The 70823-nt window shown below is 51.2% G+C and overlaps 1 protein-coding gene across 5 annotated transcripts; it reads right to left on the reverse strand.

Moving 5' to 3' along the window:
- Positions 1-43329: 43329 nt before the first annotated feature.
- On the reverse strand, positions 43330-50273 carry SMUG1 (single-strand-selective monofunctional uracil-DNA glycosylase 1). Of its 5 annotated transcripts, none has more exons than XM_081310249.1 (4): positions 50225-50273; positions 48601-48795; positions 46148-46449; positions 43330-45160 (listed from the first exon to the last, which is right to left on the reverse strand). In XM_081310249.1, exons 3-4 carry the CDS (start codon positions 46436-46438, stop codon positions 44633-44635), a joined length of 819 nt encoding a protein of 272 aa, XP_081166375.1. In that variant the 5' UTR covers positions 46439-46449; positions 48601-48795; positions 50225-50273; the 3' UTR covers positions 43330-44632. The 5 variants fall into 5 exon arrangements, 4 of the variants coding, with proteins under 4 accessions (XP_081166375.1, XP_081166374.1, XP_081166376.1 ...); XM_081310248.1 differs by lacking the exon at positions 50225-50273 and adding an exon at positions 49953-50218; XR_014024098.1 differs by lacking the exons at positions 48601-48795; positions 50225-50273 and having other exon boundaries at positions 43330-44367; positions 44452-45160; positions 46148-48413.
- Between the last annotated feature and the right edge of the window lie 20550 nt (positions 50274-70823).

A 70823-nucleotide genomic window follows, 5' to 3' on the forward strand; every position in this document is an offset into this window, starting at 1 on the left:
ATGGTTACTGACCCCGCCCCCCCCCCCCACACACACACACGTGGCTTTTCTGATGGAGTTTGGCCTGCTCTCCTGGCCCCTTTGTTTTCACTGTCCCTGAGGTCCCCACTCAGAGTCCTCATACTCCGCACTGCACCATGGCCCACCCTGCGCTGCAGTCCCAAACGTCAGCCTGCTCTTCTCTTTCCTGGGTGGCCACGTGGAAGCCCAAAGTCAGGGCATGATGTTGAGCTTGCTCCCCATCGTTCCCTTTCTTCTGTGGATTTCTACCCAGCTCGGGAGGCAGTGGACAGGCTGTCAGAGACGCGGCACCCCCCCCCATTCCATTGGAGCAGGGCTGTGTTCCAAGCAGGCCTATTCCTAGGCCATCCCCTTGGCTCCCAGCATGAAGACACCTTAGGCCTCCGCCGAGGACCTGCCCTATGCCAGCCCTTCCAGAAGAAGAACTCATTCACAGAACAACTGTAGATCCAGAGGTCTGATGCTGGCCGTCTAGGCAGTGCTTTGATCTGTGGCTCCTTTTATCTTTGTGTCCCTTAAATATGTCCACTATTTCCATTTCTTATAGCCCCGGACCCCAAGGAGTTTGTTCTTCCATCCCCAGGGGAACAGTAATGTCACAAAGCCCCCCCTCTCTGAATGGCATTCTGGCTTCTTTCGGAGGGTCTGCTGTCTCTGCAAGAGCCCCCCGGGGACCCATCAGCCCACTACTCTGCCTTCAGATGCCCCTCAGTTTGCTCTTCATGTGAATCAGTTTGGTTCCATCAGTGTGGATGTGTGTGATACACCCTTCTGTGGATAACCTGGACTCGGGGCATATTGACAGTTTGTGCCTAGTAATATATGTTCCTGCACACGTATGGAGGCCAGTGCTGTGTGTGTGTGTGTGTGTGTGTATGTGTGTGTGCACTTGACACACACTTCAATGAAGAGCCCTTATGCTAGAACAACAAGTGACAATGTCCCCACCAACAGGACACCTTAGGAAACAGCCCTTTCACTCCATTCCATTTTAAAGTCTCTGAGCAATGTTGCTCTTAATAAAATATTGGACTTTCATAGAACTCTAAAGAAGATGCTACCTGTTTTGCTACTGAAAGTAAGTTCTTCCTATAGTCTAGCTTTCCCTGCCTTTCAGGGTAGAGTCAGGGGATGGTCAGGAATCTTGGGAGGGGACACCCCATCCAGAGAACATATATGACATACAGAGGACCCTTCCACACCTAGACATTCTTCCTGTGAAAGCACTGCACCCCTCCCTCTTTCCTTCCTCCTACCTTCCAGTCCAGGTTGATATTTAACAAGGGCAGTGGTGAGGGATCAAGACTCAAAAGCAAGCCATGCAGCTGGAAGGCAGATCAATAAAGGGAGACAGATTGGAGACAGGTTTCTCTCACTTCTTCGCCACCTCCCCCGCCCCTTCTGGCTCAGCACCCCTGCCCAACTCCTGACAGCAGGTGGGTGGCAGAGCCAAGCCCTGGCCTCTCTCTGCCCTTCTAACTCAAACAGGTTCCTAATCCCTGGGTGGAGGGTAAATAGCCTCCAAGCACAGCCAGGATCAACCACAGAAATGCCACTAACGTATCTGGAGGCATGGTCCCTGCCCCTGCCCCCAGCCCGTGTTACTAATTAGCCCACCGGCTTGGGAGAAGCTGGGAAGGAGTGGCGGGGATGCCTTTGTGCAGGCTCCCTGCAAGCCTGGGTCTAGCTCTGGATAGTGTCTCTGGTGCCAGACAAGCTGAGGGTGGCAGAGGGATTCCTGCTCCCTCCCCACTCACTGACTCCTAAATCAGCTCAAAGGCAGCCGGAGGTTCCTTCCCTCTGCACTCTCCCTGGATCTCCCATCTCCCCTTGGCTGTTCACAGCTGGGAGGCAGGTGGGAGACAAGAGGGAGAGTGAAATCAGCTCCGGAAATCAAACGACCCAATAAAAAATTAATTGTCTAATTAAAACCATGAGGAAGCCCCTTGCCAGAGTTTGGCTCTGAGTCGTCAGGGCTATAAAGGGTGGGAAAATGAGTCTCAGCTCCTAATAAATTCCTGATTTGCAGCTTGGTCTATCAGCAAAGGAGCACCGAGCGTTCTGCCTGGCTAGGCCTCCTGGAGGTCATTCCACCCCTTTCTGGCCCCCAATTCAGGCCATCACACCCTTCACTCCACGCATATCTGGCTCAAGCCCAGAAACAGGGTCTTATCAAAAGAGACAGAAGCCACCACCCAGAGCAGGCAAGTGTTCCCGTGCCTGAGCCTCAGTCTCCCTGATCTGAGGCTTACCCATTTCTTCCCGGGCTTTCCTCAACTGGAGTTCTTCATTCAGCTTAACTATTAATTGTTACGAGTTTTTGTAGAAGGTTTGCTGTGACCCCACTCCCTCCACTTTTGTGAAAAGTACATTTTTACATAATTCACGAACTGACAGATTCCCCTCTCTTAGACCTTCATGTTGAGTTTTACAGATGAATGACAGAGAACCAAGCTCAGAAATTCATTTCCCATCTAAAAAAACATACTGCTCTCATTCTTCCCAGTTGACCGAATCCTCTGGAAGATTGAACACAGAGCTTGTCCAGAAAGGCATGCAGTTAGGCAATGCTCAAATGCAGGTGGAGGCCCCCACCTCCTCCCTGGGCGATTGTATCACCTCTTCACTTGGTCTGCCATGTCAACACAGCCTTCAGTTTCTACTCCCTCCCTTCCCTGGCCAGGGCAAATTCACGGTGCCTCCTCATCAGTGGCATTCATTCATTTGTCCTTGCAGGAGAAGGGGGGGCTAGCATATTACACTCATTTATTATATAAAATACATGAAGGCATCCATGTCTGTGACTAGCTTCTTTAAACAAACATGGCAGAACAAACAAGGGTTGTCCTTCAAAACAATTCCCTTAGGAGGACTTATATGTACTTATTCTACATGAACCACTAGTGATTAAAACATTTCTGCAAGGTCTTCTTTAAAAATGGACTTTAGAGGGGCTGGGGCCGGGGCTACGCGGTAGAGCACCTGCCTGGCATGTGTGAGGCACTGGGTTCGATTCTGAGCACCACATAAAAATAAATAAATAAAAGCCACACACCCTGAAGGCAACGTCAAAGGAGGAACTGCAACCTTGTGTCGCTGCAGCCTTGCTCCAAGGAGGGGAGCTCCCCTCTAGGTGACTACTGGGAGGCACTCCTTCAGTCACGGCTCACTATGGCCACATCTGGAGCATATTATTTATTGTTCCTGATGATCCTCCTTTCATTCATCTGGTTGTTATTTTTCATCCTAAACAATGAACTAAGCTTTCCTAAGAAGGAGAAAAAGGAAAGGAAACAAATTCCTAACCCCCATCTGGGTCAGGATCCCATTTCTGTTTCAACAAATTCCCATGCACAAGTGTGACCCACGTGGCCAAGCCTACTTCTCAGAACCTCAAACCTAGAGGCTTGACTGTAGACTGGTCTGCTGGACCTCATATTACCTCCACTCATACTTACCTATGACTTATCCTGCCCCACCTAGGAATTTTAAGACACTTTTCCTTTCCCCATGGATAGACTTTGTTATTTTGAATCACTGCTAATTTAATCTAAGACTGTACACCACTCCAAGGACCAGCTGTTCCGTTTTCTGGTGGCTACTGATGAGGACTTAGTTTTGGAGATTATTTTGCCCATCTCTATGTCTCCGGGCAAAGCCTCATTTGAATGCTGCTAGTTCTCAGGTTGCCTGTTTGAGCTTATGAACAGAACCCTGGTCTCAAAAGGACATTAGCGGGGAAGAAAAAGGATATTAAGGCTGCCTGCTATCTCACATCTCTGGAGGGAGAAGGGGCATCTTACATGAAATTCTATGTGAATGGCACCACCTAGAGTTGTGCTCCAGGAATGCAATGATTGGTGTTCCCAGAGCTGAGCAAGGCTACCATCCTGCCACCCAGAGAGGCCTGGTGATCCAGTCAGCCTCACTCATCCCTCCAGGATGAAAAACCCAAGTTTTGACAACTAAGGTGTCAACACCTCAGCCCCTAAAAAGGGCTCAAAGAGATCCTCCCTACCTCATTGGCAGCTAGGAGATCTGGGCTCAGCCCACAGCTCACCAATCTTCTCTTCATCCACTTCAAAGGCAACTCCAGCTTCAAGAGGACCCCAGGATATGAAGCAAGGCTGTTCTGTTCCAAGCATGGTGTGGGGCGATGCTGCCAGGGCACAGGTCAGGCTGGGCCTAGAAATCAGAGTGGGACCTCAGACCTCAGCCATCCCAGAGTCGGGGGAGGGGAGAGCAGGTGATGGAGGATCGGGTACAACCCTGAATGCAGAACAAATGCTTACAATTTTCCTGTTCCCTCCTAGACACCAGGCCCGCCAGACTCTCACTTGGGTCCTCACCAGCTGGCAAGCCTGTTTTACCTCCTTGCCATCTGTCAAGCCTATTCACCTGAATGTCCTCTGCCTCCTCCCCCTCGCCCTTCCTTTCCCTTCTCTCAATCCTCAACCTCTTTCCCAAAGTCTCTGTACAAAACCTACTGACCTTGCAATCTCCACAACACCCCCTTGAGCACTGATTCTCTCAGCTTGCAGAGCCCTTAAGATCCCTGTGTCCTTACCTTACTAGACAGAAGCTCCTACTCACCCCATTAAGTTGGACATCACTGATTCAGCAGGTCATAGAAGCTCAGCCACAAGAGCTCCACACGAAGCTAAGACAGCACTAGCACCTGGAGGAGAAGGTCAGCCAGTCCACAGCCAACCAACCCTGACGAAACTCCTCCTTCATGCAGGCACCATATGAAGTAGGGGAAGTTTGGCCCCAAGAAGCATCTGGTCTCAGGTGACAAAAACAAGACACATCCACTCCAGATTTTAAAATAATAAGAAGAAATCTGACCATAAAGGTGAGCTTTATGAAAAATAAGCTCCAGAGGCAAGAGAAAGTGCCGTTAACTTGGGTCCTTGCAAAAGACTCTAAGAAGAGGTCAGATAGGAGCGGCCCTGGTGGCTTTGGAAAGGCTGAAGGTCCATTGCAGGCCTGCATGCTGCTGAAGAATCATTGCAAGGGTTGTTCTGTATATCAGTATCCGTCATGGAAGAAAAATGGGCTCCAGCTACAGCAGGGTAGCATTACTGAATACCGACTCTCTGTCAGGCACTGGGCCAGGTCCTAGGAATACAAAGAAGGCCATACCTTCAATGCTCTGCCAGCCTAGATGGGGAAGAAACCACAAGTTAATCCTTATAGTGCAACATGGGAAGAGCCAATACTAGATACACTCAGGGCATCACGGGGCACCATGTACACACCTAAGCCTCTGTTGGGGATGGGAAAAGAAAAGGGTCAGAAACAGCTTCCTGTAAAGCAGGTATGTAAACTAAGCAAAATCATGCAAATGATTCTTCTTCTCCCATGCCATATCCAACTGAATTTCCACCCCAAGAAAAAACATTGGCTTTTTCTTTGGTACAACAGACTGAACCCAGTGGCACCACTGAGCCATATCACCAGCCCTTTTTATTTTTTATTTTGAGATGGGGTCTCACTAAGTTCCTTAGGGCCTTACTAAGTTGCTGAGGCTGGTCTTGAACTTGCAATCCTCCTGCCTCAGCCTCCCAAGCTGCTGGGATTACAGGTGTGCCCCACGTGCCAGCTGCAACTGGCTTCTTAAACCAAGGTCACAGTGGGGTGTCAACATCCAGCCCACTCTCTGTCTCCTGCTGTTATCTAGGATGCCTCCCTGCCCCATCAGACCCTACAGTGCATCCCTCCTGCCAGAATGATGCCTAGGAGCTCTATGATTCCCAAGGCTTGACAGAAGTGGGGAATGGGGAGGAAAGAGCATCCTAATCCCAGAATTCTCATACTCTGAAGCCTTCCTCTTTCCCGCCCTTGGGGAGGATGCCCCTGTTTCCCCCTACCCCAGTTCTCCACCCAGCTCCCTCCCCGCCCTGCTGCAGCTGCTCCACCTCCCCCATCTTGAAAGAATGCACCCTCCCCTCCAAGTCTCCTCCACAGGGTGCAGAGCAGGAGGGAGGCAGCATATGGCCCCATTTTCCTTGGCCTGTGTAAGCTATTTTGGAAATGAGAAACCCCCTTGCCCTTTCCTCCTCTCTGGGGAGCACCCTCCCTCCCTCTGCACATTCCCCAGAAGTTCTCAGACTGAGATCCACCCTACGTGCAGTTATGTGGTGAAATCACCCCTTTCCTCCCCCAGAGGCTCTGAAACTGGGAAGAGAGCGGATTCAACCCTTTGATGTAGGCACGTTTTAAAAGGCCCACCTGTCCCCTCGCTCCCTACGACCCCCGCCCTGCCTGAACTGCTGACTGCTGGAGCCCCTCATCACAGCTTTAAATCCCCGGCTACCCCCACCCCAGCTTGGCCCAGATCGGTCACACGCACACCCTCTCCTGCTGGGGGTAATCAAACCCAACCATGCTCACTCAGGGACATCTGTCTCCCGCCAATACGGAATGATCCCAAACTTGAGGGGTTCTGTGACACTTAAAAGCTTCAAGCAGGAAGATCTGCAATTTCTCTTGGACCAGGGCCTGTGAGGAGGGTCGCTCAGAAACCCCTCGTTTGATGTTGTGCTTTCATGGCTGCGGTTTGATCCAGATGTTCCCCAGTTGTGGGATTTTCTCACTGGGAGGGAGGGGCCCTTGGCTGTGAAGACATTTCCATCATGTGCACATTTGGATCCGGGCTGCTTGGGAGGGGGAGTTCTTCCAGCTCTCGGCAACCCCACCCTTTCCCCCAGGTCACATCCTTTCCCTTAACATCCAAAGAAGAGAGAAGAATCCCAAACAGGGAATTCCCACTAGCTTGCTGGCTTGCTGTGTAGCTGTCCAAAAATGGCCCTACATCTCTGTTCTTCTGGTTTCATAAGATAGAGCTGGAGTTAGTTCCCCATAGTGGTTCCTAAATCATGGGAATAGGAAAGGGAGTTCAAGAATCAAATTTCTGGCCAAGATACAAAAATTATCTAAGAAATTGTGAAAGGAATTGGACTCAAAGTGGATGAGTCAGGGTTCTTGAAAAAGCAAGTGACTGTCCCTCTTCCAGGACAGTCTCTCAAGGACAGAAGTGAACTTTTATGACTGTCTGCTCCCTCAGAGCTTCAAAAGGTCAAGGTCATGTCCCCTCAAGGGCTTCAGTGAAACCCTGGAAATCTCTCTTTCAACTTTAAGAGACTTCAGTTCTGCTGTCCAGCCTCCATCATTGTGTGCTGTAGCCTGAGGTGGCTGTGGTGTTAGTCCCACTCAGGGATCCTCTCAGGCCTCTGGCAATCCCTCAAAGGCCTTCTGGAGTCACCTAGATTAAAAAGAAAAAAAATCAGGTTGCTCCTGGAGCTGTGCTGGTGACCCCATAAGCACTTGGCTTCTTGCCTCCGCGTGGGAGTCACAGCCTAAAATGGATAGATGGATGCCGAGCACTAGAGGACAGATGGACCCCAGCCCTTACTGGTCCAAGGCACGAGCCCATGAATGATCCTGGAGGACTTTCCTCAGCCTCAAGTTTGCGTAAGTGGACTTTGTGCCGGGGAGGGACCTGCATGGGGAGAAGCAGCAGCCTGGGGTGCTTGTTGCAAGAAGAGAAATTTCCAAGGAAGCAGAGGTTGGAAGACACTGAGTGGCACAAGACATTGGGAGGAGCCATAAGAAACAAGCCAGGGGGAAAAGGGCACTGTGCCCTCTTGGAGTAGACGGAAGGGAGGGCTGGAGCAAGAGTGGGTGGAAGGATGGAGAGAAGAAGGTTAGAAAACCTCCATGTGGTTGTTCCACCTGTAGGATTGGAACAACTGTCCCCAGCTCCCTCTGCTCTGTGTAGCACATTTAGGGACAGTTTTTCTCAGGGGGCCCTGAGGGACAGTTCTCAAGCCTCTCCCTCCCCACAGAATTTGATCCAGCCCGGCACAGGGGGGTCAGGTCATGATGGAGACGGGGGTGTATGACAATGGGGCTCACTGGCTTGAATTTTTTCTTATTCCCCCATGTCCTCTCTCCTAGGCAATCATTTCTCATTTGCCTGGTCTTAATACCCCATATGTCTCTAGCTCAAAGAGCTAAGAAACACTCCATCACTCTTAAGCTGGGCCTTGCCACCTGCAGGCCCCTCCCTCCCGCACATATGTTCACACACTGGGGCAAGTGGTGAGCTCCGGCCCCTCCAGCCCCTCTCCCCCACCCCACCCTTCTCATCTTTCTGAGAAGGATGAGAGCCTTCTCTTTAGGGGGTGGGCATGTAAGGGATCCTCACAGCTGGAGAGCAGCTGGAGGTGAGAGCCCCACCTAGCCTGTGCACTCAGGGTGACTCCCTGGAGGGGACCAACGTTGAGGGCAGAAGGTGTGGGGAGCCGGGAAAATTCCTGCAGTGGGGTTTGGACTGGGAAAGGGGTGGATGCTCAGCAAGGGGTCCTCGGTCTCAGGGAGGAAATGGCCAGTGGCCAGGCACCAGCTGGCTCCTGTTCCTCCTCCCTCTCACCCACCTCTCCACTTTGCCATACCGTAGAATCCAGGTGGACACACCTACTACAACTGTCTCATCCCTCCTTGTGACTTCACCTCCACCATCAGTGCCAATCTCTCCCCCACCCACTGCAGGGTACTAGAGTCTGATGCAAGTCTCCACCCCAGAGGCAGGCCTGACCACAGCTCCTGAGGATGCTGTGCACAGGAAGCTGAGGTGAGGCCAGAACTGCTCCTGGCTCCTCTCCTGAGGGGCTAGCAGTCTCCCAGCCCATCCTCAGAATCACTTTTCCTGAGCTGAGATGAAGAGTTGAGAGGGGAAGGGCCAGAACGAACGAGGCTGGGACTGGGGACAGCAGTGCCCTCTGCATCCTCTTCATATTCCTGTATGTAAATAGTTTCCCCCAAAGAACCATGGAAGGCCCCATCAGTACTCCTCCTCCTCCTCTTCCTCCTCCTCCTCCTTCTCCTCCCCCCTTCCCCCCAACCCCACAGTTACCAAGACAGAGTTATTTGGACAATCTCTACCTGCAGGTCTGGGTTAGAAGTTTGAGTGGGGCCTGGGCATGTAGCTTGAGACCTTGGACTCCATCCCCAGCACTGCAAAAAAAAAAAAAAAAAAACGGGGAAAAAATTAGGCAGAAGTAAGAGACATCTCACCTGTAATCCCAGCAGCTCAGGAGGCTGAGGCAGGAGGATCATAAGTTCAAAGCCAACCTCAGCAAAAGCAAGATGCTAAGCAACTCAGTGAGATCCTGTCTCTAAATAAAATACAAAATAGGTCTGGAGATATGGCTCAGAAGCCATTGACATTGAGCACCCAGTGCTTGGCACTGGGCTGGACTCTGCTGGAGGAGATGGAAGGAGAACATCTCCCTGGGCTTCCACCTCACACAACCCATTAACCCATAAAGGTACATATTACAAATCCTGGAGACTCTCATGCCTGAATAGAACTTTGTAATCTTGCGTCATTCTCATTCAGGCAGGCAATCCTATGTGAATATCAAGCACACAAGCTAGACAGAAGAAAGAACTTCCATAGGGCATCAATACTGTATAGAAAAATCATCCAACTTGAAGGATTCTCTTCTTGGGAGGCAATGAACGAGGAGCACCCTCACCTTGCTGAGCCAGAATTAAGGTAAGACTCCTGTCTGAAGGCAGCAGAGTGGCTGAAATGCCCCCCTGCCCCCCCAGATCCTACCTGGAACAGAGGGGAGGAGGAGTCTCCAGTCAATGGGGAGGAGGAGTCTCCAGTCAATGGGTGTGAAGAGGAGGGAACACAGGAAGAGACAGATGGGTAGATGGAGGGATTGGAGGAGTAGGGGGACCAAGGCAGGAGAGATGAATGGTCTTGGCTGGACTGATGGACGAGGCCAGGATGGATGGATGGCGGCTGAGGTTTGTTTACTGGCAGCCCCCAGCCCACCCTCGCCCAGGGAGAGGAATGGAGGCTGGCACATCAGAGGGCTCTTAGGGAAGCTCATGGAGATGATTTAGATGGGAATGAATCAGCTCCATATGGATTAAGTGTCCCTGCAAATCCCAGGACCTTACAGATGAGGGGACAGGGCAAGGGCACTGAGGGGAAGGGGAGGGGGCAGTGTGGAGCTGGTGTAGGGAAACACAGGCCTGGAGCCGTGGAAGGGCTCGGGTGGGCAGGCCTGCGTGGACACAGGCCCCAGGCTTGCGGGTCCTGCTGTTTCTCTGGCTTGGTACCAGGCTTTAGGGAAAGGCCTCCTCCTCTGCCACAAACCCTGCCTGGCTCCCCTGACGGGGGAGACAGTCTTTCTGCCTATGTCTTTTCGTCTTCATTTTTTGGTCCCTCTCGTGACCAGGCCTGTCCCTTCACTTCCTCCGTCTCCATCCACACTCCCAATCCCTCCCTCTGTGTCTCTGCGCCCCTGTCTTTTGCTCTAGAAGCATAAGTGGCCTAAGGAAAGGGCCCATTTCCTACTTACCTCGGGCCTTAGCAGGCCGGGTCTAGTGCTGCCCTGCATCCAGGCACAGGCTTCCTCTTACTTGAACTTCCTCAGGTTCCAGAGGAGGTCAGGAGAACAGGAAAGGCAACATTGATCTCTTTGGCCGGGAGCGAGTTGAGTAGACACGCATTACTTCCAGGCCATGGGAGGCCACGGGTTCTCTACTGGCTGGGACTATGGAGGTACCATCTCCCCTTCCCCTGCCCTACCCTCAGCAAAGGACCCCAAATCAACTGTGGTGATGAAGCCGGCTGCCATGTGGACAACCTGGAGTCAGAGCACAGGGTAGTCACATATGACAATGGTTGAAATATCACAGCCACTCTCCCCCCACCCCCACTGGTGATCTATGGGCTGCGTGCCCTGTAAAAATTATTTATTGGGGCCTCAGAGTGTCCTGATTTAGTGCTGCTGCCTCTGGGGCCGAGAGGCCTGCCTGTCCGCCAGAGTCTAAGCATTAAACGACGCTAAAAAGTTAAACGGCCAACGTTGGGGGCTCACTCAAGGAGGCACCATAAAGCTGTCGGAGCTGCTTAAATCAGGAGCGAGGATTCCCCGGGACATCTTCTCTCCATATGCTACAAGCCAAGAAGGCTCTCCTCACTCTCCTGCCATTCACCCATGCCCAGCAGCCCACAGAAGGCAGGAGGCACAAGAGCTAGGCACCCAGGATAGAGCCCCAAAGAAGGTCAAGGATGACCTTCTCCCCAGGGGTTCCTCCAGCACCACCTGGGGCAGGGGCTCAAGAGCACAGGGAGTCACACTGTCCAGCCCTCTGCCTCGGGGCAGGTGGTCTTCTTGGTCAATCTAGTTTTTTGTTGTTGAGTGAGTTAGGTGTTTTTTGCAGGCCTGGGGACTGAACCCAGGGCCTCTTGTATACTAGGCAAGTGCTCTACCACTGAGCTACAACCCAGATCTGGTTTTTAAGGACTTCCAGCCAAAGAAATCTCACAGTCTGTTCCCATGGCCTGTGCAGAGGAGTCTTTCCTAAGCGTGTCTCACTTCAATCCGTGTTCCTGCGGGTCTAACCCTTCCTGCCCAAGTTGGAGGGGGTGTTCGGACCGAACTAGCCCATGCCCTCTGACCTCCTGTGTTCCCCACACCTACTCATGTGGCTCTTTGAGAAACAGAGACTCACCCATTGCAAATTTCCATCCACCAGGCACCCCTGGGTGCTGGCACGGTGCTCAAGCTTCACAGACAGGTTTTCGCTGCTGAGCCCCAGCCCATGCTGCCACCACCCGGCCACCACTGAGCACAAGGGAAGGTGGGTCTCTGCAGGCTGTCTATCATGCTTTCTTTCAGCAGCAATAAAATTCACCTCTTAAAACCTCCACTTGGGTCCCTAATATTTGCCTGGCTATATATCTCCGGTGATATATGGACAGAAATTGCTCATAAACGGCTATAAACCTCTTAGTGGAGCTGGGGAGGAGGTGCATGAGGGTAGGCACAGCCCAGGCTGCAGGAGGATTTGAAGCTGAGCCACTTCACTGAGCATCCAAAAGCAGACGCTGGATCCCAGCACTAGATGTGGGGCTCTGGTAAGGATGAAGGAAGGAGACCCAGAAGAAGATCTAATGCCCAGCAGGTGGTATTATGGAACTGTCTCAACTTCTTGCTCCAGTGACATGCTGTGTAGCCTTAGGCAAGTCTCTCAACCACTCTGTACCATGCTTCCCATCACCAACACGAGGATAAAGACATCTACCCAGGCTCGTGCATTAAGTTGTCATGAGGATTAGATGAAGAAACACAAAGAAAAAGTAGAGAGGTTGTATATGCTGGGTGCTGCCCTCAGATGGGCAGGGCGTATTTGGAAAGCCTACTCTATGCTGATACTTCACCTAATTATCCCTCATCCTTCAACACCCTGCTGTGTAGATATTAACTGTCGTTATGTTGCGGATGCCAAACCCCAGGTTCAGAGAGGTGTGCACAGGCTGTCAGCGCCAGAGACGGGATTTGTACCAGCCTGATCCCAGAACTGGTGCCTTACCACACATCAGAATGAAATCCTGGCAACTGGAAGAATAACCAGGGGCTTCCACACAGGGCAGAGGGCTGAAGAATGCCTTCTTGCTGGGGTCCACCCCTCCCCAGAGTGCAGGCCTTTCTCTGTCCCTGACACTTCTGCTCCAGGCCTCTAAGGGCCTGAGAGTCAAGGGGGTCCCACAGCATATTCCCAACCACTCTACCAAATTACCCAAGAAACAGTTCTCAAAGTGGAAGGCAAAACCCTGGGGCTGTGTGAGAGGCCTGAGCCCCTCTGCCTGGGAACCCAGGAAGCATGGGTCCTGGGTGACCAAGAGAAGAGGGACTTCAGGGGAACAGATACGAACTATGATGGCCATAGTTGCATGGTCCCTGGTCCAGCTCTGCACAAACCAAGCACTGGCTACCTATACTTTCTGGTCACCCTCCTTCTCCGGCCAGCTGCTGGATGCCTCTTCCTTCCTTGACCCCCCAGCCCTCCTGCACCCCTCAACCCACACGCCTACACCCTCCCTCTCTCCCACAGCATCCCCTGAGGCCCCGTCTGTCCCCTCAGGTTGCTCCACCCTCTCCCTCACTGCCTAGAGAGTCCCTGTGCCCCTTCCCTCCACCATGTCCCCTCCTTGTCTTTTCCTTAGGTCTCTTCAGCCCAATTGTCCCCTATGTTTGCCCATGATGCCCCTCTCCTAGTAGCCCCCTAGTTCCTGGATATTCCTTCCTTCAAGCTCCCCCCACTCCAACCCTTCCCTAGTGTCCCCCTCATCTCTTCCCTCCTGCCCTCCAGGACCCCCAGCACCTTCCCGCTCTTGCCTCCTTAATGACCAACCAAGACAAACAGTAGGAAGGCCACCCTTCTGCCCCACACTTCCCCTTCCCCGGTGGCTCCCACCCCCAACCCCACTTTTCTTTAAGTTTCCAAATCAACCTTCCTCCAATAATAATGATAAAGCAGGAAGCCGGGCCGGAGGACAGTGCAGATTTTTCTTCTTGACACGGAGTTTCCGATTAAAGGCAAAGGGACATAAATCCTCCCGCGTAATTGCTGTACTCCAGCTCAGAGCCACTCGAGAGGGAGGCTCCCACCCCCTCTGCCCCTACCTCTGGGAGCCCCACCCCCCATTCTGAGCAGCGCCTGGTTCCCAGAGCCTGAGGGTGGGCCTACAAGGGGGAAGGGAATGGTGCCTTTGTGGGTGAGGCTGTGGTGAGGGGTTGGGATACACTGGAGCCGGGCTCCCTCGTCCCCTGCCAGGGCTCTGAGGTCAGAGAGATGGCCCATGGCCCATCTCAAAGCACCTTCCCCGGCCAACCCACACATTGAAAGCACATTGACAAAGCCTCTCAGGGCTCATTGTCTCATATGATACTTGTAAGGATCTTGAAAATGAGAAACCTATCAGGTGGTAGACAGGGTCCTGGAGACCCATCTGTGCAACTCCCCTCATTTTGTAGGGGAAACTGAGACCTGTCAAAGGGACTGGCTGATGGCAGAGCTGGGGTGGGAATGCTGTCCTAGCCCTAGCAGTATTTGACTGTGGTACACAGAGAGGGGCTGACAGGGTTTGGATCCATTAAATCATGAGCCTAAGTTAAGTGGCCTCCTCCCAAGTGGTTTTCTCATCTGCCAGAGAACCTTTGTTAAGAATCAGAGATGCTTGGTGCTTTTGCCCCACCTTTAGAGATTAGAGGAGGAAAACACTAGAAGGGTGTGTGGATTGGGGTCCCTAACCTGAATCCAGGTTCACACTTACCCCTCCTCCTCAGGACTGCACAGCCAGGGAGCACCACCTGTTTACGCCACAGGTAGACCTCCCAGCTTGGCCTGGAGCTCTGACTCTTCACCCCCCAAAAAGCCATAGAGTCCACGCACAGAGCCCTTCCCATTCTGTTCCCTAACTCTCTCCCAGTACTGCTGCCTGCTCTCCTCCTCCATGAAGCCCTGCCTGATTTGAAAATCTGGGTTCCACTTTCCCTTGTTTCTCCCTGCACTGAACAACCCCCTCCAGCTATTCCTAACTCAGGGTCCTGGAAGCAACCTGACTGACTCTTCTCTCTCATCAGACTAAGGGGCATGGACCTGTCTCCTTCCTCTGAACAGCCATGTCCTAACTCTCCACCCTTCCCACCATCTCCATTCCTACTCCCTCCTCTACCAGACTCAGACTCCAGACAGATCTGTTCATGCGTGACTACAGGAACCCAGGAGTCCTGTCTCCCCTTCCTCAGTGGAATTTTCCACAGAAGGTCCAAGGTTCCTATTTCAGATGCAAAATATTCATGGCTTCTCAGCTTCCCTGGACCCTAGGGACCATTTAACCTGCCCTCCTCCAGCTTCTTGTCTTCAGTATTTTAGGAGAGGGGAGCCCTCAGCTGGGCCAACAAAAGAGAAGGCATATCCTCATGTGTTCACCCATTTCTAAATAAAACTAGCCTCAGCCAATTCCTGCTTGAGCTCTTGGACATTCTGACACAGTGGCAGGCAACTGGGTTCTCTACCAAACCCCGATTGAAGGCTCCATGTTCCACCAAGCCACATGTGTGTCCTGTGTACTCCCTTTTCCTGCTACCATGGCAACACTCAGTGGAGAGGAAAGGCCAATGAGGGCTTTGGAGTCAGAGAACACCCTGCCTGAGGCGTGAAAAACAGTGTGAGAAGCTTTAGATGCTTCCACAGGGAACTATGTTGAGGTTCCTGAGTGGTTTGGGGTGACATTGTAGCACTATCTGTCCTGGGAGTTCTGGCTGTTATGTTTCTATGGGGCTTTGGGGGTGTCATAGTCAATTCTGGATGCCACTGTAGAATTCTGGGCATTCCTGTAGAGTTGGCCTGGGGATCACAGTGGGGTTTCTGGACTTTGCTGCAGGGTTTCTAGAGAGTTACTCCAAAAGGCCACAGGCCTGTGCTACTGCCTGGGCCCAGTGATGAGGTAGCTATAGCAGTTTTAAAAAAAGAAGAAAGAAAAAGAAAAAGAAAAAAGGTAGAGCTTTTTTTTTTTAAACATTTTTGGTTTAGTTTTTCTTAGTTGTCAATGACTTTTATCTTATTTACTTATATGCAGTGTGGAGATTCGAACCCAGTACCTCCCACATGCTAAGGCAAGTGCTCTACCACTGAGCTACAACCCCAGCTCTAGAGCTTTTTTTTTTTTTTTTAAGGGCTTGGAGGGAAAGAGAGAGGGGCCCAGGCTCCCACAGGAATGTGGAGTTTCAGGGGAGCAAGGCCATGCTCCACCCTGTCTCGGTGTTCCTGTCCCGAGTCCTGGCCAACAGCCTTAGTTCATTGGTGATGAGGGGCTGTGGATGGAGAGGGATCCTTACTGCCTTGGGAGTGATTGCGGGTCAGAAAGTACGCATGCTCCTGGCTTTCTGGAGGGAGGAAGGGCCAGGCAGAGGGACCTCCTGAAGTCCCCAGCAGGGTCTTCCTGGGTGTGTGTCTCCAAAAACAACCCTACCCCATTGTGAGAGCCCAGCCCTGGCTGTTGTAGGAGCAGGAAAAGATACAGACCCCTCTCCCCAGAGACCCCCACACTTTCAGGTATAACAGAGCTTCATCTTGGACCCAGGAAAGCAAGTGATGAACTCTTCTTGCAGCTTGGATAACTTCCTGAAAGACAGAAGTACGAAGCAAGGATTAGCAGAGAGGTGGGCAGCCTGGAGACAAGCAGATACGGGCTGAGGGCCACTTCAGAGGTGAGTAAGACGACGATGAGCTCCAACCCTAGGGACCTCGAGTAGGGGAAAAGTCCTTCACCCCCATATCCATCATTCCCCTAGCAAACATTATAAGGACAGCTCTGTCTCGGGCATGGTATCAGAAAATGCATACAAATTAGAGGCAGTGACACACCTGGAGGTGTGTTCTCTGAATCCTGGCTGGGTAAGCTTCTAACTCCCTGCCACTCCAACCCAAGAGAAATGCATTCTCCCTAATTCCAGCTTCCTTCTTCCCTTGGGTCCCAATACTTGCCCCCTGCCATTCAAAAATGCCCTGCTCCTCTCTCTAGGAAGACTTTGGAGCATCTTGGGTCACAGCTACAGCAGGAGGGACTGGGGCTAGATATTCCGAGCACCTTCTCAGCAGCAGGGAGGAGTGGTGCTGAGGAGCTGAGTGGGAGGCCAAGGAAGGAATATGCGAGCTGATGAGTCCAGGCCCAAGATCCTCAGCCCGACTTTGCATCCTGCTGGAAGACGCATCAGTCATCCGCCCAGGGGTGGAGATGGGGCAGGGGGAGGGGAATGAAAAACACCCACAGCCCATTAACCTACTTTTGCAACTTCATTAAAACAGAGTCTTCGACATATCGCCATAAATTGTCTTCTGAGGAGGAAGCCAGATCCAACATCAAGTTCTAACAGTGAAGCCTGGAAGAAGAGACTGGAATAACCTGGGAGGAAGGAACACTGTATATCTGTGGCATTGGGTGGCAGGAGTCATCCCTGAGAGGCTTTGCAGACTGGGCCAGTCCAACCAGGCCAGCATGAGGTCTCTGAAGGGAGCAGGCCACTGTGTGAGGGGCCAGGAAGGGATTTTATATAACACTGTGCACTTGCTACTCTGATGAAGAACCCTCAGAGCTTCCTGGAGTCCCTTTTAACAAAAGCTCTTCACCTTTCCGGGCCTCCTTCCAGAAGCCCTGTTCTGGCCTAAAGCCCTCTTCTGCAAGGTGCCTGCTGAGCATGGTGTCTTTCCTCCAGAGAGCCTGAAGCCAGCACTATCCTGGCTGGGCAGGTGGCCCAGCTCAGAGGAAGGAGAACTGACCCACGGGTAGCAGGGCTGGGCTCCCAAATTCTGACTGGGTAACCTGGATCTAGATCTCACAAGGGTAGTGACTACGTGCCCAGACCCTGGAGAGGGACTACCTGGGTTCAAATGCTGCCTTTGCCATTCAAGGAGTTTGGCCAAGTTATTTAATCTCTCTGCCTTAGTTTCCTCATAGGAATAAAGATATTTCAGAGTTGTTGAGTTTTAAATGGGATCACCCATGGAAAATGCATAACAGGGGGCTGGGTTTGTAGCTCAGTGGTAGAGCACTGGCCAAGCATGTGGGAGGCACTGGGTTCAATTCTAAGCACCGCATATGAATAAATAAATTAAATAAAGGTCCATCAACAACTAAAAAAAGGGGGGGGAGAGAGAGATTCTGGTGGACCGTATTTGCTAAAAGTAAAAAAAGAAAGAAAAAGTGCATGAAATTAGGACCTATCACATCCTAGGAGTCAAAAAAACATGGACTCTTATTATCCTTACTATGAACTTATTTATCTAAGGTTTCACAGACTGAAAAGAACCTTTGATGATCATGGAATCTGAACATTTGTTTTATACATGAGGAAACTAAGGCCCACAGAGGGGAAGTGATTTAGGCAGAATCAGAACCCAGATTTCCTTCCACCCAATAAAAGGGTCTTCCCTGAGGTGTCCCTTCTGGGCCTTAGTTTCTTCATTTGTACAATGAAGTGATTAGAGTAGGACAGTGGTTTCCTTGTTCCTTATTATTTTATTAGGAGTAGGGACTTAGAACCTCTCAGCATCCCGACCTGCCGGGCATGGTGGTGCACACCTGTAATCCCAGCAGCTTGGGAGGCTGAGACAGGAGGATGGTGAATTCACAGCCAGCCTCAGCAACAGCGAGGCGCTAAACAACTCAGTGAGACCCTGTCTCTCTAAATAAAATATAAAATAGGGCTGGGGAGGTGGCTCAGTGGTCAAGTACCCCTGAGTTCAATCCCCAGTACCCCTCCCCCCAAAAATCCCAACCTTCAAAGGTGAACTAGATCTGGAGAAAACAGTGCAAGGCCAAGGGTAGGAGGTGGTCTGGAGTGTGAGCCACGGCCCTTCCTTCCTCTTCCCCAGCAGCAACCCCAGAGGCCTGTCAGAGAAACCCTGTCATAGACCCAGGCCAGAACAGTCTCAGGGCTTCCACCACTGTCACCCAGAAAGATAGGTATCTCCAAAGCCTCATGGAGATGGAAGAAAGACCTCTAGAAAGACTTCCTGGGGTAGGATTATTTTGACACAGTCCCTACACAGACAAGGGGTAGAGAAGAGGGGTGCAGGGGAACGCAGCAGAGGGCCCCAGGGCACAGGGCTGTTCTGCCTGCCCAGGTGTCCCGCCCTGCCTTGCCTCCACTGTTTCCCCGCTTCCCAACTCAGAGCTGCCTACACTCCTGCCATAGCTGCAGCCCAAGAAAACATGACCATAAAACAGACATTTGCTTTAATTTTCACTTGAAGGGGCAATTTAACACAGGTCGTTTGCAAGCTGTTGGGAGTTCTTTACGAGTCTGGATCATGTTTTCCCAAAGTCCTCCCCGCAAAGCAGATTCCTGGGTCAAAGTTCACATACAACTATTTAGGGAAAAGAGAGTTGGAGGGAGCATGGGAGATCTCAGAGATGGGGAATACGTATGTTTTTCAAGTCACATCAACAATGGCCTGGAAAATAAGAACAAGAGAAAGCCAGGCCAGACTAGCCAGCCCCTGGTGCTAAGCAAATGCTGTGTGATTTTATCCAACCCTTTTCCATCTCTGGGCTTCTGTAAGCAAAAGCCAGACCCATCCATCATAAATAAGAAACTTTTGGCTCAGCTCCAGTTTCCAGGGGCCTCCCACCTACTCACAGTGACCTAGATACTCATACACACAGCCAAACCCCACCTTCCCGAGCCCTGACTTTAGCACTTTCTACTTTGGGATCTCTCCAGCTCCCACCTCAGCCACTTCAGCCCCCAGTAAACTACTGACCCTTCTCTGACCTCAATTTCGCATCTTGGGTCCTCTGCTTGTCTTCGAGGGTCCTCCCTAGGATGAAGGCTTACATTTCACTGGGTCCTCCCAGCTACTCTAAGGAGGGGAACAGTCAACCATCCCCACCTCCTTCCAAGACTCAGCTTGGCTTCCTCTCCCTTGATTTTCCCACAGTTCTTCCTTCCCCTCTCCTCTCCAGAGTCCAGGGCTGAGGCATTGGAGGGAATAAACCTCCCACACCATGAACTGTGTCTGGGTGCATCCAAGGTCCTTGGAGATCACAAGTGGGGTAGGGGCTGGAAGTTGGGACCAGAGTGCCCTGAACATGCACCAGTTCCCCTTTGGCTCCCTGCAAAGGAAGTTTCCTACCTCTAAAGGTATGTGGGACTCAGTGATTTGGGGATACACTCTGGGGCCTCCATCACCCTCTTCCAGGGGCAATGTGGGAAAATGAAGAGGAGCCAGTGGTTGTAAAGTAAGACAGGGGTCTCTCTTCACTCAAGACCCCTCCTCTTCCTCACATTTCAGAGGAATTTTCCTGCTCTCTTGGAATTCCAGCCTCAGTATTCCCAGAGAAGGGTGATGAGGCAAGGGGTCAATTCTCAGGCTGGGAGAGACCTAGAGGTCAGAGTCAGGAATGGAAGGCAGGATGAGACAGAGGAGGCAGGAATATGGGAACCTGGGGGCGGGGTGGGGAAAGCTGTGATTCCTGCCATAGCAGCAGCAGTTGCTGAGGAGACTCCACCAGGGCACTGACTAGAAGCTCTCCGAGGCGGTCTAAGAAGCAGCCAGACCTCCCAGCAGGCTGCTGATCACAGACTCCCTGTAGGCCCCAGATGCCAAGCTACTTGGGCTGATTTGAGAGGAGGTGAGTAGGGGTCCTCCCGGGCAGTTATCAAGAGGACAAGAAACAGAGCAAAACCCACAAGAGGGGGGCTGGGAATGGAGGGGGTCCAGACACTATTTCCCCAATAACACTCCACGTGAGTACCTTGTGCATGAAGTAAGCTCCCACCTACATGCCTTTTTCTAAAGTCTGAAAGAAGCCTGTAACACTAATCCCACTTTTGTGTGAGTAAACTAAGGGTGCAAGAGGTAAAAGAAGCAGCTCAAGATTGCTTTGGATTTGTCTAGACCTGACGCCAACCTGCCTTCTCCCTGAGATGGGACCTCTCCAAACTGAAGTTCAATGCCATTGATCTAGTTACCACCTCCAGTCTCCCAATTGGGAGGTTAAAAGAGGCTACCTATTCATATGTCTACAATTGAGCATTTGTCTTCATCCTTACCACAGAGACACAAAATCTCAGAGTAGGGAAGTCCAAACCTTCTCACAATGCAATTAGGAAACATGCCCAGAGAGGGGAAGCAGCTTGCTCAGGGTCATGTGGCCAAAAGAGTCGGAGCTTGGATTTGATCCACTTTAGAAGGATGCTCTTCCCTAGAGCCAGGTTCTCAGCCATTTACCTATATAGATGCCAGGCACCATGTTAGGCACCAAGGAATAAACATGAATAAATACAGGCCCTGCCTTACAAGACTCAGAAGTAGGGAGACAGGGTGCTCTCACCACCACCTGCAGAAAGATTTACCCTCCAAATGCCAAGGACCACCTGCTAAGGAAGAAGTTGCTATCAGCTGGGGCAGTCACAGAGGCCTCCTGGAGGGGGTGGGTCTAAACCATCAGATGAGTGGGAAGAGTGCTGCCCTGGCCATCCAGGCAGGAGGGGGAAATGGAACGCGCATGACCCACCTTCCTGGGGAGATGCTCCCTTTGGGGGATTGTGACGACAAGACTGGAAGGCAGTTTGAAGACTAGATCAGAGAAAGCCCTAAATGATAGCTGGGAGTCTGACCTTCACCCCATCAGCAGTGGGGTCGTTATAGAAGAGAAAAGTTTTTTTCCTGAAGTAAGAAGAGGTCCTCCATAAAGGGGTTTACTGGGAAATTTACCTGACAGCAGCTCACAGGTAGACTGCCTGGGAGAAAACCTGAGGTACCCAGCATGTCTATGTGAGTGTTGTCTCTAGGGATGAGTGTGTGTGTGAGGGTATGTGCGCGTTCGTGCATATGCACATGCATGCATTTGTGCACACACAAGCCTGGTTTCACAAAACTACCCTGCTCTGCTCTCATGGGGAGATGATGGATGACCAGCTCCCCGCCCCTTCTGTCTCCTTCTCGTAACCACCCTGAATGGGCCAGAGAGTAGCTTCCTCCCCCAAACATTCTGCATGCCCAGCACCCCAGCATGCATACAATCAAACCCTCTTAAAAACAGAGACACACTCACAGTAGGAACAGAGTGAGAATTTCCCCTCCTGACACTGCCCCTAGATCCCATACCAGTAGTGACAGACACCAAGATACCAGGAAAAGGTGGGGGGTGGGGAGCCTGACCATCCCCCAGCCTGAGGAGCCCCAAGGGCAGTGAGGAATCTGGCGAGGAGGATGGAAGGGCACTGTTGAGGAGGACAGCCCAATCCACTGTGGCCCATGTACACTAGGAGGGGGGGTAGCTAAAAACACCCTGGAAGACAAGTGGAGATGAGGGGAGCCAATCAAAAGAGGGCTCACTGGGAGGGGCTACAAGCCCACCGCCCCTTGCCTTCCTGCTCTCTACCCTCACTATAGATAGGTGCTGACGGAAGCCAAGGAGTCGGGGGAGACCCACCTTACCTGGCCTGTTGTTATGTTTTCTCCTCCTTTGGAGCCCTGGGATCTCAGGCCATCCCTCTCCCTTCTCCTCTCAGGCAAGAGATCCCCAAAGATGAGGAACTGTGACTAATGAATGAATCCTAGTGGGGGGTCATCATTTCTGTGACCTGCAGTTATCAATTAATAGTGATCAGCATTTATCAAGGCCACGTCATCATATCCACTGCCACCCAGAGAAAAGGGAACGGCAGCCATTCACCAGCTCTGCTCCTCCTTCCCATTTCCCTTCTTGAAGCCTGTGGAGAATCCTACTTTGGGGATTCACAGGATCTCAGAATCAGAGCAAATCTTACAGAGGACCCCTCTGCTCCATTACTGTCTGTTAGCCCACCTCTAGCCGGGGCCTCTCCCTCCCACTGCCTTGAACCCCTAAGGCCTCAGTGGCCCAGAGGAGAAGGGTGCAGAAGTACTCCTCATTTCTAATCTGGAGGTCTTCCCATCCCTCCTCAAGCCAGTCCAGACCCAGAGGCTCAAAGGTAATAACCTCCTCAAATGTCCAGTCAGTGTCACCCAACCCACCCCTCCAAGACAGCGTCCCACATTCTATCCAAGCCCTCCTACTCTAACTCCAGGCTGCCTCTGTAGCTGTGTGCCCTGAGCCACTCACTGGGCAGGAAAACAAGGACTTGATTCGCATTTCAAACCTCTAACCCACGGTTCTGTCCCCTGATCAAGTGCATCTCATCTCTGACTTCCAGGCACTTGATATTTAACCTGAGTCTTACCCTCTGTGGGAAGAATTTGGCAAGAGGTCATTTATTTAACATCCTACCCCAGTGTCCCAAGTCACTGGTATTGTGGCTGTGATGTGTTTTTGTTCCCTCTACCAGCCTTCCAGAAGCACTCCCCCACTCCATCCCCAGTTCCAGGGGACCCCCCCAGAGCCCCATCCCCCAGGACAGCTCAGGGTATGTCTGCCCCCAGGCTTTGCTCTAGCTCAGGATGTCAGCCCTGGCCCTAGAAGAGGAGGGGGCCTCCTTCAGCCCAGCCCCCAGCTTGCTCTAGAAGAGGTAATTAGGAGCTGTGCAGTCCCTGTCCCCCAACAGGTACAGCTGAGCAGTTGCATCCATCATCAGGGGCAGCTGCCAGAGAGGAGGAAGGTCACATGGCTTCATAAGACCAACAGGAGGGCAAGGAGAGGCCTTGTGTGTGGGGATTGGCTGGTCTGCAGCAGGAGAGTCATGGCTGTTGGGGATAACCTGAGAATGACCTTGTGGGGACGTTAGCGCCCCTGGCTCTACTCCTTGGCAGACATCCCTCCACCTGCATCTAGCCACTAACCCGGGGCCCTACCACCACCCTGGCCCTGGTGTTTTCTCTCCCCCTTCCGAATCATTTATTTATCTGGATGCAATGTCTTCTCTTAACTCTTTTTTTAAAAAAGGAAAATGGCCTCTCCTGTGTTTAATAGATCTGAATAAGGAGGGTGAGCAGTTTTCTGGCCCAAATAAGGGTTGAGGACTCCATGAAGGAGGGAGGAAAGGCGGGAGGAGGGGCCCTGTTTGGAGGAGAAAGTGTTGGTGCAGGTGCATTTTTCTCTAATTGCCTGCGCCCGTGCCAGGATGTGAGTGTGAAGGAGCCTATGCCGGCAGCCTGTGCACGGCACATTGGCGTGACGGCACATTGGCGTGGGTGCAGCCTGGGACGTGTTTTGCATACTTGCAGGGACCTGGGTACATTGCCACACGCTGCAGTGTACTTGGGCAGAGATGGGTGCATTGACCTTGTGCCTCCTTTCTGTGTGTGTGCACAGGACACAGGGCCTGTCCAGGCACCCTGACACAATGGGCTTGCACCCTGACACAATGGGCTTGTACCCTGTTTCTGACCCAAAGAGAGGAGCCCCTGCAACTCACCTGCATCTGGAACCTCTCAGCCCAACCAAAGGACACACCCCTGCCCCCAGAGCCACAGGTCAGGGTGGCAGCTGGCAGGAGAGAAGAAAGGGAAAAGGGGAGGGGTGGCTTTACCAACACCTGTGAAGGTTCTTCGTTATATATGCAAATGTCCTCATTAGAGATGCAGAGCGCTTCTCGGAGTTAATCGCTGCAGCAGCGGCCTGTGTGGTTGAGCTAAGCAGAAGGAGACTGCGGGCTGGGGGAGGGGGAGGAGGCAGGACAGGGCCCTCTGGCCACACAGTGCCAGGTCCCCCTTCCTGGGCTGTCCTGGGGTGAGGAGCCTGTGGCAGGGACCACGGGCTGCCAAGAGCAGGCACAGCTCGCCCAGCAGGCTACAGCAGCGGGCACTTGGCTTTGTGGGTGCTGGCAGGCCTGAGCAGAGGCCCACTCCTACCCTGGGCCAGGACTTGCCAGGAGGACTCTATAAGGAGTACTGCAGCCAACCGCACCTGTCCACCGCCATACCCCAAGGCCAGAGACCCCCGGGTGCTGGAACAGGTGACCCTGACCCCCATCCAATAAGACACTAGGAGCTCCTCCTCTCACTGGCTTAGCGTCTCCTCAGGTCTCCTCCTCTGCCATCGAACACCTAGAAAAAGAGTTTCACGGTAGTCTTCCTGGCACCCCACCACAGAGATGGGAAGCTGACTCTTCCTCACCCCTTCCTCGCATCCTCATTGGCCAGCCACATACAGGCCAGCCCTTTCTTGGGGCTGCTTTGTCCTTTTTCAACCTCACTGTGACCAGCATGGCACCAGACACAAATACAAACAGTGACCATCAACTGGCGCATGCCCCCCCCAACATCAAACAACCGCTTGCCTCATCACAGGGCACACGCCATCCTGTTTATATCAACTCATGCTTAAATACACACCCACACTCCAACAGTCTGCCAGCCTCTCCTGTCCTTGTACACACATGTCACCCCATTTTAGGGACAGAGTCCACGGAGACCTCCCCTGCCCTACCCCCCACCTCTCCTTTCTTTGCTTCTCCCTCCTCCTCCTGCCCTCCTCCCTGGGCACCCGTTTGCCAGGGTTATTTATAGAAGCAAGCGATAAATTCAGTGTGTTTCTCGGCGCGCAAAGCTATAAATAATGGCACAGATCATTAAACCCCGAGAGCAGGCCCAGCCGCCCCGCAAACAAGATGAAGTACAAAACCACCATGTGAGGGAGAGGGAGGCGCAAGGCAGAGCCCCAGACTCAGGGCCAGCGAGCCCAGCCTCAACCACAGCCCAGTCCCAGTAAACTTGGCCTCCAAGAGGCCTGCCTGCCTGGTCCCTAGGGGAGGGGACATCAGGGCAGGGCCCTGGGCCTGCAGGCTGTGTCTAATTCCCAGCCCTCCTCCCTCCTGGGCCTTCTTTTCCATCTCCCCCCCCTGCTTCTTCCTCCCCTTCCCTCACTGTTTGCCCATGTTTTTCTGTTTTTTTTTTCTCTTTCTAATTCTCCTTTCCCACCTCTCCCTTTATCTCTCCAAATTCCCTCCTGGGCCTTCACCTTGTGCTCTTCATCTTTCCCTCTCCATGCACCTGTTCTTCTCCCCAGCCCTTCCTTTTCCCCACCCCAAACCTCCAGGCCCCAGGAGGGGTCCTCATCCCACCACGGAGCCCTCAGAGGCAGAAAGTCTGCCGTCAGCAGAACCTAGGCGCTGGCTGCTGATTCAGTGTCTGTAATCTCCCAGGCGGAGGCTGCCTCCTCCGGGGCTGGGAGAGGGACAGGGAAGATGGATGAGGAGTGGAAGAACAAAATGGCATGGACACCAGGGACAGGCTATAGACCGTGTGTGGTTGTGGGGAGCAAAACCAGAGCCCGAAGCTCCAGCCAAATCCCCCCACCACTAGACAGTCAGTGGAGCAAAAAAGTACTGTCCAGAGGAGGGAAACTGCCCTAGGAAAGGACAGAAAGGAGCCAGGGGACAGGTAGGGGGCGGCAGGGAGAGGCATTGAAGGAGCCTGAGGAAGAGGCTTCAGGAGGAAGCCAGAAAAGCAAGAGGCCTTGATAAAAATGATGGCCCTGCCCAATCCCACCTCATCCCCAGGTCCAATATGGACCCCTGAGCAGCCAGGTTGATGGAAGGTGTGGGGCTTCCAATTATGGCTACTCCAACTCTCCCTCCTTTACTTTCTACCCTTTGGGGGTTCATCCAGTCCACTATGGCCTTCTTTGCAGAAACTTGCTCAACCCCCCATCCAAGTCCCCAAATCCTAAGGTCTTTCACCCTTTCCCACTGACCAGTCCTTAGCATTCACTTCAGCGTGAACCTCAGGAGGGCAGAGCCCACCTCTGTTCAATACAGTGCAGGGCTTCAGAAAACCAAGCAATGCTAAACTCAAAAGCAAGTCCAAAACCAGGGAAGCTGGTGGGTTCTCCTCTCTGGCCATGTCAGGCAAACAAACTTCAAATGGGGTGGGAATTGGACTCCATATCACCAGAACCTGCTGGTGCTATGGGATGGGAGACACTTGGAGAGTTGTTAGGGGACCCCACAGGCTTGAACCATGTGTAGCCTGGGTTTGAGGAGGGGTGGACAAAGGGGCTCAGAGCCTTCCCCAACTGCCCCTGCCCTCTCTGCCCCATGTCCAAGGTAACCATCTGCTCCTGCTCACTCCCCTGTCGGCAGATTTGATGCAGAGCTTGGTTATTCGCCAGGGATTTATAGTAGGAGCCAGGACAGCAGCTAAATCCCCCAGCCACAGAGTTAAATCAGCTGCTGCGATGGGCCGATGGGCTGGAACGAGGGAGCTGTCCGCCTGGGAGGCTGCACAGCAAGGCTGGAGAGGAAAACACTTGTCCCAGATCCCTGGGGGCAACCACCAATAAATCCCTTCAGGCCCTGACTAGGGCTGGCGATCTGACCAGATTTCAGAGCTATCTGTGCTGTAACAGAGATGACACCGCAGCCAGCAGTGTCACAGAGGTAGACTGAGGCCACGGGCTTGGGGACAGACCCACAAGAACTACTCAGAGCATCTGGGCTAGTAAAAATGGTGCTGTTTTCCAAGAGTTGTGTGAAATAGCATCTCTGAAGGGAAAGCAGATTCCCCAAGCCAAAATTTCTGAACTCAAATCCTGGCCCTGCCACTTAATAACTGTGTGACTAAAGGTGAATTACTTGACTTCTCTGCCTCCATTTCATTATTTGCAAAATGAGTTATAACCACTGTTGTTGTGATGATTAAATGAGACAACGTACATAAAGTGCTTAAATCTGTGCCTGGCATTACCTTCTCAGTGGCACTGTTGTATAGAATAAGCTCTCAAAGCTAAGTTGGGGGCTGGGGCTGTAGCTCAGTGGTAGAGCACTTACCTTACATGTGTGAGGCTCTGGGTTCGATCCTCAGCACCACAAAACTAAACAAATAAAGATATTATGTCCATCTACATCTAAAAAATATTTTTAATATTTATTTTTTAGTTGTAGTTGAACACAATACCTTTTTTAAATTTATTTATTAACTTTTTTTATGTGGTGCTGAAGATCAAACCCAGGGCCTTGCACATGCTAGGCGAGCACTCTACCACTGAGCCACAACCCCAGCCCTACAATTAAAAAATATTAAAAAAAAAACTAAGTTGGGTCTGGTCTTGTACAGAGGAACAAGAAGGGACCAAATGACCTTTGAAGGAATTTGGGTTTGCTGAGATGATGCTTAGAGAAACAGGGAAGTTCTCTGAGTATCACTGGGAGGGGGAGTACAAGCAGCTTTTCCCAGGGCTGTGGTTAAGAGCTCCTTACTCAGTCTTGCCTTGGAGTCCCAGTGCTAACCACTCTGAGGAACCACATCAAATTATTTAACCTCTCTACACCTCACTCTCCTCGTCTGCTAAATGGGATAAAAATACTCATTTTATAGGCTATTGAGAAAATTACACAAAATCATAAAGTATTTGATTGCACCTCGCCCATAGTAAGTGCTCATTAAACTTTAGTCTTGTCATTACCATTATTTCAACAATAATAATGGAGGGATGGAGGGTTACATATGGACCCTGACTCTAGGCACCAAGTCCTCTGAACCCAAGCAGAGCAGCTGACAGAGGGGTGCTATTGCCAAAGACAAGAGGTAAAAGAGGAGGCAAGAGAGGCTAAGGCTGTGTGGTGAGGCAGTGGGGTTCCTACAGAAAAAGGGAGCCAGAAACTGTAAGAGGAAGGTAGAAGCAGACAGGAGGAGAAAAGGAAGGGGACTTTATAAAGAGAGAAAAGACACGGATGGCACAGGGTGAGGTACAGGGAGAACTGGGGGAGAGAAAGGGAGCCCACCTGGGGCAGAAATCAGGGTGAACAAGAGGCAACGTGGAGTGGATGGAGCTTCTAACAGGGATCAGGGAAATGAAATGGGGAGAAGGGAGCCAGGGGACTTTGGAGAGCTCTAAGGGACAAAGGAGATAAGGGGAAGCAGCCAGGAGAGGAAAAGAGCCTGGAATACAGGCTGGGAGACAAAGGAGAGAGAGCAGCCGGCCAGTGTGTGGCTCCTTAACTGCTCCCCGGCCCCTCCCCGGCTTCCATTTTCAGCTAGGCTTCCCCACGGCCTCCCTCCTGCTCCCCTCCCGCCAGCCTCCACCTTCTCGCCCTGCTCAGCCTGAGGGCAGGAGAGGCATCATGGAGGGCAAGGGGCTAGGATGCCATTCACCAGGGGGCGAGAAGGGGAGGAAGGAAACAGGCCCCAAAGCAGAACAGAACCTGGAGGTCCACGCCTCCTCCTGGTAGCTCCCAAGACAAGAGAGTGACTGAAAGAAGGGCAAGAGTGGAATATTTATCATAGCAGTTAAAACACTCGCATTTCACAGTCTAGAAAGTGCTTTATAAGCCCCAAGCCCCAGTCTCACAACAGCCATTGTGAATTTGACAGTATGATCACCGTGTTCTGTTGTTTGCATTGTTTTGGTCCTGGGGATCGAACCCAGGGTGCTTAACCACTGAACCCCATTCCCAAGCCTTTTTATTTTTTATTTTGAGTCAGGGTCTCCCTAAGTTGCTGATGATCTCATTCAGTTGCTGAGGCTGGCTTTGAACTTGAGATCTTCCTGCCTCAGTCTCTCAAGTTGCTGGGATTACAAGTGTGTGCGTGCCACTATGCCTGACCTTCAATTTGGCCTCTTGCTTGCTCTCCAGGTGTTCCCAACAGGACCTGGCATAATTCCATATGACCAGCATCCCTTTCACTCAGAAATCAGCTGGCAGGTGGCAACTCAAAAGAAATTGTACAGCAGCTGGAGTAAAATATGACAATTCTTTCCAGAGCAGCTGTTTTTCCCCACTTTCCATTAAAAAGAGCAGAGGTGACTTACCATACAAAACACAGAAAAAAACAGAACCATCAAAACAACCAGGTGCTGGTGGTGTGGTAGTACCTGCCTAAAATCCCAACTTAAGAGGCTGAGGCAGGAGGATCCCAAGGTCAAGCAAGGCCTGCCTCAGCAACTTAGCTAGACCCTGTCCCCCCAAAAAAGAAAAAGAACTGGAGTTAGGGCTCAGCAGTAGGACACATGCCTAGTATGTGCCAGGTGCTGGATTCCATCCCCAGTACTGCAAAAGAGAAAAAAAGAAAAAAGAAAAAAAAAAAAACTATGAAAGAATCAGAACAAAGAAGTAGGGTGAGAAAATGTCTCTGGAAAGGAAACTAAGAATAGATAGCTACTGCAGAGGAACCCAAAACTTAGCCCTCAGCTTCCTAACACTAAAAATAAATGAAACCAGGTTAACAGCTAAAAAAAAAAAAAAAACCCTCACGTCTACCAGAAGGTTCACAGTCGGGTAATGAGCACTACTATGTGTTTTGCATCAAAGATGTGATTGAGCTAGACGCGGTGGCGCTCACCTGTAAGCCCAGCCGCTTGGGAGGCTGAGACAGGAGGATCATGAATTCAAAGCCAGCCTCAACAACAGTGAGGGGGTAAGCAACTCAGTGAGACCCTGTCTCTAAGTAAAGTACAAAATAGGGCTGGGGATGTGTCTCAGTGGTCCAGTACCCCTGAGTTCAATCTCTGATACCAAAAAAAAAAAATGTGATTGAGATAAAAGACATAGACTTTAATCTGTGCATTCAGGAAGATTTTGCCTGACACGTGCAGAGCACATTTGCTGCAAAAGAAGCTGGGCTAAAAGAGCAGAGAACAGTGAGGAACATGGAAGGCAAAGGCCATGGAACCCCGGAAAGGAAGGGTCCCCATGAAATCTTCCCAGGGCAGAGAAACTGAGTCCACGGTGACAGTGGCAGCCCTTCTATTGGTTCTTTCCCCCAAATCCTTTCAGCTGCCCTTCCACTCCCAATGGCCAATTTGAGACTAAGTCCCTGCTGTCAGTCTATCCCCTGGCTACTTATGCTTGTTAGCACATCAGCATGAGGATCATCAGCAACTAAAGAAAATCAAATGAAAATAACACCCCACACTTCCCACAGAAACAAAATCTGCCCTTCCTGTTGACACAATTTCAGGCCTGTAGGAGGAACAAGTACCAGAAAAAGAGCGACCTCAGGCACAGGAGACAGGGAACATACCCGGAAAAAGGAAATGGACCCTGGCTAGGGAAAATTCTACACTGGCAAGTTGGGCTCCCTCCCATAAGTAATCATAAAAATGTTACCTGTGACCGGAGGTACAGCTCAGTGGTAGAGCACCTACCTAGCATGCTCAAAGTCCTGGCTTCCAGCCCAGCACCACAAAAGCAAACAAAAAATCTTGCCCCTTCCCCGGCAGCCAGAAAGAAAAGGTCCAGCCCATTCAAGCCTATGTGTGAAGAACATAGGTATTAAACTTAAACTAAGAACTTAGTTTCTAGGAAGAGTAGCACCTGTTCTGGCCAGTGCTGGCGGCATCTAAGCAGAAAAGCCCCCAAGCATCAGGCATTGGTAACAAGGTCTTGGGATGCTGGTGTTGAAGGAAACACCAGGGAAAGTGAAAATCAAACCCACTCCAGCTTCTGCTCAACACAGGGACAATCCTTTCACTTTCATAGCCTGACCAAGCATTGGGTGAGCACAAACACAGAGACAATCCACAGAGAAGGATCCCACTCTATTGGTCACGTAAACAATAGATGCAAAGACTTCCCAGAAGCAGCCCTTCCAAAACCCATACCTCCTCATGGAACTCCTTCTGTGGCTTCCTAAAACATACAGAGCAAAACACTGATTCCTCTCCGAAAGCCCTTCTTTTTTTTTTTTTTTAAGAGAGAAAGAGAGAATTTTTTTAAATATTTATTTATTTTTTCTTAGTTCTCGGCGGACACAACATCTTTGTTTTTGTATGTGGTGCTGAGGATCAAACCCAGGCTGCACACACGCCAGGCGAGCGCGCTACCGCTTGAGCCACATCCCCAGCCCCATCTGAAAGCCCTTCTTAATGCAGATTAACACCAGGCCTCTACAGTTTCTCCTTCTCCCATCACCCCCTTCTCCCTAGTATGGTTCAAGGAACATAACCTGTTTCCAGCCCATTTTGCCTGGAATATCCTCTCCACCACTTTTCAGGGCCCCCATATGCTCTCTTCATCCCCTCCAAGCCAAATTTAAATCCCCTAATGTGTCTCTCTACCCCTTCACAGTTGGATGCCCCCCACCCCACCTCCTGCTCACCTGTGTGCCTCGTGCTAATAGGTAATCTGGATAATGTTTCTGATATCTTTTTTTAACCCAGGGGCGTTTAACCACTGAGCAACATCCCCACCCCTTTTTATTTTTTATTTTGAGACACGGTCTCACTGAGATACTTAGGGTCTCATTAAATTGCTGAGGCTGGCTTTGAACTTGCCATTCTCCTGTCTCAGCCTCCCAAGCCACTGGGATTACAGGTGTGTGCCACTGCGCCTAGCAATGTCTGTGGACTTTAACAAAAACTCCCACCTGTTCTCTGCCAAACTTTCTCTTCTATGACTCATAGGGTTCTGAGGAGTAAAGAGAGACAGCCTAGAGCCCTACTTCCCCAACTCAGAGGTGAGGCCTTAGAGAAGGAGGCTGCCATGATGCTGCACATGCTTCTAGGCTTCCCAAGACTCTTAGCTAGGGACTGCTGAGGGGCTTTGGGGACCTTTATACCAGTGGCCTTGTGTTGGGAATATAGCTGAGTGGTAAGAGTTTGACTAGAATGCATGAGGTCCTGGGTTTTATCCCCAGGTCCACAAAAAAAAAAAAAATTAATAAAAATAAAAAACAGAAGCCCTAGACCTCCTTTCTTTGGTTCTCTTTTTCACTATCTCTCAGTGCCCCTTCAATCTTCATCAGTCTGTCTTGCAATTTGAGGTTGAGGGTACCTTCTGCCTGAAAGGCATCTCCTTTTAGAGTCTTGCTCCTCAAAATGTGATCTACAGCCCAGGCACAGTGGTGCACCTCTGCAATCCCAACTATTATAAAAGCTGAGGAAGGAAGATCTCAAAGCCAGCCTCAGCAACTTAGTGAGATCCAGTCTCAGAATAAAAACTAAAAAGGGCTGGGGATGTGGTTCAGTGGTAAGAGTGACCTCGCTTCAATCCCCAGTACCACAAAACTAAAGTTGAAATCAGTAGCCTAAAGACAATGGGAAAAGCTGAAGGCCTGAGACATTCATTCATTCATTTGTCCACTCAACAAATAATAAACACCTACTGGGTGCAAACTGCTGATAGGCATTGGGGATAAAATGGTGATTGATTCAGGTATCCAAGCTGGAAAGGACAGGATAAATGTTCCCACCTGGTCATTCAAACCCACATCCTCAGGGTAAGAGGGAGTTTGGGCCAGGACAGAGTTATATTTGACTGGAGGATCTTTTAAGGCCCTGGGGCTGGTGAGGGATCCTTCTACCTCCTAATCAAAACAGAATCAGTCAGTGAGACAGAGGGAAGAGAACAAGGGAGAACACAGCACAAACAGAGAAAATGAGGAATGGGAATGAGGGAACCCAAGACTCCCCAGCGCTCCCCACCTTTTCAGAGACATACTCAACCCTACTCCTTGATCTCCGCCTTAGGGTCCCCTCCAGGATAACATCCTGACTCCCAGTCAGATGGCCTCCAACAATAGGTTCCTCAAACACCACCTTGAATGGAAGTCAACCCAGGCTCCTCCAGCACCCTTTACCAGAGGATCTGAGAGGGAAGGAGGGGGACCACAGGGCAGGCAGACTGGTTTGAAGGACACAAAAATAGAAGGAAGCACATAAGGTCTGGAGATGGTACTGGGGGACTAGGGGACTTGGCTGCTATGTGGAGAAGAGACTGCTGGGGAGCCAGACGGGGCGGTAGTGTCAGCAGCAGCACAGGTAAGAGAAACAGGACGTGGCCAGGATTGTCCAAGTGGAGACAGTGAGATGATGTGGTCAGATGTGGGGCAATTTGTGACAGAGCTGAGAGAACTTGCAGCTTAAGGACTGGGTATTGAGATGAGAAAGTGAGGGAAAGAACATGACTGCCTCTTGTTTCAGGGTCCAGCCACCTGGCGCATTAGGCAGTCCAAGGGAATCTGGGGAGGGTCAGAAAGGGTCAGAGTAAGGTTTGGAGGGAAGGAAAGACCTAGAGCATGGAAGGGGAAGAGGAGAGTCCCAGTTGTTAAGTCATAAGGAATGAAAGGGAAGATATGAAAAAAGAAAAGTAATTATTCAGGTCCTCAGTTGATGTTTCTTGAGAATGAGAACTGCATCTCTGTCTCCACTGGACGCCTCAGAGTCCTTGGTGGGCACAAGCTGGGGCTTAGTGACCATTTGCTGTTTGTGGAGAAGTGATGGGAAAGGCAGGGTGGGTGGGCATGAAGGACACTCAACCCTGTTTTAGGAGCCCTGGTCACCTGCTGGCAGAGGGACCTTGGACAAGTTCCCTGTTTCTTAGGACCTCCGTGTCCCTATTAGGAAAACAGTAAAGGTGAACCAAGACCCTCAGGTCCCTTCTAACCTCCATTCTCTTTCCCTGGCTCTACAACTAGAAAACTCACTTGCAGGAGTCTTTGTAAGGACTGATAGGCATTGGGGATAAAATGGTGACTGATTCAGGTGACCAAGCTGGAGAGGACAGGAGCAGGGGTGGCTGTTGTGTGGAGTCTGAAGGGGAATGAAGCAGAGGCCCAGAGGGTGGCCTGGCCTCCATGGTGGCTGTGAAGAAAGAATGATCAAGCCAAGATCTCCTCACGCCTAGTCCCCAAATCCTCATCAGCATTGATTTTTCAGCCCTGCAACTTCAAAATATAGAAGTATTTAGACTCTGTCCTTTATTGGATGTCTTTTTTTTAAATCTGCATTCACTCCTTAGAGTATGTCATCCAGTGTCACTGAGGACTCTCACTTCTATCTCAGCCTGGAATTCACATTAAACTACAGACCTGTGCATGTGTCTGCCCACTAGCCTCTTCTACTTGAATGCTTAGCAGGCACCTCAAGCCTGTTGTGTCCAAAGCTTGTCTCCCCAAGCCAGCTCCTCCTATAATAGTCCCCCATATCAGGTAATGGCAAGTCCAATGTTCTAGTCACTCAAGCCCCCAAAATCTCAATCTCCCTAGCCTTGACTCCTCTCTTTCTTTTATACTTTCCATCTGACCCATAAATAGATCCCTTGGCTGACTCCACAAAGAACACCAGGCTGTGACCACTCCTCCCCATCTTGCCTGCCATCTCCCTGGACCAGGCCCTCATCATCCCTTACTTGGTAGTACAATGGACTCCTAACTGGTCTCTCGGCTTCTGCCCTTGTTTTCTCAATCTATTCTCAACACAGTAGTAGGAATATTCTGTTAAATACAAGGCAGATCATGTCACTCCCCTGCTCTGACTCTCCAGTGACTTCCCATCTTACTAGCGTGCACGCTAAAGCCTTACTGTGACTTATTAGCCCCTATGTGATCTGGGTTCCCATTTCCTCTTTCTCAGCTCCAGCCATTTCAGCGGCATTCCTCCAGCACACCAGACAAGCTCACATGAGGGCCTTTGCCCTTGAAGTTCTCTCTGCCAGGAAAGCTCTGCCCCCTAAATCTGCGTGGGCATGGAGCATCTGGTAAACGACAGGTTCCATGTGTTGGGGGGTCTGAGTGGGAATAAGAAAGGGAATGAAGAGGAAGAGGAGGCAATGGAGTCAGTCAGATTCCATGTGATAAATGAAATGACTCTTGCTCTCTGTCTTCCTCAGGCACTGGCTTCGGGCGCTCTCTGGTGTTGGCCCACCTGGCTCTTCAGGAAGTGCCCACTCTCCATCCTAACCCCAGCAGAGCCTCAGTCCCTGATGGGTTCACAACTCTTCAGCACTCTTGGGGACCCCCAGACAGGGACAGCCATATTCCCCTGACTTTGGACGGGACAGTCTGCTCTGCTCTGCTCCTAAAGAATGCAGGGAAGAATGGGTCTCTTCCAGTTATTCACTCACGACATATTTACTCCTACCATCTTCCCCTTGGGCCGGAGCCCATCATGCTTAGTCCACTACCCCACCCCTCTTTTTAACTATGCCTCCCCTCCCTGATGCTCCCAGTCTGCTGGCCTTCTCCACCGGCGCTGGGAGGGAGGCTGGGCAGTGCTGTGGGGGCAGAAGGGAGATGGCGCATAGGGCAGGTGGTGCGGTGAGGCCTCCTTGAGGGGAAATGTGTGGGGCTGGGAGCTCAGAAGGCCAGGGACAAGGAAACTGGCAACTACAGACACGGGCTGGGATGAGATGATGAGCCTGAGAGAAGCCGGACCACATCGGCCAGGAGAAAAGGTCAAAGTCAGAGGCAGAAACAGCAGCGAGAGAAGTCAAAGCCGACAGATGGCAGGAGCCAGAGACGGGCAGACACCCAGGGAGAAAGAGACAGACCGACAGACGGCCGCGAGAGTGGAGAGGCCAAAAGGAAGAGGCGTACAGAGATCTCGGAGCAGCCCCCAGAGACAGAGAGAGGCGGATGGACCCGAGAGATGCAGAGAGATGGAGAGACAGAGACCCAGGGGCGGAGAGCGCACACGACAGACCAGAAGGCTGCGGAGAAGGCGAGGGGGGAAAAGTGTCGAGGCGGGAGTGGCGGCGAGCGGGGCGGGCGCAGCGGAGCGGGCGCGGCGCCGGGAGCGGGCTCGTAAAAGCCGCGCCGAGCGGGGAAATTGCCGCCAGAATCGCTGAGCTCCACAAAACGCCGCCCGCGCGGCCCGCCGCGCCCGCTCCAATCTCCAGCCCCATCGCCGCGCGGGCTGGTTATGCATTTAAATGTTATTTAATTGGATTGCGGAGGAGCTGGGGGCCAGAGAGGCCCCCGCCCCCGCCCCGCACGCTCCGCACGTCTGTTTTCCAAGTCACAGATTGCAGCACACCCCCTCCCAGCACATTTCCCCCACCCGACGGCTCCCCTTGAGTCGAGGCTCCTTCTCTTCCCCCTCCCCAGCAGAGCCAGAGGACACTCGGAAAGACACGAGCCCCCCTGAAGATGCCCGAACACTCAGAGGCTACACAAAAAAATACCACAGACACACAGAGCCACAACAGCAGCAAAGACGTGTCACACTCAATGACATGAGTGTCTATCTGGAAGATTTTAAGATCCCATGGATGGCAAAAGTACACGAATGCACAGAATACACCAGAGACCCACGCTCCAGGGGAAAGCGCCATCCTTCTCCTAATGGTACTTACAGAGCCACCCTACCAAACATGGGAACTCTGACCTCAAAGGGGTGATACACAGATCTTCCTGAATGCTAGGTAAGGACCAAAGCGCACATTCACTTTCACACTCAGAGCAAAGCCATCATACACCCTCATCACTCCTCTGTGTGGCTTTTCCAGGGTTGGAAGGCAAAAGTCTATTCAAGGCCATCTTATTCTTCTCCCAGGCCACAGCAGAAAGTCCCATGAGGTTCTGAGACTCAGCCACATCTATAAGCAAGATCCTAAAAATCGAACAAAGAAACAAACAAAATTGAGTCAAAATTACAACAGGTAGGCTTGAGGGTAGACACCAGGAAGGTCTTCCAAAAAGACAAAGATCCCAAAGGTAAGGCTGGGTATTTGGATGAGGCTGGGTTTCTCCCCTATCAACCGCAATAGAAGGCTCACTTTTGCAGCCTGAATGAGGAGTTAGCACCATCAAGGTAGATGAAAGGACAGAATGACCTGCAGAGAGAGGCATGTCCTCCACACACTTCCAACTAGCAGACAGGAAATTGCTGGCCTGAAATGATCAGGGTCAAGCTACTTCAATTAATGAAAATGGAAATGGCAACCCGGCTTGGCACAGGCCACACTGGAGGAGTGTTCTGGGCTCTCGGCCATCCCCTCTGCCAGCAGGGCCTAGCCACTGACGTCAGGCTAAGGAGCTTTGAGCTTTGAGCTTTGAGTGGGCGGTAAGGGCAGAAGAATGGGCGAGAAGATATGAAGGAAAATTCTACTGCAGTTGTTTTGTTTGCTTTGTTTTTGAGAGTGAGGGCCAAAACAAGCAGGGAGAGAATTTCCCCAAATACTTGATAATTCAAACTTCACTAGCAAACTTGGGCTTGGGCCAAGGTTGACATTAAGGCCCTGGGGGGAGGGGAAGCAATTCAGCTTCTTCGGAAGCAATTTACTTCTGCATCACCTGATGCTCATATCTGGGAATTTTATCCATGTGTTGAACCTCAATGTCTCATAGTTCAGTTGAAGTTATTTCATTCTTTGGGGTTTAGAGAAAATTAGAAAGTAGTTAACCTACTTCCTCCTAAGCAAGTATATTCAAAGAGTCAAAAGGTCACAATCTCTATTGCCTTATTCCATTCTACCACTAGCTGTTTTAGCCCTGGTTACATGTGGTGCTGGGAATTGAACCCAGGCCTCATGCATGCTAAGTAGGTACTCTACCACTGTACTATACCCCAGCCCATTTCTAGTCTTTTTTTTTTTTTTTTTTTTTTTTTGGTACTGTGGATTGAACTTAGGGGCACCTGACCACTGAGCCACATCCTTAGCCCTATTTTGTATTTTATTTAGAGACAGGGTCTCACTGAGTTGCTTAGTGCCTTGTCATAGCTGAGACTGGCTTTAAACCTGTGATCCTCCTGTCTCAGCCTCCTGAGCCTCTGAGATTACAGGCGTGTGCCACCATGCCCGGCTCAGGCTTCAGTCATTTTTGATAGAGCACCTGAACAATCCTTGGCACAATTTGTTGCAGTTTCCCATCCCAGAAGTTTACAGAACAAGAGAGCTGTTCTGACAGGAGGCTCTACTTCCCATCTTCAACAGTGCCATGTCTAATCCTTGGCTCCTGGCTAATCCTGGGTCTTTGAGTCCCTCCCCTCATCCTGTTTCCTAAAACTTTGTAGTTGGAACTGAAAAATTCTTAGACAAATCTGACATAGTGGTTCCCATTTTCAAATATCCACTCCATGGAGATGGTAATATCTAGCAAGGAATAAGAAATTTCCAGTGGCAGCCCCTTCCTACAGGCACACACCCCTCTACCCACACCTCCTCTCTCATTGTGCCCAGAGTGCTGTGTTGATAACGTGTTCACAACATGCTTTTAGATTGATTTATACTAATATTATATGCTTGTATCTCCCAGGATTAGAGAGTGACCACATGAGGGCAAAAAATTATCTAATTCACCTCTGTCACTCCCTACAGTATCTAACACAGGAATGACTCATAGCACACATCAACAAGAGTTTGCTGAAATGAGAAAGGAAAATGAGAGATCACACAAGGCTCGAACTCAAGACCCAATTGTCCTTTAAGCCATCCTGTTGAAGTAAGTGGGAAACTTGGTGAGAGTCTCTCTTCCCCAGCACACTCTACCCCTCAGAGTCTCAGAAGCATCCCCAAACACAGCCTTGTCTCTACCAAGTTGAGTTTGAGTATGAGGATGTGTGTATTTTGCTTTATTTTATTTTTAGAAACAGGGGATTGACCCCAGGAGTGCTTTATCACTGAGCCACATCCTCAGACCTTTTTAATTTTGAGAAAGGTTCTCACTAAATTGCTGAGACTGGCTTCGAACTTGTGATCCCCCTGCCTCAGCCTCTTTAGTCACTGGGTTTACAGGCACGTGCCACTGTGCCAGGTGTGTGTGTATTTTAAAAGGTAGGACTTTTAAATTTCCAGCCTTCCTCTAAACCAGAACCTGAATCACCATCACAGGATGAAAGCAGCAAACTCTAGACAAACTCAAGTTTCTGGGTGGCCGTTCGGGGTAGTTCTCCCACGCTAGATTTATGCATTACTGGCCTAGTTGACCTGGACATCTACTTTATGCCAGGTATAGGATTATACAGGAAAATAAGAGACAATCTCCTTACCTTCATGGCCTTCAGAGGACCTTGAAGAATAAACCTTGGTTGCATAACAGGAGCACAGAGATTCTGTTAAAGACATACCCAGATGCATGTCAGGTCTCCTGAATCAAAATGTCTTGAAGTGGAACTGAAACACTGAATTTTCTAAACCTCCACAGGTTAATTCTGATTCACAGGGAGGGTTGTAAGCCACTGAACTTAGATCAATGGTGTCCTAAAGAATTTTTGCTGGGCTGGGGATGTGGCTCAAGCGGTAGCGCGCTCGCCTGGCATGCGTGCGGCCCGGGTTCGATCCTCAGCACCACATACAAAGATGTTGTGTCCGCCGAAAACTAAAAAAAAATAAATATTAAAAAAATTCTCTCTCTCTCTCCCTCTCTCTCTCTCTCTCTCTTTAAAAAAAAAAAGAATTTTTGCAATAACAGAAATGTTACATAACTGTGTTATTCCATCAGTAGCCATTAGTCATGTGTGGCTACTGAACACTTGAAATAGGGCTAGTGAACTAAAAAATTGTATTTATTCTACTTAATTTTAGTTAGCCTGAGTTAAAATGGCCACACATGGCTAGTGGCTACTGTACTGTACTACAAAATACTAGATGACCCAAATTATTTCAATTTGATTTTGGACTTCTCAGAATACTGTCAAGTAGCTGCAGAAGCCTCTATTCCCTTTGGCTCAAGAAAAAACAGTGAGCTTCCTTCCCCTAGGACATTCCCATTTGCACTAAAGAAACTACTCAAGAATAAACTGGGAGGTAAGAGAAAATCTGGTGACATTAAGTCTGGTAAACTAGCTAAGCTGCCAGACTATCTTCCAACCCTGCAGACTAGAAAAGCGGGGCATTCCCGAGTGTCCTATACTATTTGAGGTTAACATTGGTGAGGAACGACAACAAAAAAAGTGATATGACTTTGAGTGTCTGTTATAGACTAATTGTGTCCCACAAAAATTCAGATATTAAGCCCTAATGACTTTGTATTTGAGCCCCATAGAGATACTTAGGGTTAAATGAGACAATAGGCTGGGGCCCTTATCCAATACAACTAGTGTCCTTTTGAGAAGGGAGAGGGACACCAAGGAGATACACCTGAAGAAAAGTCATGTGAAGACTAGGTGAAGACAGCCTCCTCTGCAATCGAAGGAGAAAGGCCTCAGCAGGAGGATTGCAAGTTCAAGGCCAGCCTGGGCAACTTAGCAAGACCCTGCCTCAAAATAAAAAGAGTTAGGGATGTAGTTCAGTGGTTGAGCACCCCTGTTCAACCCCACCCCCAACCCCAGTACTAGAATAAAACAAAACATAAACACGAAAGGCCTCAGTAGAAATCCAACCTGCCAACACCTTGATTTGGGACTTCTGGTCTCCGTAATTGACAGATAAGTCTGTTGTTTAAGCCATGCTGTCTGCGGTATTCCTGTTATGGCAGCCCTAGCAGACTATTGTAATACAGTGCCCTTAGGAAATGGCAGACCCAGGACCCTAATCATCATCTCCCTGACAAGTTATTATACCCCAGGAATTGAGGGCACAGCCCCACTTGAAGCCAGATCAGGCAGTGACTGTTTCACACCCGACCTTCAAGACATCATCCTGGTATCTACCATCCAAGTACCTCTGCGCACTACCCAGCTCTGCCTCCACCATCTCATGGTTCTACCCCGAGTCTGGGCTTTAACCCAGAATCTGCTGTGCCCCTAGGATGTCCTTCCTACACACTAATGCCCTCCCTCTCCATGTCTTGCCCCATTGCACCTACTGTGCCTCCTGCTTCTTTGCTATGGTTTGGATCTTGAGTGTCCCCAAAGACCCATCTATTGAAGACGTGGTCACCAACCTATAGCATTACTGGGAGGTGGCAGAAACTTTAAGAGGTGGAGCCTAGTGAGAGGAAGCTAGGTCGCTGGAGGTGTGTCCTTAAAGGAAATACTGCTGCCCTACACTCTCCTGGCTTCCCAGCTACCGGGAGGCTCCTCCGCCCCACACTCCTGCCATGATGTACCATTGCCATTATAGGTCCAAAGAACAGGGCCAAGTGACCACAGACTGAAATTGAGCCTTTTTTGTGCTGGGATGTAGGTAGAGTGGTAGAGCGTTTGCCTGGCATGTGTAAGGCCCTGGGTTCAATCCCCCGCATCACGAATAAACAAAAAGACCCCTTCTTAAGGTGACTAACACATCCTTCATCTTCATCTGTGGGTTTCCACCTATTGCTGGGTGTTTTCAGTGGGGGTGTTCTGTGCATCTGACTTCCCCCACTGGACTGCAAATTCTCAGATTATTCTAGCACTCAAAACCCTTCATAAACTGGCCCCAACTTACTTCTTCAGTTTTTTTCTCCCAACTAGGCCAAGCCAACACTAATCTACTTGCCACCCTTTGAACATAATGCTGCTGTTAACTGAGCTCTCAAATTTCCCATCCCTAAGGTCACCTGAAATTCCACCTCCTCCAGAGAGCTTTCTCTGATTTTCTCAGCTAAATATATAATTAATACAAAACAGCTTCTTTCTCTACAATGACTGCACAATGCCTAATTCAGTGACTCACAACACAGAGCACCCACAACTTAGTACCATAGCACCAAGGCAGAAAGAGGAAGGGGGACTAAGGCATGTGACAGTGCAATGATGTAAGGCAATTATGATGCTATCTGGGGTCTACCATACTCTAAAGGTTTAAGGGCACAGTCCCCAACAAGACTATCTTCCCGGGCTGGGGATGTGGCTCAAGCGGTAGCGCGCTCGCCTGGCATGCGTGCGGCCCGGGTTCGATCCTCAGCACCACATACCAACAAAGATGTTGTGTCCGCCGAGAACTAAAAAAAAAATAAATAAATATTTAAAATTCTCTCTCTCTCTCCCCTCTCTCACTCTCTCTTTGGAAAAAAAAAAAAAAAGACTATCTTCCCTTCAGATGCAATTCCAAGTTTGGGGGTCCCCAGGCCACCAACACTTCTAACCAACTGGCTAAAAATACAATGGTTCCCACACCCTTCAGGTTCAATAATTGGCTAGAGGGCTGGGGATGTGGCTCAAGTGGTAGCGCGCTCGCCTGGCATGCGTGCGGCCCGGGTTCGATCCTCAGCACCACATACCAACAAAGATGTTGTGTCCGCCGAGAACTAAAAAAATAAATATTAAAAATTCTCTCTCTCACTCTCTCTCCTCTCTCACTCTCTCTTTAAAAAAAAAAAAAAAAATTGGCTAGAGACACACAGAACTCAGGACAACACAGTGTAATTGTTTAAGTACATTCTTTATTATTTTAAAGAATACAAATCAGAGGCTGGGGGTACGGCTCAGTGGTAAAGCATGTGCTTAGCATGCATAAGGCCCTGGGTTCCCTCCCCAACAATGCAGAAAAGAATGCAAATCAGGGCCATCCAAACACAAAGAAACATAAGCAAGATCTGGACGTATTCCCAACACACATCCATGTCCTTTGCCTATAGAATCAGGACATATCACCTTCCCAACACATCCATGTTTTTACCAACCAGGAAGATGACACAAACCTTGGTGTTCAACATTTTTACTGGGTTTCTTTACAAAGGCCTAATTGATTGAAATAAATGGCCATGTGGTTGCACTCAGTCTGTGTTACCGTCTCCTCCCTGGAGATCAGGCTGATACATCACCCAGAAGAAAGTCCCAATCCTCTAAGTGTTAGTTGGTCTTTCTGGCATGGTCAGCCTATATCCTGAGTCAAATCTTAGCATAAAACTCAGCTGTGGTCCAAGATCAAATTTCAATACAAAGTGTGGTCTATGGTCAAATCTCAACATTGTTAATTTCAGGTGTGGTTTGGAGGACCCACCATAACAAAGATACACCTATCACTGGGGAAATTCCCAGGATTTAGAAATCTCCCTCTCAGGATCTGAAGACAGAGGCAGGTCAAATTCCTTTCCTTGCTATGAGGGGAGGAGAATTTATTCTAAAGATCTTAATTTTGAAATAACTGGAGATGACCTGTGTCCCAAGAAATCAGGAGTAAACCATGTGTTCCTCAATAAGATGATCTCAAGGCATGTTTTGCTTTCAACTTGGTTCATTTTCCCAGTTCTTAAAAAAGGGGCCCCCAACCAGCCATTCAGCAGACAAAAAGAAATGAGTCGGATGCCAGGCCACCCCATCCCTGTTCCCCATGTGCCCCAAGTATCAGAAAAACTACTAGACAAGCCACTACCACCACCCTGCAGCTTTGCTGAAGCATTTAGAAATCTGTTACATCCCTCCCCCAGCTACCCAAGAAAACCTTTTGCAAACAGTGAAGAGGTATGTATAGAAAAAAAAATCTCAACAACAGATCTCCCACCCCTGACATGCAGAGGGGAAAAAAGTACCACCACAAAAGAGTTTAGGAACTTTTAATGCTTAAATTGAAGAATGACAGGTTGGGTTTTCATAAAGTCATGATCCATTTCTGGTAGGCAAGACTTCCCGACCCCAGCCAGGCTTTCAAAGTGGAAAGGGGTTTCCTCTGTAGTGCAATGACTGCCCAACCCAGACAGAAAGCAAGAAAGCTATGTAGTGAGCACCCAAGTGCCAGGCCATCACAAGGCACTTTCAAGTGTTTTCTCAGTTAATCCTCAAACAACCCCGTGAGGGAGGTATCTCCATTTACAGATGAGGATCCTGAGACTTAGAGAGGATAATTAAAAATAACATAAAAAGAATAAAGTTTATGAGTCTCAAAGCTAGGATAAAAATCCAGGTTTTCTGACTTTTCTACACTGCCACACTGAATTCTCCCTCTGATTTAGCCTCAGTCTCCCATAAAATGTTCATTTATGTGTTTGTTTGGGTGTAAGTGTGTGTGAGTATTACTAGGGACTGAACCCAGTGGCACTCTATTACTGAGCTGCATCCCTAACTCTTTCTATTTTTTGAGACAGAGTCTTGCTAAGTTGTCAAGGCTGGCCTTGAACTTGTGATCCTCCTGCCTTGACCTCCCAAATTGCTGAGATTATAGGTGTGTACCACTGGGCCCCGCTAGAATTCAGTCTGAATGAACATCATGTTCCATATTTTGTCCTGATCCCTATGAGGAAAGGAATCAGATGGCAGAAGCTATTCTATGAGGATGGATAAGGATCCTGGCAAGATTTTTCCTCTAGCTGGGAAAGAGGTGGTGGAGGTAAAGGGATGTCAATTCATGCTGTATGCATGTATACATATCACACTGCATCCCATTAATATGTACAACTAATACATGTCAACAAAAAGTAAAAAAATTAAAGACTTTTTAAAAAGTCTTTTCTCTGAAATAGGAAATATGACCTTTTGAAGTTCCTGTCTAGGATACTCAGCTGCATAGGGACTCCCAAGGAAATAATGAGGTAGAGCAGTATGCAAGAAGCCCACCTTCTGCTGATTCTGTGGAGCCAACACTGTAAGACAAAAGGGGCAATGCTCAAAGGACAGTCAAGGACACAGGAAGCAAGAGGGTGTACAGGAGTTGAGTAACTACTCACCCTGGTAATTAGAGACTGCCTCTGCAGGCTGGGGGACAGTTCAACAGATCAAAGAACATGTTTCCTGGCAACAGAAAGCCCAGGAAGGCCCTGTTGCGCCAGTCCAGGCGGTGTGTAGTCATCCGCCAGTGCAAGAATGACTTAGGGGCCTTGACTGTCCTAGGCCAGGCCCTGGGGACACTCATTTTGTTAGCAGAGGCAGCAACCCCAACTCATTGAGCCTTTCCTTGGCTACCACCTCCCAGCCCTTGTTGGCCTGTGGGCTCCGGGGAGAAGGATGCAGGAGGCCCTCCACCTGGACCTCTGGCATCAGACCTGCCAGGGCCCGTCGTGCCCGCTGCTCTGCCAGTCGCCCCACTCCTACTACCAGCCGCACCCCCAGTAGCTGCACCTGCCGGCAGAGGGCTGTGTCGCAAATCCCAAGAAGCTGTTCTCTCTGCTTTGCAGGCAGCTCGGCAGGGGTGAGGTTGCGCCCACTGGGAGCCAGGAAGAGCAGAGGACACAGATTGTGGACAAAGCAGTGACGGAAGAAGACTTCAGGCTGTCCACAGAGGTTCCGGAAAAAGCCCCAGAATCGGGCACCGCTCACCTCTGTCTGTGGGCACTCCAGTCCCAGCACTGGTCGCTTGGGATGCTCCTGGGGAGGAGGTGACACAGACCCCCCAATGCCCAACCAGTCTCGAACCATGCTCACTTCCCCAAAGGGCACCTGCAGGGAAGGAAAGAGACATGAGGGCTTCAACTAAAGATCTGATGCCTGGGCTCTGGACCAAACGAACCCTTTCCACCTTTCAGGAGGATCCAGTCTGGGTACTCCCCACACACAACTTAATCCAAAGGTCTGAGACAAGGACTCCTGGCTCTGCGCTTTGATCCTATCCTTCTTTCTCCAGTTTTTTCATTGTGGACTGTGATCCAGAAAACCTATTTGTTTGCCTCTTCCCCAACAAGGGACATCTGAGCCTATTGAGGGCTTGATGGTTACTACAGGGACAGACAGGTGACCTGAGAAACAAAGGCCGCCAAGGTTAAAGGAGGCAAAGGACAGGGATGACCACTGCTCTCTGGGTGCTCTCTCCAGCCCCAAGCCTCAGGCTGTCATTTCCATCGATCATCATTGATCACCTTTCACCACCCAGTTGGGGTCAATAAAAGCGATTGAGCCTCCTGCCCTGAGGCCCCTTCCCCTCCCCCATCTGCCAAGCACCCCCTCTGAAAGGCAGTCACTCATCCTGAGCCCTGAAAGGAAAGCAGATGGGCCCTGGAGCCTAGCTATTCTGAATCTCTCCTCAGCTGAGAAACAGAACCAGGCTGCCCAAATGCCTGCTTCTCTTACATACCCACCCTGCCAATCAGTCCTCCTTGAGGACCCAGCAGTCCCCCTCCTGACCCCAACCACTCTAGGGACAGGGGAGATCCGGGAAGGGAAGGTAAAGATGGGGGATGGCGGAAGGAAGAGCTCTCAGATGCAATTAGTGGACAACTCACAGGGGAAACGGAACTACCATTAATGTGTTTGGTTAACTACAGGCAGAGAGGCCAAGAGAGTGTCTGAGACCACAGGAGCCAGTGTGTGTATGGGGAGGATCCAATCACGTCCAAAGCCCTGTACACGTTCCTCCTCCACAGCACACCCAGCCAAGCATCCACCTTGGAGCCTCCCACTCCACCCACCAGGGGAAACCATGCCCTTTACCCCAGTCTGAGCCATGCCAAAAGGTCCCGGGTTCATGCCGAGGAAGAGCACTTCCTTGGGGCCCTGGCAGTAACGAGTCACGTAGGTGCGATGTGGCTCCCATGCATAATCCACTGGATTGTAGATGATGCCCACAGGCTCTGAAAACTGCAGTTGCCTTAGCTCAGCATTAAGCCGAAGCTCCTCCTGCAGGAAGCCCTCAGCCAAGCTTTGAGGACATAGCTGGGGCTCCATCAGGGCACCTACAGGCTCATGGAGGGGCCCCAGTGGGAAAGCCTGGGGTACAGCCATGCTGCTGTCACCTGGAATAGAGGAGGACAGAGGTCTCATCAGCCCTCAGCCCAGAGTGGAAGAAATCTATGCTGGGTAGGGCCCCTACTACCATTTTCCTGGGCTCAGAAGAGACCTAGGAAATCGTGTTAGTAATCCATCAATTGTCCAGTAAGCCCAAGCTCACCTCAGTTCTTGATAATGAAAGATCTTCTCCTCCCCACTTTTAATTTCCTTCCTCTTTACACATCACCCAGAGAAAATGAGCCAAAACCACCAACCATCCCCCACTCCAAACCTCCTTCCATTAGGCATGAGTCTGAGTCACTAGTTCCTAGGCCATGCTGAGCATACAGTAGGTTTCAATACACATTTACTGGTGGCATCCTCTCTGCACAATGTCATCCTTAAAACAAGTCCAGTCAGGATGGCTGTGTCCTGGAAACCACTGTGCTGATGAATGAGATGCAGGTGCACAGCCACAGCCCAGAGATCTTCGAAGGCTAATTACAATAGCTTCCAGGTGGTGAGCAATTGCTCCAAGCCAGGTACACTTCATTGATCTTCATAACAACCCCATGAGGTGGGTATTATTGCTCCCATGTTACAAGCGAGGAGACTGAGGCTTAGCAAGATCAAGCAATTGCCCAGGGTCACAGTTAGAAAGTAATGAAGCTGGGATTTGAACCCACACTATGCTCTCAACCACCCACTCCCATCTTGGTTTTATCAGCCACCTAATTCTACAAGCCCTTAGCCCAAGCCCAATTTCTTTCACACATTCAAGATTCCTCAGTGGTGAGTAGAATGATTACCAGACTCAGAACAGCCTTGCAAGCAATGCAACCGTGGACAGGGCCTCAAGTCTCTTCATCCAAATACTAAGAATAATAACACCCACTTCATAGTGCTGTTATAAGGATGAAATGAGATGTTATATATAGGTGAGCAGAGGAATGGGAGAAAGAGGGAAGAAAAGGGAGTTAATTGCAAAGCCATTCCTTCCCAGCATTCCTATCCAAACCCACTGTTCCAAACTGACCATTCCACTTACAATTACAAAATGGCTTCCCTACCAAAACTACCAAAACCATGCACATGCCATTACTAAAATCCCAACCAAATAGATTCCTTGAGTTAACCAGACATCATTCAATAGCCATCCAGTCAACTTGGATTATGACTTTCCCACCCCTCCACATATCCAAATGATACTCAGCCTCCAAAATGAAGCTCAAACCACCCTTTGATAAAGTCTTATCTCATCAGAACACTGGGGAATTTGCCATAGATTCCCAACCCCACACACAAGAAGAGAGGCTGTGAGGCCTGAGTATCTGCATTTTAAACAAGGTGATTCTGATGGTTAGTGACGGCATGTCACCATGCTTAGTGGAGTCTTCACAAACTCACATCTTGCCTCCCCAATTAGGCTTTGGTAGGTAATAAGCCAGGCCCTGTTCAATTTCCCTCCATAATTCAAGGTCCTGGTCCTTATAAAGTACTCAACAAACACTTGTTCAGTGCTGGCCATCCTTACTTTACCAATCTTGTTTAAAAATACCTTCTATCAGTTGTACTCCATGTATGTATAACATGTCAAAATACATTCTACTGTCATGTACACTAAAAAGAATAAAATACCTTCTACCAAAGAACCATTATTTTATGAGTGTATACACACACACACACACACATGCTAGGGATCAAACCCAGGCCTTAAGCATGTTAGCAAGCACTCAAGTACTGAACGACATCTGTAGCCTTTTTTTAAAATGTATATGGTCGGGTGCAGTGACGCATGTCTGTAATCCCAGTGGCTCAGGAGGCTGAGGCAGAAGGATCATAAGCTCAAAGCCAGCCTCAGCAATGGAAAGGCACTAAGCAACTCAATGAGACCCTGTCTCTAAAAAAAATACAAAATAGGGCTGGGGATGTGGCTCAGTGATCAAGTGCCCCTGAGATCAATCCCCAGTACAAAAAAAAAAAAAAAAAGGTATATGTATATGTATATGTGTGTGTGTGTGTGTGTGTGTGTGTGTGTTTTACTTTAGTTTTTGTGGTGTTTAGGAACTGAACCCAGGGCCTTGCACATGCTAGGCAAGCCCATCGCCGGGGAACCAGTGCTAACCAACTCTTCTCTGCTTCTTTATCATCAGTTCATTCAAAGCTCAGTTGCTTACTTGGCACTCTGCTTGCTTCTCACAGTTTTCCAGGCTCTGGGTGTGTTTCCATCACATGTGGGCCTCCCACAGGGCAGGGACTACTCCTTTTCAATCTCCAGACAAGTCAAGTACAACCTCTTCCCCAGATGAGGTTGTTGTTTCAAGATTGACACAATAGGTTGTCAGATCACGTTGTTGTGTTTTGATCCTAGCCTAGGAAAAGTGGAAAAAGAAGAAAAAAATTCAGAGGCCCAACTTAAGAAGTTTTCAAGACTGATCACAGAAGTCTTTAACTGATCAGTCCATGTGGCTCATATGGAAGGTGAAAAGGTGTGATAAGTGCAAATGATTCAGGTTACCATGCTTTGCAACATTAAAGGATAACTGCTCTAACTCTAGGATGTCTCTGAAGTCTAAGCTGGATCTAGAGACCTTTGCATTTAGAGATCTGAGCTGAAGACAGCAAGAATGGGGTATGTTGGGCTGGGGATGTGGCTCAAGCGGCAGGGTGCTCGCCTGGCATGCGTGTGGCCCGGGTTCGATCCTCAGCACCACATACAAACAAAGATGATGTATCCGCCAAAAACTAAAAAATAAATATTAAAAAAAATAAAAAAGAATGGGGTATGCAAAAGTGACAAGCCCTTATTTTCAGTGTTCCAGAGTTTCAATGCCTGATCTGATAGGAAGACAGGGTAGAAGTCAACTGTCTATCATCAGTTCATTCATTTTTAAGAATGTGCTCTCCTCTATGAAAATCACATATGCCATCAATCTATTACCAGCTGTTAATTTTTTCCCTATATATGAATCTTTTATGTGACAGGCACTATGGCTCTCTTGGTGGGGAAGAAATTCAAATGAAATTCAGGCTTTCAGTAAGATATAAACTACTGTGAGAGGACAGAGAAACAACTAAGAGTAAGCCAGTATAACTTGAGCTTTAACATCCTGTACAGAACATTACAGGAGCCCAAAGGAAGGATTTGATAATTCTACCTAAAGTCTCCAAGAACCAAAGGCGTAAGAAATGCAGATGCTTTATAAAATAGGCCTGCAGGATCAAGGCTTTCTCGTGGGCGCAGGCCGAGGTTTTATCTGGTGCTGTTGTTGGCCTCCTCAGAACCAGAAAGAGAGGTGAAATAGCCTTTTTTTAGTCCATGTCAAATTATATTAAGTGCAAAGGCAGCGGAGATGAGTGTGGCCACCAACGCTAGACTTCAGATTGGAATCAAGTCGAGGAAGTTTATTAGAAGTCCAAGACACTAGCCACCACCCTGCCCCTTGCAGGCACTCCAGGAATCCATAGGGAAAATAAGCAAACCCTTAAACCAAAAAATTAGAGCATGGACTCAAAAAGGCTATTTCACCTTTCTTTCTGGTTCCGAAGAGGCAGACGACAGCAGCACCAGACAAAACCTCTGCCTGCGCCCGCGGGCTCCGCCCGACGGGAAAGCCTTGATCCCGCAGGCCTCCCAGGCGGTTCCCCCGGCTCTACTGCCCCTGCGCCGGAGCAGGCTTCAGACGGAGCCAAGGCCCCAAAGAACAGACGCTCGGACCACCCGCTCGGCTCCGCCCCGAGGGCCCTGAGAGCTCCCAGCCTGCCCCTGCACCCCAGATTCCCGGCCTCCCGCTCCCTCACCTGGACCAGCTCCCCATCTGTTTCCGGTTCCTGTCCCCCCACGCCCGGCGAAAAGGACAGTGGGAGTCGTAGTCTAAACTATATAGGGGAGGCGATTGGCGTAGCCTGAGCCACTTCCGCCGGAAATACACAAATCCCCGGAAGGCGCGCTAAAATAATTCTAAGCGCCGCTGGGAATTGTAGTTTATTCCTATCATCAGGGCTGAATCACGAAGTCTTGAAAAGTGAGGGGCTGGGCTCTGTAAGGTCCTAACTCTAAAATTCACTCACAACTATCAGGAAGCTCCAACTATTCCCAGTCCTTCACCCATCTGAGGGTATTGACAGTGGCTAAAGACCATTTCCAGTCCCCCTGCTGCTCCAAGTATGAGCTCTCCTTTTCAGTCCTCCAGGAGCCATTACTATATATAGAATACGTACCAAGACATTTCTGGCATCTCCTCACAACTCTTTAGCAACAAGCGTCCCCCATTACTGTACAAACCCTTCTTATAGATTTACCATTTTGATTTTTCTCCTTCTTCTGCTATGCTATCTGCCTAGCCCTATAATCTTCTATGTTAGTCAGGGTTCCCCCAGAAAAACAGAACCAATAGGCTATCTATCTTTTTATCTATATGAGTAGATTTACTATTGGAATTGGGTACCAGGACTGCAGAGGCCAGGAAGTGCCACCATCTGCTGATGAACTTTCTGTAAGCTGGAGAATCAGGAAAGCTGGTGATGTCATTCTGTCCAAGTCTGAATGGGGGAGTTGCAGGGAAGCTTGCTGATGTAAGTCCCAGAACCTGAAGGCCTGAGAGCCAAGGCCTTCAGATAGGTCTCCAATGACAAGAGAAGATGGAGATTCCATCTCATAAAGAGAGAAAATTTGCCCTTCCTCCACCTTTGTTCTATTGGACTCTCAAGAGATTGGATGATGCCCAGCTACATTGATGAAGATGATCTTTTGACAGTCTACCAATTCAAAAGCAGACCTCTTTCAGAAATACCCTCACAGACATACACAGAAATAATGTTTTACAAACTGTCTGGGTATCCCTGTCCATGCAAGTGGACATACAAGTTTAACCATCAAATCTCCCTTTTCCAAATCTTCCCTCTTGAATACTCTGCCCAGAAGCCTTCCCTGATCAATACTAATCCCATAGCTGCACCTAATAATCCATTCCCCCACCTCCTCATCCAGTTGTACCAATGTACAGTGTACCAATGTCTGAATCTGTTCAATTCATAGTTTTGTTCTTGTCCTCTATCCAGATTTGTTTCTGTGTCCTGATTATAAAACCTTCATTAATCTAGAAACCCCCTAAGGCTAATTATCTTCTGAATTCCTCCCACCCCCACCCCTGCACACATGTCTGAGCATAACCAGGACTCTGAACACCAAAGAAATGTCTCCCTGTGGGCAGAGGGCAGGAGACCAGTGAACCCAAGAACAGGAAGAAATGAGTGAACAAGGATGCTACCCCTTTTTCAAGCCCATCAACAGACGAAAACTTAATGGGTACAGCAGGAGCTTCAGGGAGCAATAAGCAGTGACCCTCTGACATTGAGGTGAGAAACCATCCCTACCCCTGCAAGACTTTGGAAACTGAATTAATCATCCACCTCATGAAATCCATTATTTCCTGAGCCTTAATGTGTACCAGATTCTCCCCAACTCTGGGTCTTTGCGTCTCTCTGCCTACGTAAATTTATCACTATCTCTAGTTTCTTATTCAACTTCCTCTCTGTATCTGTGTGACTCTGTCACCTTCTGTGTATATCTCCCTATCTTTGCTTTTTTCTTTGGAATGACTGAAGTAAGAGGAAGCTTCTAGAACAGGCTCTGCTGTCTCCTCATATCTATGCATTTGTGTGTTTCGGAACAAAAATAAGGGGAGGAGGGACTTCATTGTGGTGTCATCTCACTGTTTAAGAATTCTAGGATAGGCCTGGGGTTGTGGCTCAGTGTTAAGGCACTTGCCCAGCGTGTGTGAGGCACTGGGTTCGATTGTCAGCACCACATAAAATAAATGAATAAAATAAGCCCATCAACATCTAAAAATATATATTTAAAAAGTATTCTAGGATCTCCACTATCCCTTAGACACCCTCCTTCCCACCTTACCCTCTGCCACTCGCTTGCCTCACACTTCACACTCCACACTTTATCATCCTGGCATCCCCTCGACACTCCAAATCTGCCTCTGGCAGGACAATAATGGGTAAAATGAGTAACAAGCAAGGAGATAACTCCCAAGAGCCCCTTCCCCTGATTTCAACTTCCTAGAAGAATTAGATAATTCTTTCTGTCCCTAAAGCCTATCCATCCCAGGAAACTCAGAGATAGGGAGTCCAGATATAAAGAGAGGCTGAGGTGCCGGGCGCGGTGGCACATGCCTATAATCCCAGTGGCTCAGGAGGCTGAGACAGGAGACTTGAGAGTTCAAAGCCAGCCTCAGCAACAGTGATGCACTAAGCAACTCAGTGAGACCCTGTCTCTAAATACCCTACCTAATGTCCACTACCCTGGACCCTCTCTCAGCCCGACAAACCTTAAAAAATAAATAAAATACAAAATAGGGCTGGAAATTTGGCTCATTGGTTGAGTGTCCCTGAGTTCAATCCCCAGGACCTCCCCCCAAAAAAGACAAGGCTTGAGCAGTCCACAGGGAGTTACCACAGTTGACCCCAAAGGGATCTGGGGGCCCTTTCTATCTCTAACCCCTGCTGCTTCTCACCACCTGGTGGGTCTCTCAGGGAAGGTCGGGTGAGGAAGTCTCCTAAAGTGAAGGTGCTTAGAAGCAGAGACCCAGAAACTTTCAACAGAGAGAGCCCAAAAGATGAAACATGGGCTTAGGTGGGCCCTCCACTCACCCTTATCCATTTCTTAATCTCCTGGCCCTCTGGGAAGGATAGGACCTTCAGGGCAGAAGTAGAAACAGGCTTAGGCTGTGACCTGGGAAAGAAGCTGCAGAGTTGGATCACCTGGGCTGGGAGGGGCCCCGGCAGCTCCCTAGTCTGCTTTTCAGCCCTGAGCCCGGTGGGGAAGGGGTTAACACGCTCACGGTTTCCCTTCAGTTTCTCGGGCTACTGGGGCTGTGTTGGGCCACGAGCGCCATCTATCGGCTTCTGGAGGTCCTAGCTCTGACTCCCAGCTCCAGCTTCTAGACAGGTTGTTCAGCTCTTCTCCTGCCTCAATGCTTCTCCAGTGGAGAAGGCTTAGCAGCAGGACCTCTGCTTGCAGAAAACAGAAATTGGATATTGGAGAAAGTGAAGCCATGTTTTCCCCTCCCCCTGGACGACCAGGTGTCGTCCTGGTCGGCTCCCTGGGGAACCCTGAAGGGAGTTCTGATATTTAATTTCCAGGGTAGCCACCTTCCCAACTCCACTACCCTGGACCCTCTCTCAGCCCGACAAACCTTAAAAGAGCATTGAAGAGGAAAAAGAACGGGTGTGACATCAGGCCGCCTGTATCTGTATCCCAGCCCTGCCACTTCCTAGGGGTGACCTTGGGCAAGTTACTTAATTCCTCTGGGCCTCAGTTATTTCAGCTATGTAATGGGATAATTTTTGTAAAGTGTATCTTCTGTAATGATGATGAAATGACTCAATTACATAAGGTACTTAACGCTTTGCCTAGCACAGCCAGGCATGGTGGCATGGTGGCACACAACTGTGATCCCAGCTACTCAGAAGGCTGAGGCAAGAGGATTGCAAGTTTCAGATCAGCTGCAACAACTTAGCAAGACCATTTCAAAATAAAAAATAAAAAAGGACTGGGGATATAACTCAGTGGTAGAGCACCCCTGGGCTCAATCCCCAGAACCAGGGGGAAAACCAACAATGCCTAGCACAGAATCTGTGCTCCCTGAAGCAGAATTTGGCACAGGCTCAGAAGTCTCAAAGCTTGATCAAGGTTAATTGCTGTTATTACTGCAGCCAGGGTCTCAGGCAGATACTGAACTAAGTACCCAAGATCTGGGCCATAATGCCATAGCAGATACCAAAGCACATAGGACAAGATGGGGCTACTCATCCCTGAGGAGTTCAACAAAGACAGTGACCTGCGTGAGTGAAGTTTGGGGGTGGAAGTTCAGGATTGCAAGGAAAGTATTTTTCAGGTCTCCAAGGTCAGCAAGAGATGGGTTGAAGGGGCCAGAGAAGGGAAGAGCTTGAGGTAAAGACGTCAAAAGGAGGACTGGGGTGTAGCTCGGTGGCAGAGTGTGTGCTTAGCATGAACAAAGCTCTCGTCCAATCCCCAATACCAAAACCAAAAAAAAGAAAGAAAGATATACAGTAAGAAAGGTATTGGCTGGGATTGTGGCTCTGTGGTAAAGCTCTGGCCTAGCATGTGTGAGGCACTGGGTTCGATTCTCAGCACCACATAAAATAAAATAAACATCCATCAACAACTGGAAAAAATATATATTTAAAAAAAAAAGAAAGGGCTATTAACAGGTCCTTAAAAAGTACCGTGCCTTAGGGAAGCGGAGAGGGGTTCCTGATGTTGAAGTGAGCAAGGGCCACTGCATCCCAAGGACACATCCTTGGCACAGGCTCAGAAGTCTCAAAGCTTGATCAAGCCTCCAGACACCTCGTCTCACAGCTCAGCTCCACTTCTGTCAGGACTTAACCCTCCATGTCCTTCTCCAACCTGGGGGTGGGGGACTTACAGATGGAGGAGGCTGTCTGCTTCCCCACCCCAGGTCCCATTTCCACCTCTCTTCCAAAACTGAAGAACCAGGAGGGCTAGGCCATGGGTTCATTTATTTGTTTCGTAACATCTCTTTGCTTCGGATGTTGCTGGTCTGCGTCTTCCACACGTCTCCCTTCTACCTACAGGGAAATTGGTACATAGGTCTCTTCTCCAAGGACTGAGAGGACAGAAATGCAGAGCCAGTGGGATCCCTGGCTCAGCCTCTCCTCCCCTTACCCCTGCCTCAGCCCCAAGGCAGCAGAGCCCAGCTTCACCAATTAATGCCCACCTAACGGGGGACACGTGACAGCTTCAAGTCTCCCAAACTCAGGTATCCTCCACCTCCTGGGGCTGGATGCCTGGGTCCGCGCAGAGGAGCAGAGCCGGGTGGGTGGGTGGATTTGCATCGCTTACTTGGGAAGCAATTATCGGAGGAGCTGTCAGCTCAGCACAGCTCTCTCCTCACTAATCGGATTTCACCAGAGCCCCAGGCTGGGGGGAGCGGCTGGGTAATTTGGCTTGATTCAGTGGTGGGAGATGTCGGGGCCAGGAGGTAGGACAATCTGTCTGAGTGGTGTTACACTTGTCCAGAGCAATTATCCTGAGGAGACCACACAGACATCAGACAGACAGACAGCCAAGGGAACGGAATTGATCCCCAAGTCCTGCAGCAGAAAGGATGGAAGTTAGGTTTTGGCAGAGTAAGAGGATCTCCCACAGGTGGAGCCAAATCAAGCAGCTGAGAAGAGGCGGCAAGCTGGGTCTGGGACAGCAGCCAAGTAGCCAAATGGGAAGAGAACCCCAGAACCCCAGCGACCAGCCTGCCCGCCACCTGGGCCCTGCTCCCACACTCCTGGGACCCAGGAACACAGCAGAGACTTGAACCGAAGGATGGCTGTTCTCCCCACGTGTGGTACTCCCAGGCCACCCTTTCCTGGTGTCTGACTCTGTCACTTGCCTTCTCTTTCCCCTTACCCTTTTCAGAGCTTTCTTGAAACTTTCTTCTTCCTACCTACACTGGACCACTCCACCTCCCCACCCCAAGTTTTGCAACAGATGCTGATCCCTCTCCCTGCCTCCACCCTTCCATCCACACCTTTAAGAATGGTGATAAGAGCCAGGCATGGTGGAGCACGCGTGTAGGCCCAGTAACTTGGAGGCTGAGACCAGAGGATTTCAAGTTCGAGGCCAGCCTCAGCAACTTAGCAAAACCCTGTCTCAAAATAAAAAGGGCTGGGGATAGCCGGGTGCCATGGTACACACCATAATCCCAGTGGCTTGGGAGGCTGAGGCAGGAGGATCACAAGTTCAAAGTCAGCTGCAGCAAAAGCAAGGTGCTAAGCAACTCAGTGAGACCCTGTCTCTAAATACAAAATAGGGCTGGGGATGGGGCTCAGTGGTCAAGTGCCCCTGAGTTCTATCCCCAATACCCCCCAAAAAGGGGGGAGCTGGAGATGTGGCTTAGTGGTAAAATACCCCTGGGTTCAATCCTCAGTAACAAATTTTTTTTAAATGGTGAAAATAAGGATGATAACAAAGCTGACATTTACTGAGTGCTCCTTCTACACCACATGCCACTAAGTACTTCATGTGGATTCTCACATTTAGTCCTCACAGTCACACTTTGAGGGACCTACTCCTTCATCCCCATTTTAAGGACATTGCTGCTGAATGAACCTTTTTTTTTTATTTTTTAGTTGTCAATGGACCTTTATTTTACTAATTTATATGCAGTGCTGTGAATCGAACCCAGTGCCTCACACATGCTAAGCAAGCGCTTAGCCACTGAGCCACAACCCTAGTCCTGGACCTATTATTTTTATGCTGGGGATTGAACCCAGGGGCACTTTACCACTGAGACACATCCCCAGCCCTTTTTATTTTTTGCTTTGAGGCAGGGTCACACTTAGTTGCTGAGGCTGGCCTCAAACTTGCAATCCTCCTGCTCAGCCTCCTGAGTAGCTGGGATCACAGCCATGTGCCACATGCCTGGCCTGACTGAACTTCCTGAAGACAGGGACCACATCCTTCCCATCTCTGCCTGCTGAGCTACCAGGATAGTCCTGGCACTGGTTGGTGTCTGATAAACGGTTGTTGAATGAGCCAGTAACTGAGTGAATGACCTACCCAATTGCCTACTCCCAGCTGGCCTCCAGGTAACTTCCATGTCCCAGACCTGGCCTTCCAGCCCCCTGGTGTCCTGACCCACCCCTCACCCTCTCAACTTGACCCCCTCACAGCCCTCCACACACCCTAAGTTCCAGCAGTTGAGGAAGAGTGACTGACTCATCCTCTCCTGCCTTTGCATAACAGCGCATGTTATACCTGGCCTGGAACACTGTTTGCACTCTGCCATTGAATACATTCTACCCATTCTCCATGGCCCAAGTCAAATGCCACCTCCCTTGGAAGCATTCCCTGGTTTCCCCTTTGCCTGTACCTCCCTGCTGACCACTGTCACCAGCTGTTGCTGAAATTCCTCATGATTCTAAGCTGGATTGTGTGTTCTGGGAGATTAACACTCAAACTTCCTCCAGAGCAAAGGCCCTTATCTTGTACCTAATAAGTGCTCAATAAACACCAGTGGAGGGCTGGGGGTGTAGCTCAGTGGTAGAACACTTGCTTAGCATATCTAAGGTCCTGGGTTTGATCTCCAGCACAGAAAAATAAAAATGAAAGAAAAACTGGAAAACATTAATGCCTGCTTGGTTTTGTTTTTATCTCATTCATGGAAGATCTTATGGTAGATTGACTTCTTTTTAAAAAATATTTATTTTTAGTTATAACAATATCTTTATTTTTCTGTGGTGCTGAGGATCAAACCTCATGCATGTTAGGCGAGTGCTCTACCTCTGAGCCACAACCCCAGCCCAGGGCGACTTTTTTTAAGGGGAAGTACAAATGCAGTACCCCATTACCACAAATTACTACTGGGGACATCACAGTGGCCGGCACATCTGGAGTGCAATGGACAGATCTCTCCCTGGGAAAACCATCTGGGTGATCTTGGTCTCCTCTCTGCCAGTGGTGTCTTAGGGCAGATTGACGGGAGCACTGAACTTCCAAGGAAACTTGAATTTGGGGGTCTGGCACTCACCAGCAGTGTGACCTTAGGAAGATCATTGCCTCTCTGAATCTCAGGGTGACCATTTTGCTCTCCACCTGAAAGAGAGGATGACAGTGCCCACCACAGGGGACTCGGAAGGCATTGTCACATCCTCCATGTATCTGCTCAGGCCTGTCAAGTGCACTGTGGGGATCTGCTCTCTCCATCTTCCTGCCTCACTGCAGAGTCTCCCCCTCTCCTGCCCGCACCAGTTCAAGTCAGTCCAGAGTCTGACCACTGGGCTCCCTCCCTGTAGCTCTGAATTATCAGTTTTCCTGATGTCACTACTCCTGGGCGTGGCCTCACCCTCTCCCAAGGAGCCTGGAGAGGCAGCCTCACGGTGGCTCCCCCACCCCCTTCACAAGTGAGACCTTGAGTTCTCCCTCTGCAAATATTAATAACGAAGACACGAGGCCCTGGGCACAGAACCGGATGCAAATTGGCCCCGCTTCTCAGTCCAAGAAAGAGAACGCCTGAGCTGTGGACCCAGAGAAATCCCAAGCTCGTTTGCATGTCATTTGCATTATATTTACATGTGATCAATTTCATGTTCAAATGCAAAATCGTCCCTCCCCACTTTTTCTCCCCCAGGGTTCCCTCAGCCTTTGCCCACATCATCCCCCCCAGCCCCTGCCTCCCCCTTCCTGGATCCAGCCCCTGCCCCAACCCTCCTCATCCTGCTCCTCCCTGGCAGGGTCCCCCGTCCCCGCCCTCCCCTACCTCCCAGGACCCTCTTGCCCAACACCCAGAGCAGCGTCCTGGGGTCTCGCCCCCCGGTTCAGGGGTTCAGGAGGGGCATCCCTGCCTGCCCCCTCCCGCCCTGAGCCGGGCAGGCGCAGCAGACAGCAAGCGCGCCTCTCAGCAAATCCCAGCCCCATTCAGCCTGGTGATTAATGGCGCTGCCCTCCCCATGAACCTGCCTTTAATACTGAGGAAGTTATGAAACCGCTATACATCAGCAGCTCGCCCGCGCCCCCGCCTCGCCCCGCCCCCGCCCTCCAGCTCCCTCTTCAAAATCTCATTTGGGCTCCCGCCTCCCGGGCCGCCCCCCCCCACCGGCCCCGCTGGGGGAGGGGACTCTGCCCCGCGCCCTCCCCCGCGAGGACCCGCGGCTCATTTTCCTCCCTCTCCCCCTGCTCCGCCCGCGCCCCACCCCCCCACGGCTGCAGCTCCGGACCCATTTAGAATTGCTGACATTTTATCTGCATTACATACATCACTCCGTCCCCAGCAGCCATCTCTCATGCATGGGCAGGGGCGGGGGCGAGTGGTCCTGAGCTTGGGAAGATGGTGGGGAAACGGGGTGGAGGTGGGGACAGGGCACTTCCTCCGCACCCCTTCCCCTCCCAGGGCCTCTCCCCAGACACAGGAGAGGCTGTGCAGGTGGGAGCCTAGGAGAGGGGATGGCCACGGTGGTACCTTAGCCTCCTGCCCATCTCTGCTACCTCACATCAAAAGACCTTATCTTGGGCTGGGGTTGTGGCTCAGTGGCATTCTGTCCATCTACAACTAATATTAAAAAAAAAAAAAAAAGACCTTTTCTTAGCGCAGACTCGGGAAGGTCATGTTGCCCATCCTCCTGCCATGGAGACTGAGAAGGTGGTTGTTTAGCCTCCTCCAGTTGACCTGCTGTAATATATCCTACACCTCCCTTTGGGGAAGTTCTTCTGAGTCTAACTACTGCGCCTCATGCTGTAGTCATCATTTTCATCTCACTTTGTCCTCAGAAGATTGACGAGCAGCATGGCCCCTCACATGTATTAAACCCTTTGTTACAATGCCTAAGCAATCACAAATGTAGTCACCTGTTCACATTCCCGGAATTTTACAAACATGCCTGATAGGAGGCAAAGGGTGGAGAGAGGAGGAAATGGAGACCCAAACTCAGGAGGAGGAAGGGCAAGGACTAGCAGGAAGTTTTCTCTCCTTGGAGTGATAAGCAGAGGGCGGTGACCGAGAGCAAGGTCTGGAGCAACAGAAAGACAGCCATAGAGAAAGAAAGGAGAACTGGGAGGGAAATGGGCAAACAAAGAGCTAGACAGACAAAGGGACCGTCAGCCAGGGACAGGCAGACAGGCAGGCAGGGGAAAGGAAGTGGCAGAGGCGCTGGTCCCAGGCAGCACACTGAGAGGCCGCTCTCCGCCTGCCTCTGTCACTCAAGGTCTCTGCTGGAATGTGTCTGGGGTCTCGGGGCTCATTCCTTGCTGGGCCTGACTCTCCGCACTATCCCCTAAAGCTGTGTCCCCGGCCCTCCCTGCTCACGGCCCCTGGCCCTCCAGTCCCCCCACTGCGACCTTCCTCACCACTCCCTCTGCCTCAGGTGGCCTTTCTGCCCTGCCCTGCGGTACTCTCTCCCTCAGGGACATTCAGACACTTGGAGCTTTGGGAGTTCCTACAGCAAGGGCTGTCCTCCAGGACAGGAGAGGCCAAGGCCCAGCTTGGGGACAGCTCCCAGGCCTGGAGAAGGCAAGAGTAGTGTAGGACCGTGTCCTCGCTCTGGACAGGCTTGGCCATTGGCAGGAGGAGCCCTGGCTAGGATGGGGAAGGGCACAGGAACCGTGGCCCCCAGCCTGCAGCTCAAAGCCAAAAAAACCGCCCCCAGGCCTGGGTGCCAGGTGTGGTCGATTTGCATGTCATTTGCATGTTCCTGATTTCCAGCCTTCCCTGAAAACCCATTGGGGCCTGGATTCGGGGCTTTCTCTAACAGTCTGGCCCCCAAGACCTTGGGGATGGCCATGGGGGGGGGGGTTCACATGCTGCTGCTCTTCCTCAGACACCTCCCAATGGCACAAGTCACCCCCCATGCCAAGCAGTGCCTCCTCTCCTGCCCCACAGGGCCAAAGGCTGTCCTTGCACGTGACTTCACTCCTGAAGCTTCTGACCTTCATCCACACAGTTCCCGGCCTTGCCCACCCTTCTCGGTTTATCTCAACATTAGCCACCCTTTCAAGCCTTCCACGAAGGCTATCCTGGTCACAGGAGCCCACAGTGACCATGCAGCAGCTTTCTGTGTGACAGGCACTTTGAGAAACGACATGGTCTGTCTTTCCTAAGGAGAAGATGCTTCACCCTCCCCATTTTACAGATGAGTCAACTGAGGCCCAGGACCAGCCAGGTAAGTTTCCCAGCAAGCAGGGAAACCATGGGGGCCTAGGACACTCTCCTCAATGTCCCCAAGTCCCCCCTCCCCCCGTCACTCATTCAGACAGGACCAGTGCCGGGCTCTGAATCTCTCCATGCGAGTGCCTGGCAAGCTAACCAGCAGGGCCCGGAGCCGCCCACCTGACTGCTCGCCAGCCTACAAGGCTACTGGGACTCCCTTAAGTGGTGGCTCTGATGGGACTGCCTCTGTCCCCACCCTTCAGGGGCCTGGTAAACTCCAGTTCATCCCTCAAGACCCGTCTCAAGTGTCTGCGCCTCCTCTGGGAAGCCTTCCCTGAAGCACCATCACACGGCCATCGGCCCAGCTGCCTCCTTAAGGAGGTCCTTCAAGGGCAGGGATCACCGGGCCTGCTCAGCCGGGAACCCGGGAAGTGGCCAGCGAAGCCCAGATGCCCCAGGGGTGCAGGAGCACCTCTCTAGTCCCAAATACTCCTCCACCCGGCTCAACTCCCAGTGAGGGAGGGGGGAGGGAGGGGGAGGGAGGGAGGGGGAAGGAGGAGAGAGCTGAAGGGGGAGGAGAGCTGGGGTGGGGTGGGGAGGGGAGGGGAGGGGAGGAGGGCAGGGGGGGAGCTGGGAAGGAGGACCCCCCAGCTGGATGGGAGCTTGTCCCCATCGTGTCCACCCCAGCATCACTCCTGCCCCTATTTCTCTGCCCAGGAAATGGACACATCCAGGCTGGGCAGGGACAGATGGCAGAAGTGCTTTCCGCACTGGCCCAGAAGGTGTCCCCTCCAGGTGTCCCCTCCGCCTTCCCGCAGGGCGGGGCTGAGCCAGAGAGCACTGTTCTGTCCGAGGCAGCTCTGGCTCCTGAGCCTGCTCTGCGCCACCCAGGAACCTCTGGGACAAGGAGGAGGCAGGGGACACAGGGGCCTCAGGATTGAGCAAGTGGAGTGGTGGCCGCTCAGGCCTTTCCTGCTGAGCCAGTGGCGCTCAGTCCAACCATCTGAAGACCTCAGGACACATTTAAAATGGGCACAGAAACCACTCCCTCCTGCCACCCTCCCCTCTGCCAGCATCGCAGGTCAGGAGAGGGAGCCCACAGGATTTCCCCTTTCATCCCTCTGAAAGAACCCCACCGGTCTCGTCCACATCCCAGGAGCCCCCAAGGCCCAGGGGTCCTGCAGTGTCCCTGGTTCTGTAAGGCTCAGGGGTGCACAGCAGCCAGCAACTGCACTCAGCCCTGCCTCTTGCCTGCAAGGAACTGAAGGTGGGGACTATGGACCACAGAGGACTCTCCCCAACCCACAGAACCAGAGCCTCCCTCCAGGGGAACAGGAAACTTCGCTATGCTCAGCCTCCTTCATTTACCCAAACTCTTGTTGTTCATGGCCTTCTCTGGGAGGAAGTCCTTCCTGATGTCTGGCTTACATCTTTCTTGCTGCTGTCTATTCAGTTCTCAGCAGTGACAGGAGATCACAGTGTGAACTCTAATGGTCAAGAGACTGGAAAGAGAACAAGTGCTTCCCCTCTAGTCTTGGGTAGGGAAATCAACACAAAAGAAGAAATCATAACACAAAAGAAGAAGGGTGGTTCATTCTATTTTTCCCCACCCCACCCCCAGTGGCAATAGAAACAGGGGGCAGACAACTGGGAGGACTTCTGACTGAGAGAAGGAAGGAATTCTGGAATGGGATTCTGAAGCCCAAAGTCCGCACCCCCTCTGGCTGCCTCTCGGGCTGGCAGAGACCCCTCAGTGGCAGCTGCGGGAGGCTGCCGCGCTTCCAGAGAAGCTCCACGAGGCTGGTGTGGCTGGGAATTCTCCCAACTCCAGTCGGAGGAAGAAAAACCTGATCCCTGAGCCCCCTTGTGACCATACTGGGGAAGGGCAGGCATCTCTGCCTCCGCAGGCCGGCTCTGCACTGGGCTCCGGGAGACTAGGGGAGGGGGCCCGGATTCCAAGAGGCCCAGGGAGCAGCGCCTGTCCCGAGGCCCCAGGTCAGGGTGCAGCCGGGGAGCGAGCAGGGGAGGGGAGACCAGCAAGCCCCACAGACCTCAGTCGGCCACCCCCAGCTGGCGACCCTGGGCACATCCTCACTTGGTAAAAGGATCCAAACTCCCTTACAGGGGGGAGGGAAGGACCAAAAGCACAACTGTCCTCCATGGGAACAGCGTGGAATAGTTTGTAAAAGTTCAGGTCTGGGGGAGGGGCCAGGAGCCGGGGGCGGGGCTCTGGGGCTGTCTGTAAGGTGGGGTCAGGACCCACGGTCCCGCCCCTCTGGATCCGCCCCTCTGGAGCCCTTAAAGGACACTCAGAGAGGTTCCCCAACAGACACCCATGCCATCTTCCAGAGGGTGGGACCTCAGTGGTGCAGATCAGCACCAGAGCGGGCAGCCACCTGGCCGGCCCCCGGGGGAGAAGGGCCCCTGTCAGGGAAGACCAGGTGTCAGTGCGTCAGCCCACCATGCCAGCGGCTCCCCTGGGCTGTGCAGGCACAGACTTGTCCCGCCAGCCGGCTCCAGGGCTGAGGCAGAGCCATGCCGGGCCACCCAGGTGAGCGCACATCCCTGGACAGCCGCTCACCTGGCTCCACCCAGACCTCTCCGCACAGACACGTCCAGCCCTGGACTCTCATGGCCCCGTGAGGAACATGCTGGAAGGTCAGAGTGAGTGGTAAGGCTGCAGGTCTCAGAGCAGAAATGCAGGGCAAAGGCAGGGTAGAAGGGGTCCTGGCCAACCCTTCCGCAGGGCCCTGAAGAGCCTGTGACGTCGGTCCCCTCTGCCAGCATTCATGATGAGGTCATGGGGTGGGTATAGAGGCACCCTAACTGGGGTTGAAGGGTACACAGAAAGGGGGAACTAGGGAGAGAAGAGGATTACAGACCTGGATAGAAACCAGTCTTTCTTCCATGATCTTCGGACTGCTCTCTTCAGCTATTGGGAAGTTCTTCCAGGCATCTAACTTCAGTTCTTCCTGCTGGGATTGAAAACTTGGAAAGCACTTCTCCTTGGAGATTATTCTGGATTAGGCAGGTAGAGCAGGTGATAGTCAGAGGTGATGCTCATGATCCTCTTCCTCCCCATCTGTGGGGAAGGATCAGGGAATATGGGCTCCACATGGGGGGGGGGGTGACTTGGGACAGATGGCAGGGAGAGCTTCCCACAAAAGAGTCAAGGAAGACACTTTCTGAAAATATTTTAGATTATTAGAAACTGGAGATGACAGAGGAAGAAAAGCAGGCCAGACGTGGGTGGAGACTTGTCCATCAAAACCAGGATGGGGTGTGGCTCAGTGGTGCAGTGCCCAGGGCCCTCCATTGGATCCCCAGCACCACTCCCCCACCCCCACCCCACACACGCAAATAAGAGAGGAAACCAATGCAGCCGAGAAAAAGGGCCTGGGGCTGTAGCCCAGTGGTAAAACTCTTGCCTCACACATGTGAGGCACTGGGTTCCATCCTCAGTACCACAGAAAAATAAAGATGCTGTGTGTTCATCTACACCTAAAAAAATATTAAAAGAAAAAGGTACAGAACTGAAGTGGTGGTGGCCTCTGGTAGAAAAGGCCCAGGCCTGTTCCACTCATCTTCCTGGTCTTCAGCTTCCTTCCTAAGGTGGGAACAATAGTGCCTTCGGGGGCCAAATGAAGGTCACTGGGTGCCCTTCCTATAGGAAGTCAAATTCTGGCTTCCTCTGGACTGCAGCCTGGCAGGAGGGGCCCTGGGAGGTGCTGCCAGCTCCACCACCTGTCACCTGGGCACCCATCAGGACCAGGCGGGTCCCCACCCCAGAACTCCTGGATCTTGGGGTGGGAGGGACTGGATAAGAACCTGGATTTGACTCCCCCAGATGTTTTAGGTCATCTCCCAAGAACTGCTGACTCAGCCTCGTGCTGTCACCTCTCAGAGGAATACGGGCCTGGAGGGGCTGAGCAACCTGCCAGGTCACCATCCGCAGACACCCAGGCTCGGAGGCCGCTCGATGGTCCTGCAGGCCTTCTCAGCCCCCCCCATCAGGAAGTTCCTGTTTCTGCCACTCAGTCCTGACTCTGCTGGGGCCCCCTCCCACTCTCCAACCCAGGTTCTAACAGCTCTCTTCCCCCACTCGGGTGGCACAGGTGATTGAACCCGGGGTGCCTTACCTCTGAGCCACATCCCCAACCTTTTTTATTTTTTATTTTGAGGCAGGGGCTTGCTAAATTGCCCAGGCTAGCCTCCAACTTGAGATCCTCCTGCCTCAGCCTTCTGAGTCCCTGGGACTACAGGCGTGCGCAGCAGACCCTCCCCTTTCAGTCACCAAGACCTAAGTTGAAGCCAAGTGTCTGATGCCCATCCTGGCACCTAACCCATGGCAAGTGCTCCTCAGGAGTGGAATGAGTGACTGCGGTCATTTCCTCCAGACTTGCACCCGGAAGCAGGAACTCCCTGGGAGTCCCTGGGGGAGTCCAGCTCCTCCTGCTATTTCCACCTCTCCCTTCTGAGTCCCACAAGGAGCTGGAATCCAGGACACAGGATTCCCACTTCGTCCCCACCATCTGGGCTCCATCAGGGACCAGATCTGCAGGCAAGCTCTGGGGCAGGGTCACCTTGGTGAGCCGTCGGCCTCTTCACCGTCCAGGTAAACATGGGTCAGCAGGCCCCCAGGAGGCCAGGCAGTGCCGATGGCATGGCAGACCAAGGGCAGACCTCACACCCAGCCAGAGACCAGGAGAGAATCAACAGGAACGCTGCCACAGGATGCAGAGGGGTGCCTTCGGGGTCCCCTATCCAGGCTGGGTCCAGGGGGAGCCCATGTCCCTAGGCTGAATAGGCCCCTCTTGCTCTTGGCCCTCTCAGATAGGGAGGTCCCTCGCTGTCAGCTTGGCAGTGTCATTGGCCCTGAAGGTCTCCTGCTGCAGAGAGCCAGGGGGGAAGAGGTCACCGGGAAGATGAGGCTAAGCTGGAGAACCGATGGTGGAGCGAGCCAGGCAAATTGGGCAATGACCATTCAAAGTCACACCTGTGATCTGAAGGCCTGGCGGGCCGGAAATAGGTGGCCGAGAGCCAACCAGAGAACAGAGATGGGATGAGACGCCAGGACTCTGAAAGAGAGACAGCGAGGAACAGAGAGGGCGGCCGGGGAGGAGGGAGAAACCAAGGCAGACGGGATGGGGACAGTGAAAAGAAGGACAACCCGCTTCCAGATGCCCCGATGTGCCCTTGAAGTGCTTGCCTATAGCAAGGACCCATCATCCTGCCTCACAGAGGAGCCCCCAGCCCTCGACCCGCCAGCCACTTGACCTCCCCGAGGACTCCTAGAGGAGGGGATCCCAGAGCTCCTCCTGGGAGCCAGGAGTCTGGGTTCTAGTCCTATACCTACTGCAATGTGCTTTGGTGCCACCGGGGCCTTAGTTTCCCCAGTCATTAGAATTTGGGTGAATGAGGTGAATGTAGCTGTATGCATCTGCAGTTCCATCTACTTGGGAGGCTGAGGCAGGAGGATCACTGGAGCCCATGAGTTCAAGATCAGCCTGGGCAACCCAGGGAGGACGCCACCTCCCTGGCAAAAACGAAAGAAAAAAAAAAATTGGGAGAAGATTGAGAAGCCTTTAAGACCATCTCTACCTGTTGCTTTAAGAGCCCGCTGCCAAGTGTTCAGAGATGATCTCAGGTTGAGCAGGGATGGGGGTGGGGGGGTGAAAGAGGTTAAACTGAAAATCTGGACCCCTAGGAGCCTCTTATTTTGCAGACAGAGTTCTGGGGCCCCAGAAAGCTTATTGTGGGAAGATGAGGAGGTGCTCCAGACCTTTAGACTTGAAGAGGAGTCCATGTCCCAGCAGTGCCCCCCGCCCCCACACACACACCCCAAGGAACCTGCAGAAATGCACCAACTCGGGGCTGGGGTTGTGGCTCAGTGGTGGAGCGCTCGCCTAGCATGCACAAGACACGGGGTTCGATCCTCAGCACCACATAAATGTAAAATAAAGATATTGTGTCCACCTAAAACTTAAGAATAAATATTAAAAAAAAAAAAAAGAAAGAAAGAAATGCACCAACTCAGCCGCGGTGGTGGCACATGCCTATAATCCCAGTGGCTGGGGAGGCTGAGGCAGGAGGATCACAAGTTCAAAACCAGCCTTAGCAATTTAGTGAGGCTCTAATCAACTCAGTGAAACCCTGACTCTAAATAAAATATAAAATGGGCTGGGGATGTGGCTCAGTGGTTGAGCACCCCAGGGTTCAATATCCAGTACCCCCTCCAAAAAAAAAAAAAGAAAAGAAAAGAAAAGAAAAGAAATGCAGCATCTCAGGCCTGACCTGACCTACTGGGTCACCTTGCATTGTAACAAGACCCCGGTGAGAGCATCACGCCAGCAGAGGCTCAAGTGCACAGGGCCACCCAGAGCTCCGTCAGAGGCCCAGCTCCTCTGCTTGCTAACAGGCTTCCATTCCCTCCTCCACAGCAGGAAGATCACAGAACCCACCTCACAGGGCTGTCGTGGGGATGAGTGCCAACATCAAGTGACAGCGTCTGGCACGGTGCTTGGCGTGCAGTGAGGGTCCCATTAGCAGTCAAAGGTGGTTCTCAGGACTGTGGGCAGAACTCTGTACAGGACACATTATGTGTGGTACATGGTGCCTGGTTGGAGCAGCCTGGTTACCTGATGGCTGTGTGACCTTGGGCAAAATCCAGGATCTTTCTGTGCCTTAATTTCTCATGTGTGGATAGGAGCAGTCAGAATCCCTCCCTTGGAGGGTTGCTGAAAGATTAAGAAATTAAGTGATCTGATGCATGTGACAATAATCACTGTACTAATATAGACCATAATTATAGTAATAATAGCTTTTACTATTATTATTATAAGAACCCCAATCTCCAGACACCTCGATTCTAGGGAAGAAGGTACAGCGCCTTCATCCTCCCGTCAGCAGAGTCAGAGGAAGGGGCCAGGGCAGAGGCAGGGGAGCTAAAATGGAGGAGGATAACCAGGAGCACTTCCAGGAGGCAGCTCTAGTGGTGGATTGCTGAGGGCCATTGCCAAGTAGGCATGCCGCAGTCTTGGCTGGGCACAGAATCACGAGCCACCACAGCTTTGTCGATTCAAACAGCAATTCTTTATTCCCGAACTCACACCGGCCTCTACACATGTTCTGGGGAAATCCCAGTTCTGCTGCCGCCCAATTCACCTACTCCACGAGGCTTTTTTTCCAATCTACTTTCTGAACCTCACGAGAACTCAACGGGAACAAGCAGCAGGAACACCCTATTCCCAGCAGCAATAATCTTCAACCTCGAACTTCCCTAAAACCCATATTGTCTTAAACCGGAAAGCCCTAAACCCAAGGAACGGGATACTTCCTCAAACCTGCAGGATACACCCTAATCCTGGATCCACCCTGGTCCTTGAGCAGGATCACCTTACATGCAATGTCAACAGCGAAATCCATTTAACATGGGGTACGCTAGCAAGGAAATTTTGATGCGTCATTCCTACTTGGCAATGGCCCTCAGCAGTGGATGACCAAGGAGGCACAAGTTCTGGGTCCTGAGGTTCTGGATGGATCAGCACACGCGCCTACTTCACATGGACATACAGACATGCACAAGAAGGACAGTGGAGGAGGATTCCAAAATTTCTGCCAGGAGCATGCTGTGCAAGCCTGAATAAGCAGTTTGCCCTCTTGGGTCTCAGCTTCCTCCTCCGAAGATAAGGTGATTGAACAATTAGACAATCTCTGAGTCCCTCAGGCCATAAGATGTTGATTTGGTGGTTTGGTACACACAGCTACCCCTCCACATGCCACAACAGGGGTAATAACAGGGCAGGACACTCCCTTCCCACCTCTCCCTCACACACACAGGCACAGGGCCAGGAGGGAGACACCTGGGAATTAACTGGCCTGGCCACAAGCAGCAGCTCCCAGCTCTCCGCTTTGCCCCCTGGGCCCCTTCCCTCGGCAGGGCCAGGTGAGCGCACACACCCTTCCTGTGCATCCCAGTCCTGGCGTCTGCTGCCCCCTGCTGGTCAGAGGAGGGATGGTGGTCTGGCCCGCAGAGCGGGGCTTGGAGGCCTGGCCTGGTGGGAGATGGGATGTCTGTCCAGCCTTCGCGGGGGGCCACCTCACAAAACTGCTGTCCTTCCGGGATAGCGGTGAAGGTTGTGAGAACTGATGAGCCCAAGAAAGCCCATAGCTGACCCAGATCCCTCTGCAGGGAAGAAATCAGATAAATTAACAGGTAAACAGATAGCAGTTACGAACCAGGGGCTGTCCTAAGCGCTTGGCTGAACGGCCTCAGTCCATCCTCTGGGAGAGGGGCTAGCAGGAATCCCCATTTTACAGATGAAGGGAGCGAGGCTGAGAAGTACCAAAGTGACATGACCAATGGGTTCACAGTGGGGCTGTACCCACCCCCCAACACAAGAGGCTGAGAGAGACCAAGTTGAGGCAGAAACAGACACACAGCTACAGAAACAGGACAGAAGTCTCTAGAACAGAGGAGGGAGATGGGGAGTGGGGGAGGAGGGGCAGGCAAGGAGAAAGGAGAGAGCAGCAGGATGGTTGGGAAGAGGGAGGGAAGGGAGGCGGGCTCCCCTTTGACCCCAGGGCCCCAAAGATGCTATCAGGCCAGACCAGGCCGGAAAATCCTTCCTGGATCCCTCCACATTCCAGGCTCTGCCGGGCTGGTTTTACAGCCTCGCGGGGCAGCCGGGACACTGTTTATGGCAGCCCCATTCTCCAGCCCTTGTCTCCAGGCCCCAAAGGCATCTGGCCAGGCTGAGGGAGGCTTGTGGGGGCAGGGGTCCCCCGCCCAGCTTCCCAGCCCCTCCTTTGAACCCTGCTGGGTGCCGGAAGGAGGGGGCTGGGTGCACCACCACTTAAGGCCCCTTCCAGGCTCCTGGCTGTGCGTCTGGGAGGGAGGAGGCAGACCCCCCAGGCAGGGGCCACCTCCAGAGGGCTCTAAGTCCCTCCTCTCCCAGTTCCTTGCTCTGTGACCTTGGGCACAGGACTTAACATCAGTTAACTTTCCTCTACCTCAGTTTGCCCTTCTGTGAAATGAAAATAGTGAGAATTTGACAGATATAAAGCGCCTGCCTCCAATTGTAACCGATGTAACTGATATGATTAGCCATCAGAGAGTTTGTAAAGAACTGCAGATTCCCTTCCCTTTAGGAAAGCTTCACTAATTGTGCCCCCAGGGAGCCCCAAGGCCACAAGCTTCCTCTGTCCCACCTCTCAGCAGGGAGCCAGCCACCGGGCCTGCCCACCTCACCTCTGCCCGGGTTTGTGTGTGCGTTGCCCTCTGCTGGCAATGGGAGCAACTGCGCGCTCCCTGGCCCTCCAGCCCCTGAACCCGAGGTCCTGGCCACTGTTCCAAGGGTCTGAGAAAACCACTTTGAAATCTGTGGGGAAGAACCACAGAAGAGGGCCCAGATGGTTGTGGCAGTAAGAGTCCAGGACAGAGGCCTAGCTAAGAAAAATGTTGGGTAGATGCAAGGGGACTTGAAAGAGGTTGCAAGGTAGGGCAGGGGAAGGGAGTGAGAGAAAAGAAGAGGGGCCACGGCCACGGCCACGAGGGGTGGGAGCCTGGCAGGGTGGAGAAGGCGAGCTGAGTCTCTTGCAGGTGCAGTCAGGACCCTGCAGAGCTGGAGCCAGCCCCGTGGGGCATCCTCTAGATAAGGCTCAGAACCTCCCAGGGAGGGCTGGAAGGAAGAGCTCAGAATGTGGGC

Source organism: Spermophilus citellus, assembly GCF_964194105.1.
Source record: "Spermophilus citellus genome assembly, chromosome: 10".
Classification (NCBI taxonomy): domain Eukaryota; kingdom Metazoa; phylum Chordata; class Mammalia; order Rodentia; family Sciuridae; genus Spermophilus; species Spermophilus citellus.

Bases quoted from the DNA above. Each gene is read 5' to 3' on its own strand.
- SMUG1 (XM_081310247.1), bottom strand. From the start codon at position 46,477: ATGAGACCTCTGTCCTCCTCTATTCCAGGTGACAGCAGCATGGCTGTA. The intron at 45,161-46,147 runs GTAAAGGGCATG...CCTTCCCTGCAG, and splicing joins TTGGCATGGCTCAGACTGGG to GTGCCCTTTGGGGAAGTGAG.